Genomic DNA, 59761 nt, shown 5'->3' with positions numbered 1-59761 from the left:
CTGCTGAGTTTAACCCTCCCCCCAGAGCCTGCCCCATGGACGCCCCGGCCTACAAGACGGTGCTGGCCCTGGGCCGGTTCAAGGTGCGAAAGCTGCAGCCGGGCCCTGCCCCCCCGGAGAAAGGCAAGGGGGAGGCCAGCCCCCCGCCGCCCTGCCCTCCCGCCCCCCTCCCCGCCGAGGGCTGCGGCCAGGCGGAGGAGGGGGGCTCCCTCTCGGCCCCCCCGGACTACGCCACCACCATGGACGCCGGCCCCCGCTACGAGTTCTACGCCCGCTCGGCCCCCCCCGGGCGGGCCCGCAAGAGTCGCCCCTCGCTGGAGGTGCTGCGCAGCATGGTGAGTGCGGGGGGGGGGTGGGGGGGCTGGGTCCAGGGAGCAGGGGGGCTGGGGGCGGGTGGCTGCAGGGAGTGGGGGCTGGGGGGGTGGCTGAAGGGGGGTCAGTGGGGGCGCTCTAACCCTGGTGCCCCCCCCGTGCAGGAGGACGGGCTGGATTTCCCCGGTGAGCCGGTGGCGAAGGACGGGGACGAGGGGGAAACTGAGGCAGGAGGCTCTGAGGTGGAGCCGGTTCGGTTCGGCTGGGTGACCGGCGTGATGGTAAACTGAGGCCTTGCGGGAGGGGAGGGGAGGGGAGTGCGGGCCAGGGGTTAGAGCCCGGACGCCTGGGTTCTCTCCCTGGCCGTGGCAGGGCAGTGAGGGGTAGTGGGTAGAGCAGGGGGGCTGGAGCCCGGACGCCTGGGTTCCCTGGTCTCACCCGGCTCTGGGAGGGCAGTGGGTAGAGCAGGGGGCTGGCGCCCGGACGCCTGGGTTCCCTGGTCTCACCGGCTCCCGTCCCCCCAGATCCGGTGCATGCTGAACATCTGGGGCGTGATCCTCTACCTGCGGCTGCCCTGGATCACGGCGCAGGCCGGGATAGGTAAGGGGGGGCCGTGGCGGGGCTGCTGGGGGGCAGGCGGGAGCCCAGCGCTGGGGGGGGGGGGGGGGGGGCCCCAGGGGCCCAGCCCCCATTCTCCATCTGCCCCCAGGGCTGACCTGGCTGATCATCCTGATGTCGGCCGTGGTGACGACCATCACCGGCCTCTCCATCTCCGCCATCTCCACCAACGGCAAGGTCAAGGCAGGTCAGAGCCGGGCCCCGCGGGGGGGGCGAGAACCGGGTCTGTGGGGGGGCGAGAACCGGGACCGCGGGGGGCGGGGGGCGACCGGGACCGCGGGGGGGGGGCAAGAACCAGGGACAGTTGGGGGGAGAGAACCGGGACCGCGGGGGGGCGAGAACCGTGGACAGCAGGGGGGGCCCCTGGCCCATGGCTCGCACCCAGAGCCCAGGACACGGGGCCCCTCGGCAGCCGGAGAGACAGACACACACAACTGCGGTGCTACACAATGACACCCAGCAGCAGACACGCAGCGCGAGGGGGACTCGCAGGGCGTACCCGGCCCCACGCAGCACCCCCTGGCGCACACAGAACACACAACACACACAAAAATCACAGCTAGGCACCCGCAGACGCAGGATAAACCACACGCACAGCCAGCTACACACACAACACACAGACGCGCACACAGACACACCCACGCACAGCCAGCTACACACAGGCACACACACACACTCCCCCCCCCCCATGGCGCACACACACACACAACACACACAAAAATCACAGCTAGGCACCTGCAGATGCAGGATAAACCACACGCCCAGACACACGGCGCACACACAACACACACACACACCCCCGGCTGACCCGCCCGTCCGTCCCGGGGGCGCAGGGGGCACCTACTTCCTGATCTCCCGCAGCCTGGGCCCCGAGCTGGGCGGCTCCATCGGGCTCCTCTTCTCCTTCGCCAACGCCGTGGCCGTGGCCATGCACGTGGTGGGCTTCGCCGAGACCGTGCGCGACCTTCTGCTGGTAGGTGGGGCCGGGCCCCCCCCCCCACACCCCCTGCACCCCGCTCCGCCGCCCCGGCCCCCCGCCAACCCCTCTGCCCCTCCCTGCCCCCCAGGAGTTCGACGCCGTGATGACGGACCCGGTGAACGACATCCGGATCGTGGGCGTCATCACGGTCACGGTGCTGCTGGGCATCGCGCTGGCCGGCATGGAGTGGGAAGCCAAGGTACGGGGGGGAGGGGGCCTGGCCAGGACTCCTGGGTCCCATCCTCGGCTCTGGAGGGCAGTGGGGGCTAGTGGTTAGAGGTGGCATGTGGGGCTGGGGGCCAGGGCTCCTGGGTTCCACCCCCGGCTCTGGGGAGGACCTAGGGGGTCAGAGCAGGGCAGAGGCTGGCGGCCTGGACTCCTGGGTTCTCAGCCCTTCTCCCCGCCCCCCCGGCAGGCCCAGGTCGTCTTCTTCTTCGTGATCATGGTCTCCTTCATCAACTACTTCGTGGGCACCCTCATCCCGGCCACGGAGGAGAAGATGTCCAAGGGCTACTTCAGCTACCGAGGTAGGGCCGGCGGAACTCCCCGCCACTGGGGGCCGCCCGGGGCCGCGCAGCCCCCGCTGAGCCTGCCCTCTCCCTCCCTGCAGGGGACATCTTCCTGGAGAACGTGGGGCCGGCGTGGCGGGGCGAGGCGGGCTCTTTCTTCGGCATGTTCTCCATCTTCTTCCCCTCGGCCACCGGCATCCTGGCTGGCGCCAACATCTCCGGAGACCTCAAGGTGGGGCTCCCGGCCCCCCATTCCCGCCAGGGCCGGCCAGCCCGGGCCCCCTGGGACTTATGGGCCCCACTAACCGACCCCCACTGCCCTCCTCTGCAGGACCCGGCGGTGGCTATCCCCAAGGGCACCCTGCTGGCCATCTTCTGGACCACGCTCTCCTACCTGGCCATCTCGGCCACCATAGGTAAGGGGGCGGGGCAGGGGGGCAGGCTCCTGTGGGGGACAGCGGGGGGAGGGCCGGATCTCCAGGGGCATGGCCGGGAGGGGTGCGCTGGGTCCCCGGGGATGGTCACGCCTTTGCCCCCTGCCCCCAGGGTCGTGCGTGGTGCGGGACGCCTCCGGGAGCCTGAACGACACGCTGGGCGCCCCCAACGCCACGGAGGCCTGCCTGGGCCTGGCCTGCAGCCAGGGCTGGAACTTCACCGAGTGCGCCCAGGCCGGCACCTGCGAGTACGGGCTGGCCAACAACTACCAGGTGCGGGGCGGGGCCAGCACCCAGGGGGCGGGGCCAGCAGCGGATGGGCGGGGCCAGCAGTGGGACGAGCCAGCACAGCGGGGGCTGGGATGGGGGCGGAGCCAGCAGTGAAGGGGGAGGAGCCATCAGTGGGTGGGCGGGGCCAGAAGTGGGTGGGTGGGGCCAGCAGTGAAGGGGGAGGAGCCATCAGTGGGTGGGCGGGAGCTGTGGTAGGTGGGCGGGGCTAGCAGTGTGTGGGGGCGGGCTCACGGAGGCTCCCTCTCCCCGCAGACCATGAGCATGGTGTCCGGCTTCAGCCCGCTCATCACGGCCGGGATCTTCGCCGCCACCCTCTCGTCCGCCCTGGCCTGCCTGGTCTCGGCCCCCAAAGTCTTCCAGGTGCGTCGGGGAGAGATTGGGGGGGGTCGGGGGGGCCCAGCCTCCCAGCTACGGCCCCCGTGACCACAGCCCCCCAGTGCCAGCCCAACACAGCCCTTCCGTCTGCGACCCCCAGATCCCAGCCCAGCTGGTGCACCCCACACCCTGAGCATGGCCCCCACCCGCCAGCCCCCCACGCTGAGCACGGCCCCCCCCTGCCGGCCCCCGCTCACCCCGCTCTGCCCCGCAGTGCCTGTGCCAGGACAAGCTGTACCCTGTCATCGGCTTCTTCGCCAAGGGCTACGGCCGGAACAACGAGCCGCTGCGGGGCTACATGCTGACCTTCGTCCTGGCCATCGCCTTCATCCTCATCGGTGAGTGGGGCTGCGCCGCCCCCCCCGGGGGATGGGCTGGGCCGGGCTGGGCCAGGGCCCCCCTGTGCTCACCCCTCTCCCCTTGCACCCGCAGCCGAACTCAACACCATCGCCCCCATCATCTCCAACTTCTTCCTCTGCTCCTACGCCCTCATCAACTTCAGCTGCTTCCACGCCACCATCACCAACTCGCCAGGTGTGGCGGGGCGCGGGGCTGGGCCGTGGGTCGAAAGGGCCGCGCCTGCCGGCCTGGGGCAGGGCCGTGGGGAGCTTGGTGTGGCAAGGGTTGTTTGGGGGTGGTGGAGCCGGTCCGGGCAGGGTTGGATGTGCTGAGCCGGGGGCACGGGGCCAGGCCGAGGTCCAGGTGCCGGGTGGGATGAGGCGGTCGGGCCGGGCCGGGTGCTCAGGGCCAGCGCGGCCGTGGGGGGACCCTGGCTCCCGTGGGGGGACCCTGGCTCCGGCGGGGGGCCCGACCGTCCCTGTCTCCCCCCCAGGCTGGCGCCCCTCCTTCCGCTACTTCAGCAAGTGGAGCGCCCTCTTCGGGGCCGTGGTCTCCGTGGTCATCATGTTCCTGCTCACCTGGTGGGCCGCCCTCATCGTGGTGGGCATCATCCTGCTCAGCCTGGCCTACGTCAGCTACAAGAAGCCGGGTACGGGGGCCGCCGGGCGGGGGGCACCCGGGTGGGGGAGGGGGGGGGCGCCCTGCACCGGGGGCCGACCCGGCCTTCCTCGGCGCCCCTGCATCCTCTTCCTCCTCCTCCCCACAGACGTCAACTGGGGCTCGTCCGTGCAGGCCGGGACCTACAGCCTGGCGCTGTCCTACTCCGTCAGCCTGGCCCACGTGGAGGAGCACGTCAAGAACTTCCGGTGGGGCCGGGGGCCCGGACGCCTGGGTTCTGCACCGGCTGGGGGGGGGAGGGCAGTAGGGGCTAGTGGGTAGAGCAGGGGGGCCGGGAGCCAGGACTCCTGGGTTTTCTCCCCAGCTCTGGGAGGGGAGGGGAGTGGGGGCTAGTGGTTAGAGGTGGCGGGAGGGGCTGGCCAGGACGCCTGGGTTCCATCCCCAGCTCTGGGGGGGGCAGTGGGGTCTAGTGGTTAGGGCTGGTGGGGCTGGGAGCCAGGACTCCTGGGTTCTGGACCGGCTTTGGGAGGGGAGCGCAGTGGGGCTGGGCTCTATCCCCGTTCTGAGGACAATGCGTGGGGCTGGGGGGAGCAGAGTCTCTGTGGGGAGCCCCCCCCCCCGGGCCCGTCCCCAAACCTGCTTGTCTCCAGCCCCCAGTGCCTGGTGCTGACGGGGCCCCCCAGCTTCCGGCCGGCCCTGGTGGATTTCGTCAGCGCCGTCACCAAGGGAGTGAGCCTCATGATCTGCGGGAACGTGGCCGGGGTGAGTATGGGGGAGCTGGGCGGGGAGGGGCCGCGAGGGGGGGAGCCGGGGGGGCCCCTCTAACCCCTCCCTTGGCCCCTCCCCGCAGCCGCAGGACACCCCGGGGCCCAGCGACGTGGAGGAGCACGTGCAGTGGTTGAAGGGGCGCAAGGTGCGGGCCTTCTACACCCTCATCACGGCCCCGGAGCTGCGCAGCGGGGCCCGCGGCCTCATGCAGGTGGGTGTGCATGTGGGTGCGTCTCTGCCGCCCCCTGCTGGAGCAGCCCAGCGCTGCGCTGTGTGTCCTGCCCCCCGTACTGCCCCGGCCTGACGGGCGATTCTCCCCAGGTGTCCGGGCTGGGACGTCTCAAACCCAACACGCTGGTGCTGGGCTACAAGCAGAACTGGCAGACGGACTCGCCCCGCAACCTGGAGAGCTACGTGGCCATCATCCAGTAAGGGGGCAGCAGTGGGGCGCACGCTGCCGGGCGAGGGGGACTCTCGGGAGGCAGGGGGCGGCGAGGGGGGGCTCTTGGGAGGCCGGGGACCCCCTGACCTGCCCTGTGCCCCCAGCGACGCGTTCGACGGCCGGGCCGGGGTGTGCGTGCTGCGGATGAAGGACGGGCTGGATGTCTCGCGGACGGTGCGGGCCCACGGTGAGTGCTGGGGGGCTGGGGGCACGGACCCTGACCCACAGACGTCCCTGGAGAGGGCCGGCTGGCGCCCCCCTCGGGGCGCCCTGCCTGCCCCATTCCACTGAGGGTCGGGGTGGGGGGGGGGTCTGCTCTGCCCAACTGTCTGACCCCCTTCTCCCTAGTGAACCCTGCCTTCGAGGACCCCGAGGCGGCGCTGCAGGGCAAGCTGGGCCGGGAGGCGGGCCCCACAGGTGAGGGGGCAGGGAGGGGGGCAGGGGAGGGGGCAGGACAGGGCTGAGGGGGGCAGGGAAGGGGTGAGGGAATGGGGCAGGGAGAGGACAGCCAGGGGCTGGGCAGGGGGGCGGGGGGCTGTGGGGGGGGGCAGGGTCACCGCCCCACCCCACCTGCCCCATGTGCCCGCAGGTGTGGGGCTGAAGGTGCTGGGGGCGGACGAGCAAACGGAGACCCACTTCCAGGCCCAGCAGAAGAGGCGCTGCGTGGACGTCTACTGGCTCTTCGATGACGGGGGTGCGTCCCCCCCACTCCGCCGGGCCCCCTCTCTTCCCCCCACCAGCCCCCCAGCTCCCCTCCCTTCCCCCCGCCGGCCCCCCAACCCCAGAACCTCCTCCCCTCGCTGACGCTGTCCGTCTGCCCCCCAGGGCTCACCCTGCTGCTCCCCTACCTGCTGAGGCGCCGCAAGCGCTGGAGCCGGTGCCGGGTGCGGGTCTTCGTCAGCGGTGAGCCGGGCAGCGCCGAGCACCAGCGCCAGGAGTAAGTGGGGGACCGGGGGGCGCGAGGGGCAGCTCCCCCCGCGTGTCCCTCCCCGGGGCCCTCCCTCCCCGAGCTGCCTGGGGGCCCCCCCCAGCGCCCACCCCCACGGCTCCCTCTCCCCGCAGGATCCAGCTGCTGCTCCGCAAGTTCCGCCTGGGCTTCAGCGAGGTTCTGGTTCTGGACCCGGACCCGGCCCGCGGCGCCTGGCGGCCGGAGGAGAGCGGGTGAGTGTGGGAGTGGGGGGTCCCAGCCCCCCCGCCGGAGCCGGGGAGAGAACCCAGGAGTCCTGCCCCCCCCCGCCAGAGCCGGGGAGAGAACCCAGGAGTCCTGGCTCTCCACCCCCCCATCCATGCTCCCAAACTGGGGAGAGAACCCCGGAGTCCTGCCCCCCCTGCCCCGCCAGAAAACCCCAGAGTCCTGTCCCCCCATCCTTACTCCGAGCTGGGGACAGGGCGCAGGGGTCCCGCCCCCCCAGCTGCGGAGGGAACCCAGCCCCTGCCTTGCCCCCCAGGATGAAGGCCTTCGAGGACCTGGTGGCCCCGTTCCGGCTCAACGAGGGGCAGCGCGACCCCGAAGCCACAGCAGCTCTGCGCAGCGCGGCCCCCTGGAAGGTGTCGGACGAGGACCTGCGGGTCTACCGCAGAAAGGTGAGCCCCCCCCCGGACGCCTGTGTTCTGGGGCGGGGCGGGGGGGCTGGGAGCCCGGACGCCTGGGTTCTGGGGCGGGGGTGTGCTGGGAGCCCGGCCGCCTGGGTTCTGGGGCGGGGGGTGGGGGGGCTGAGACGCCTGGGTTCTGGGGCCTGGGGGGGGGCTGGGGCGGGGGGTTCTGGGGCGGGGGGGGGGAGGGGGGCTGGGAGCCCGGACGCCTGGGTTCTGGGGCGGGTGGGCACCAGGGGGAGGGGTGCGGCGGGCACACCCCACCCCTCTCGCTCTCCCGCAGTCGGAGCAGCAGGTCCGGCTCCACGAAATCCTGCAGGAGAATTCCCGCAACGCCGCCCTCATCGTCATGTGAGTGCAGCCCCCCAGCACCCCTCCCTGGGGGCCCCCGCCTGCCCCCCCGGGGCACCACGCCCGGCTGGGGGGACAGACCTGGCCAGGCATGGGGGGAGGAGGAGCAGAGGGGACCCCCGGGGCGTGCCCCCGTCCTGCGCTGGGGGGGAGGAGAATCCCGGGGTGCCCCCCACTGATCTGCCCTCCCCCCCCCGCCAGGAGCCTGCCCGTGGTGCGCAAGGGGGCCTGCCCCAGTGCCCTCTACATGGCCTGGCTGGAGACGCTGTCCCGGGACCTGCGCCCGCCCGTCGTCTTCGTCCGCGGCAACCAGCAGGACGCCCTGACCCTCTACTGCCAGTAGGGGGCGCCGCCCGGACGCCTGGGTCCCCGCTGCGCCGCCTGCCTGCTCCGCCCTCCCCGCCAGCACCACGGGGACTCGGACGCCTGGGTCCTGGGCACAGCCTGGGGCGGGCACTGGCGCGCTCCGCCCCCCCCTCGGCGTACAGCCCCTGGCGCGCTGTAAATATTAAATAGTGTTATTTACACTGTGCCTGCCGCCCCCTGAATCGCCCCTCACCTGCCCCCCCAGAACGCCCCCCTGCCCGGTCGCCCCAGAAGGAATCCCAGCTACAAAAGCAAAGGTCTTTATTGAGTGTTTCAGGGCCCCCCCGGCGGGCCGGGCCCCCCCTTCGCATGGTCAGTCGCGCCAGGTCACCTCCACTTCGTCCGTTCGGTACCTGGGGGAGAAGACGGCGTCAGGGGGCTGGGGGGCTGCCCCACGGCGCAGGCCCCCCCCCATATCTCCCCCACTACCTCTGCGTGACCCACGAATCCTCCAGCTGCGTCACCTGGCCCGCGCGGAACATCTCCCAGCCGGCCTGCGCGATCATGGCCCCGTTGTCGATGCAGAACCTGGGGGGGCAGAGAGGAGACCCCCGCGGGTAGCGGGGCCTAGTGCTCGGAGCCAGGACGCCTGGGTTCTTCCCCAGCGCCGGGACAGGGGGGTCGGTGCTCCAAGGCACCCAGCGAGCTCCGGGGGGGGGTGTGAAAGGTCAGCAGGTCGCTGGGGGCGTAGCTGGGCTCCCCCCCCCGGGTCTCTGGCACCCCAGGCGGGGCCTGGCCCTACCTCTCGTCTGTAGTGAACAGCTGGGCTCCCCTCTCGGCGCACATCACCCCCAGCATCTCCTGCAGCCGCAGGTTACCTGGGGGCGGGGGGCAGCGTGAGAACTGGCGGGGGGGGGTGTGTGACATGGGGGGCAGGGTGAGAGCTGGCGGGGGTGGGGGGGGGACGACACAGGAGGGGCAAAGGAAAGGGCTCAAGCCGACACCCCGGTCTCAGGACACAAGTGACACGAGCTGTCGTGGCCTCAGCTGAGCCCGGGCAGCATCCCAGCAAGATGGGGGGGGGGAGGCAGGAGGGATCCTGGAAATCCCTGGCCCTAGGGCAGCAATCCGGGGGGGGGAGGGCGCAGGTGGGGGGCTCAGTCTGGGGGCAGGCAGGGTCCCCGGCCCGGATACGTACAGCCGACGCCGCCCACGACCAGGGCCTCCCGCGAGCCGCAGTGCGCCATGGCCCGCTCTGTGATCTCCACCAGCATTGCGAAGAGCGTCTCCTGGGGGGGCGCAGCTGGGTCAGCACCGCTCGGTCCTGATCCCCCCCCAGCACCCCTCGCTTCTGACCTGTGGCCCCCCTGCCCCTCCTCGGTCCCACCCCACAGCTGCCTTCCCCTCTGCCCCCCAGCTGCCCCCCGACCCGCAGCCCCCCCTGCGGCTGACCTGCAGGGAGAAGCAGAGATCCTCCGGGGTGCAGTCTCCTGACGCCAGCATCCTGTGCGCCACCTCCTGTGGGGCAGACAGGGGTCAGGCCCGGGCTCCCGCTGACAGAGTGGGGCTGGGGAGCCAGGACTCCTGGGTTCCTCACCTCGATGTGGGACAGGATCCCTGAGAAGGACACGTCCATCCCCTTCACCGTGTAGGGCAGCTCCACCAGCCGCCGGCCCCTGGGGGACGGAGGAGACTTTGTGAGACCCCTGCCGGAGCCGGGACAGAACCCAGGAGTCCGGGCTGCCAGCCCCACCCCCATTTGACCCCCCCGGACCCCACTCCCCTGCTGGAGCTGGGACAGAACCCAGGAGTCCGGGCTGCCAGCCCCACCCCCGTTCGACCCCCCCCCGGACCCCACTCCCCTGCCGGAGCCGGGACCACTCACTTCTTGGCCATTTGTTCGATGTTATAGCCGGGGCTGGGGTCATTGGAGATCTGGGAGGAAGGGACATAAAGGGGGGTGAGGTTGGATGTCGGGGTCCCAGAGGGCCCCATCCCACCCTCCCACGGCGATGACGGCCCCCCCCCGCTGGGTGCTGGGACAAGTCTCTCTGCTTCGTTCTGGGGGGGCGACCAGCTCCTTTCATACCCAAGCCCCCCTGCAGCGAGCTCCCGGCCGGGATTCAGGGGGAACGGGTCCCGCCGTCTCTGAGCTCCGGGGGGGGGGACACGGAGCGTTGATTTGCCACCACGTTTCACCGGCGCCTGCCTCCAGCCCCGCCGAATCCGGCCCAAAACGCCGCGGGGGAAATTTCAACCCTCAGCACGGTTTTGGGCCCGGAAGTTCACGGCTTTTAGACGGTGGGGACGTTATTTTGTTTTAAAAGCTGAAAAACGAGCACTGAAAATCCTCGATGAACGTTCGAATTCCTGCGAGGGCTCCCGCTGAAGTGAGCACGAAGGGATTTGATTCGCTTTCTGCTCCCCTTCGCCGGAGATGTCGGACTGGAAAGGGATCGTCACGCTCAGACTTCGGTATTGCATTGCCCCACTTCTGCCCGGGAGGTGGATTTAGTAAAGGCAAGAAAAATCAGTGCCCAAAATCTTCCCCTTCAGCTGCTCTGGCCACAGAGGAAATCAAAGCATTGGACAAGAAATCCCGGGAGAGGATTTGGAAACGGAGACGGCACGTTTGGGAGAGGGCTGGATTTCAAGTCGTATTTGCCAAGAGAGAAAGCAAGTTTTGTGCTAAAAAGGTTCAGATTTCGTCCAGTAAAAGCGTATCAACCAGAGCTGGTTTGGCGGCTTTTTAAAGAAAAAAAATTCTGTTGAAAAAAGCAAGGAAATTCCACTCCAAAAACTTAGGTTGGGTTTTGAACAGGACAGGGTCTTTTTCGACGTGCGTGTGTGTAAAACCAGCCCCGATCTGGAGTTCCTGCCGCTCTGGAGCAGAATAACAGCTTCACGCTGAAAGACGCCAGAACCGGGGAGTCGTTTGAGGGGTCACGGCTGGAGGCGGCAGCGCGGAGGGAGCGGAGGGACGGGGACGCTTTCTCTTAGGGCCGCCGCCTTGGTTTTTTAGAAAGGCGGGAAATGAAATCCCAAAAACTCAGGTTAACACTGAACGGCCACGATCGAACCGCAGAGAAACTCGGGGTGACTCGCTCAAGGGGAGCAGGCCTCTCCCGCTCTAACCACTAGCCTGCGCTGCCCTCCTGCAGCCAGGGCTAGGCTCCGGGCCCCGCTCACCTTCAGCACCCGGGCAAAGCGGTCCAGGCAGTTGCCCACGGCGATGTCGATGGTCTCCCCGAAGATGCGGTAGCGGCGCTGGGAGTAGGCGATGACCTGCGGGAGGAGCGGGGTTCAGGGATTAGCGGCGAGGCCCCGGGGGACCCGGGGGGGGTGGGCGCCGGGTGTCGGCCCTACCTGGGTGTTGCCCCCGCTGACGTACAGCACGGTGGGGTTCTGGGCGCCCGTGACCAGCCGGCCCATCTCGATGTGGCCCACGCAGTGATTGACGCCCAGCAGGGGCTTGTTCCACAGCTGGGCCAGCGTCCGGGCCACCACGGCCACCGTCACCAGCGGGGCGCCCATGCCGGGCCCTGCGGGGAGAGCGCGGGGTGAGCGCGGGGTCCCGGGGCCCCCCACGTCCACCCCCACCCCTCCCCGGTGTAAGCCATGCCCCCAGCCCCTGCAGGGACAGGCCCCGCCCCCGGTCCCCCACTCACCCTGGGGGCAGGCCCCGGCCGTCACTGGTAGAGGCCCCGCCCCCGGCTCCACCCCCACCTGTACAGGCCACGCCCCCTTGGTGTAAGCCACGCCCCCACTCACCCAGCTTGCAGGTCCCACCCCCGCCCACCCTTGGTGTAGCCCACACCCCCACTCACCCGGCGTGCAAGCCCCGCCCCCTTGGTGCAAGCCCCGCCCCTGGCCCCGCTCACCCTTGGTGTAGGCCACGCAGTCCACCTGGCCCGGCTCCAGCCCCGCCTCGCGCAGCGCCTGGCGCACCAGCCCCAGCAGGCAGCCCCGGTGGTGCCGCGCCGTCTGGCCGGGCAGGAAGCCTGCGGGGGGGAGGGGGCGTCGGGGGGTGTCACAGCGCCGGGCCGGGCCCCGAGGGGGGAAAGTCCGGGGGGGCCAGGACCGCGGCAGGGGGGCCTCAGGGCAGGAGCGACCCAGCTGTGGGGTCCCGGGTCGGGGGGGTCAGATGGGGGGTCTCGGGTCAGGGGAGGTCGGGGGGGGTCGGGGGGGGGTCCCGGGTCGGGGGGGTCGGGGGAGGTCAGAGGGAGGGTCAGAGGGGGGGGGGGTCCCGCACTCACCCTGGCCCGGCGGCGGCACGAAGGTGCGGCGGGGGTTGCTCAGCACCCGCCCGTCCCGCACCAGCCCCGCCCCCACCTTGTTGGCGCTGCCCTCCAGCCCCAGCACCGCCACCGGCCCCGCCGCCATGGCCCCGCTCCCTGCTCCGGCCCGGCGCGCCGCGGGCACCTCGGGGGGCGGGGCCGGGGCCGGCAGGGTCCTTCCGCGCCGCCGCGCACGGGACTGACGCAGTGCCCCGCCCACGTGACAGCGGCCGGGGCTAGCCCCGCCCCTCGCCCTCCCCCGCCACGTGACCCTGGATCCCGCCCGCACGTGGCCGCCCCGCCTGCCCTAGAGCCACCGCTGCCGCTGCTGCTGCGCTTTGTTCCGGTCCCGGGGGGCAGCGGGGCGCGGATTGGCCGCCGAGCGGGTGTTTATCGTGCCGGGAGGTCAGGGTAGGCCCGGGAGCGGGTGTTTATTGAGCTGGAGGAGGGCTGTGATTGGCCAGGGAGCGGGTGTTTATTGCACAGGTCGGTGGGTGTTTATTGAGCTGGAGGAGGGCTGTGATTGGCCGGGCAGCGGGTGTTTATTGCACAGGTCGGTGGGTGTTTATTGAGCTGGAGGAGGGCTGTGATTGGCCGGGGAGCGGCAAGGCGGGTGATTGGCTGGAGATTAGGACTGTCTCCCCGGCCCCTGATTCCCTGCGCCCCCCTGCTCCCCCCACAGGCTGCCCCAGGATCCTGCGGCTCGCGGCTCGGCGGCTCCTGGGTGCGGGGCCCGGCTGGAGACGGGAGATGCCCAAGCGGGGGAAGAAGGTGGCGGATGGGGCCAGCGGCGACGAGCCCGAGCCCGAGGCCGCAGGTAAGTGGGGCGCAACCCCCCCCGGCCCTGCCCCCGGCCCTCCCCCCATGCTCAGCCCCACGTCCCGGCTCCCTTCTCTCTCCCCTCCGCAGAGCCCCAGGCAAAGAAGAGCAAGAAGGGGGCGGCCAAGGAGAAGGCGGCGGAGGGGCCCATCCTGTACCAGGACCCCCCTGACCGGCTCACCTCCCCCAGCGGGCAGAAGGCCACCCTGAAGATCACCTCGTGGAACGTGGACGGGCTCCGGGCCTGGGTCAAGAAGAAGGGGCTGGAGGTAGGTGCCGGGCCAGGCAGCTCCGGCCCCGTTCGTGCCCTGGTCTAGAGCGCCAGGTGCTGTACAACCTGCTCAGGCCATGCCGTCCGTCGCAGAGCCTGCCGTGCGGCCTAGCGGCTACAGCGCGTAGCGCACGCAGGGAGGGGGGCTGGGAGCCCGGACGCCTGGGTTCTCTATCCCCGGCTCCGGGAGGAGAGCGGGCTCTAGTGGGTTACAGAAGCTAGGACGCCTGGGTTCTTTCCCCGGGCTCTGCCGACGGCCTGCTGGATGACCTTGGGCAAGCCTGTTCCCCTGCCCGTGCCTCAGTTTCCCCGCCGGTGCAATGGGGCTAACGCTCCTAACCCCCTTTGGAAAGGGCTCCCTCGCAGGTCAGGACTGTGATTTTTTTTCCCTCCCCCCTGCACGAAACGTCCCCCAGGCTGGTGCCCGGGGGGGTGGGGGGGGCCGTCCCTGGCAGGGGGGCACTTGGACTCCTGGGTTCAGAGCCCCGTTCTGGGAGGGAACAAGGCTTCGCTTCCTCATTCTCAGAGGATCCCAGGGATGGGGGGCTCCTGGGACGAGTGGGGAGCCGTGGGGCAGCGGGGAGGGAACCCAGGCATCCGGGCTGACAGCCCCGCTCTCCCCCCCCCCCCTGCAGTGGGTGCGCGAGGAGGACCCGGACGTGCTGTGCCTGCAGGAGACCAAGTGTGCGGAGAAGCTGCTGCCCCCCGAGGCGCGGGAGATGCCCGAGTACCCGCACAAGTTCTGGGCCTGCGCCGGCGCCAAGGAGGGCTACAGCGGGGTGGCTCTGCTCTGCAAGACGGAGCCGCTCAGCGTCGCCTACGGCATCGGTAGGGACCCCCCCATCCCCCCCCGATCTCTGCCCCCCAGCCGTTCCCGTGCCCCTCTGACCGGCCCCCGTCTCCCCCGGCAGGCGAGGAGGAGCACGACCAGGAGGGCCGGGTGATCACGGCCGAGTTCCCCTCGCACTACCTGGTGACGGCCTACGTGCCCAACGCGGGCCGGGGGCTGGTCCGGCTGGGCTACCGCCAGCGCTGGGACGCCGCCTTCCGCGCCTACCTGCGGGGCCTGGACGCCCGCAAGCCGCTGGTGCTGTGCGGGGACCTCAACGTGGCCCACGCCGAGATCGACCTGAAGAACCCCAAGGGCAACAAGAAGTCGGCCGGCTTCACGCCCGAGGAGCGCCAGGGCTTCGGGGCCCTGCTGGCGGCCGGCTTCGCCGACACCTTCCGCCACCTGTACCCGGCCGTGCCCCACGCCTACACCTTCTGGACCTACATGATGAACGCCCGGGCCAAGAACGTGGGCTGGCGCCTCGACTACTTCCTGCTCTCCACCCGCCTGCTGGGGGCGCTGTGCGACAGCAAGATCCGCTCCGGGGCCATGGGCAGCGACCACTGCCCTGTCACCCTCTACCTGGCCCTGTGAGCGGGGCCGGGCCCCCACGCCTCCGTAGGGCCCCCTAAGAGGAGATGGGCCATACGGCCCGATATGGCCCTACACCTCAGCCCCCACACCTCTGTACGGCCCCGTGAGTGGGGATGGGGCCTACAGCCCCCATATGGCCACCACACCTCTCTATAGCTCCGAGTGGGTATGGGCCATACAGCCCCCATATGGCCCCCACCTGTCTGTATGGCCCTGTAAGAGGGGATGGGCCATATGGCCCGATATGGCCCCCACACCTCTGTAAGGCCACGAGTGGAGATGGGGCCTGTAGGGCCCCATGAGCGGGGATGGGCCATACGACCTGATATGGCCCACACACCCCCCATATGGCCCTCACACCTCTGTTGGGCCCCATGAGCAGGGATGGGCCCTACAGCCCCCATATGGCCCTCACCCCTCTCTATGGCCCTGAGTGAGGTGGGCCCTACAGCCTGATATAGTTCCCACACCTCTGTATGGCCCCGTGAGCGGGGATGGGTCATACGGCCTGATATGGCCCTGACCCCCCTGTGAGCGGGTTGGGGGATGGGCCCTATAGCCTACTAGGGCCCCCACACCTTTGTATGGCCCTCTGAGGAGGGTGGGGAGATGGGCCCTCCTGCCCCCATACCTCTGTATGGTCCCCCCGAGTGGGTATGGGCCCTACCGCTCCCATATGGCCCCCACGCCTCTGCATGGCCCCGTACTGTAAGAGGGGATGGGCCCTACAGTCCCTGTTTGGCACCCATACCTTTGTAGGGCCCCATGAGAAGGGATGGGCCATATGGCTTGATGTTCCCATACAACTGTATGGCCCCGTGAGCAGGGTGGGCCCTACAGCCCCCATATGGCCCTCACCTCTGTATGGCCCCGTGAGCGGGGATGGGCCATATGGCCTGATATGGCCCCAACCCCACTGTGAGTGGGTTGGGGGATGGGCCCTACAGCCCAATATGGCCCCATTCCCCTCTACAGGCCCTGTGAGGTGGATGGTGGTCCCATACACACCTCTATGGCCCTGGGAGGGTGGGGGGAGTGGCGGGAAAGGGGCCCCCTCACACCCTGATCAGCGATGACACCCCCAAAGTGAGACCTGATTCAGCCCCCAACTGGTGGGGCCAGGTGAGCGAATCCCAAAATATCAGCAGGTCCCTCCTGCACTTCCCCATCCCAGAAACCCTGAGCTCCCCAGATTCAGCCCTGAACCCCCAAACTCACCCAGCAGCCCCCTGGCTTCCCCCCCTCCCAGCTACGAGCCAGGCCTGCCGGCAAATTCCACCCCTGTACACCCCAGGATTATTTTTTCCTGTAGAATGAAGCTGCTGCCCCTCCCCCCGGGAAACCAGCCCCCCCGATTTGGGGGGACCCCCCTTTGTGCGTGAGGGGCATTGATTAAACGCTTGGAAAGCTGACGCTGTGTCTCATTGTGTCTGGGGGCAGGAGGGGATGTCCACCCCCCAGCTGCTCCTGGGCCTTCCTGGTGAGGGGGCCTGGCTGGCAAAGGGGGGTTCTGTGGGGCAGAGCTGGGCCAAGGGCCGCCAATGCTACCTGCGCCCATGTGTCTCGGGGGGAGGAGGGGTGACAGCCCAGCCCCACTGCTCTGGGGGGCAGCAAAAGGCCTGAGCCTAGCCCCCCATTCCTGGGGAGCTGTGCAGGGCCAGGGGCCTGTCCCCACAGAGTCCGGTCCGGCCCCACATCAGCAAAGGAGTGGGGGTCCCCCATCTGCAGTGGAGGGGTAGGCGCAGCCCCCCCCCCCCACCGGGGGGCGGGGGGGACACACCAGCCCATCTACAAGGAGGCTAGGCCCCAAGACTCGCTAGACACTCCCTGCCTGCGCTGGGATAGAACCCAGGCGTCCGGGCTGCCCTCCCAGCAATCCCCATCCCCCCCAGGGGGCCCCAGGTCCCCTCCAGCCCCACCGCAGGAGCCTGCTGGCTGGGGGATGGGCTGCCCCTCAGGTGCAATGAGCTGGTGGGTTCTCAGCCCGGCAGGGGAGCAGGGGCTGAGCGACCCCCCCGCCCTGGGGGTCGCCGTGGGGCCAAGCGAGGGAGCCAGGCGAGTGGGTGCCGTACATCATCTCTTTATTTACAGTCCAGGCATCCCTCCCCGGGCCCGGGTTCAAGTAGCGCTCCATGGGGGGGGGGGAGGGGAATGTCAGTATGTACAAGCCAGAGCAGCGGGGACCCCAGGAAAGGGGGTGAACCCCACATATCCCCTCCCCCCAGCTGGGATCCCTGAGGAACCGAGGCCAGAAACTTTCCATCCCCCCCAGCAGGGAGGGTGAGAGTGCGGCCCCCCAGCTCACCAGCCCCCCGAGTGCCCACGCCTGCCCCCCTCCATCACGCCTGCCCCAGACGTCCAGCCCAGGGAGACGGGTGGGGCACGGCCCCATGGGGCAGGAGAGGAGTCGGGGGTGGCATTGCAGTGATCAGCCCAAGGGGAGCCGGAGCCCGTGGGAAGTGGGGGGGCCCCACAGCATGCTGGGTGGGACTCCCGCCCAGAGCAGGAATGTGCAAAGAACCGGAGCAGCTTCCCCGTGGGCAGCAGAGCCGGCCCCCCGCTGCCCCCCACGAAAGGTTTGCTTTGGTCCCTCAACAAGGCAGGGGGCGCCGGCTCTGCCCCAGCCCCACGGCAGGGGACAGGCTGGCTCAGCAGAGATCAGGGCGGGCCGGAGACCACACAGCACCAGGGGGCTGGGTCCCTCCCAGCATCAGCCCCCCCACCCCAGTGCATCCCAGCCCCCCGGTATGTACTCAGCCCCCCCCACTTCACCTGCAGACCGTGTCAGCAAGGCAGACAAAGGGGGCACCCGCCACCCCCATGAGAGACAAGGAACCACCGAGGGGGAGTGGGGGGCTCCCTTCTTCCCCCCCGGTCTGACCCTGGCCACCACAGTTCAGTGCATCCTGTGTGCTGGGTCCCAGCTCCAGTGCCCCACATCCCTCGGGGTCCCAGTCTCCTGGGTCCCGCCTCTGGCGTCCCTCGGGGTCCCGGTCTCCTGGGTCCCGCCTCCGGCGTTCCTGGGGTGGGGGGGCCCCTCTTCTCAGCAGCATGGCAGCTGCCTCCACAGGTCACGTCCTGCTGTGGGGGGCTCCCGTCACCCCCCGGCTCCGGCTGTGGTGGGCGGGGCGGGCGCGGGCCGGAGGCGAGGGGCGCGGGAGCAGAGCAGGGGGCCGGCGTGGGGCGGGCCGGGGGGGCTCAGGAGAAGTTCTGGACGGGGTGGCTGACCCGCATGCAGGCCCAGTACATGGCCCGGCCCAGGCAGAGCACGGCCAGGAGGATGAGCAGCGCCCAGGAGGCGTAGATCCCGCCGTAGCGCCGGGCGTGCTTCCAGGTGCCGAACTGCGGAGAGACAGCGGGGCGGGTCAGCGCTGGCCGGGGCTGCCCCCGGGCCCCCCAGAGACCCCCCGCCCCTCCCCGCCCCACCCACTCACCGCCAGGCCCGTGGCAGCCGCGGCCGCCAGCACGCCCAGGAGGAGGCAGCAGATGCATCTCTTCCGGGGGTACCTGCGCCCGATGGACGAGCTGGAGGAGACAGGCACAGTCAGACCCCCCCTGCACCCCACTCCCCTCCCAGAGCCGGGGACAGAACCCAGGAGTCCTGGCCCCCCACGCTACCCCACTACCCTCCCAGAGCCGGGGAGAGAACCCAGGAATCCCGGCTCAACCACTCCCTGGCCCTTTGGACACCTAGCTTTCACAGCCCCGCCCTCTCCACTCCTCAACCAGCCCCGCCCCCAGGCCAGGTCTCTCGGAGCCCCGGGGCAGTGGGTCCCGCCGTGGGGCGAGGCTGGCAACTTACACTTTGCGGCAGTGCGGGCAGCGGGCCAAGGTGCGGTCTGTGAACTCCGTCCACTGGCGGGGCGAGAACCGGGGAGAGAAAGTCACGTGGGGCGGCCGGCCTCCCTGCTCCACCCACTAGACCGCGCTCCCCTGCCACAGCCAGAACCCAGGAGTCCTGGCTCCCCTGCCACAGCCAGAGCCAGAACCCAGGAGTCCTGGCTCCCCCGCCTCCCTGCTCCACCCACTAGACCGCGCTCCCCTCCCCGAGCCAGGGAGAGAACCCAGGCGTCCTGGCGGCCCCCGCTTACCAGGAAGGTGTTCTTGCAGTGCCCGCAGATGACCCGCACTCCCACGGGCTGGGGCTCCGGGCTCAGGGGCCCCGGGTGAACCGGGCCCAGGTTAATGACTCGTTTGCTGCCGCCGGGGGAGGGGAGAGAGAGGGACACGCATGAGACCGGAGCCCTGCCCCTGCCGGGTCCCGAGCCGGGCTGCGTGCCGGGGCCCCGGCTGGCGGGGGGGGATCCCCGGGGCCCGAGAGCCGCGCAGGGTCCCGGCGAGGGCAGGGCATTGCGTCTACACGGGAAGCGACACGCCCGGAGCGAAGGTGGCGACACGCCTTGCACGCGTTCCCGTCAGGCTGGCAACTCTCCCCCGCTCTGGCGCCCCAGGCTGCACGAGACTGAGACGGAAAGGAGGGGACCCCGAGCTTCTGCTCCCCCCCGCCCCCCTCCGGGAAGCCCCCCCGTGTCTCACCAGTAGGGCCGGGGGCAGGCGATGCGCTGGGAGGTCACCTTGCAGATCAGCAGGCAGTTGCAGGGACATCGCACGTACTTCTTCCCCGGGGGGGCGTTCTTGATCGGCTGCGGTGGAGACAGAGAGGGGCCTGAGGCTGGGGGGGTGCGGGTGGCCAGGACGCCTGGGTTCCTCCCTGCTCCTCCCCCCCCGCAGCTCTGGAGGGGAGCCCAGCCCTCTCAGGCCTCAAACTCCCTTGGGGTCTCCCAGCTCCAACCAGACTGCTCCAGTCCTGGGGGCTGGCAGACAGACGTACGGCCGGAGGGGGGGCCCTGGGAGGGAATTGGGGGGTCCAGCCCCCCCACCCGCAGCGAGGGCTCACCGTGGCCTCGTTGCAGACGCTGCACTTCACCACGTGCTGGTGCATCTTGCCCTCCACGTTGATGAGGCTCTGGCAGACGCGGCAGGTGATCATGGGGGCGCTGGCGCTGTCGGGGCTGGCCAGGGGCGAGTAGGGCGGGGGGTCCTCGCCGGGCAGCACGGCCGGGCGCCCGTCCGCAAAGGGCGGGAAGCCTGGGCGAGGGAACCACACGCTGCAGACGCCCCTGGCCCGGGCCCCCGCCCGAGCTCCTCCCCCAGACCCCGGCTCCAACCCGCCAGCCTCATGGCTCCGCCCAGTCCCCTTAGCTCTGCCCACCACCCTAGTCCCTCCCCGGCACCTGCGGCCCCCTCACTCCGATTTAGCCCCTCCCACCAACACCAAGCCCCGCCCATTCCAGCATAGACCCCCCCCCAGCAAAACCGAGCCCCGCCCACCCCGCCTTAACCCCTCCCACCCACTCCACCGTAGACCCCCCCACCAACACCAAGCCCCGCCCACCCCGCCTCAGCCCCTCCCACCAAGACCCCAGCCCCCACCCACTCCACCATGCACCCCTCCCACCAACACCAAGCCCCTCCCACCAAGACCCCAGCCCCGCCCACTCGGCCTTAGCCCCGCCCACTCCTCCGCAGCTCCCGGCAGGGCTCCGGGGCGGCGCCGCTCACCATGGGGCGGGGCCGGCTTCCCCGCCGCGGGGCCCCCGTAGGGCGGCAGCGGCGCCGAGGGCACGAGGCCGCCCGCCCCGGGGGTGCCAGGCTCGCCCAGCTCGGCCGGCAGCAGCGGGGAGCGTTCGCCGTCCGCCGACATCGCCGCTTCCCGTCCCGGCCGCCGTAGCGTCCGTGCCAGGGCCCCGGCAGCAGCGACGCCGCGGGTCACGTGAGAAGCGGTCGGCGGCCGCCCATTGGCCAGGAGGCGGCTGGGCTGCCGGCACGTGAGTCCGAGCCCTCCTCTCATTGGCTGGCTGCGGGCACTTCCCCCCACCTGAAAACAGCGCTCCCTGCCCATTGGTTGGGTCCGTTCAGCGGACTCCTCCCCACAGGCGCCCTCCCCATGTGACCTGAACTCGGCTTCCTCATTGGCTCAGCCACTGGCGCCCTCCCCACGTGACCCGCAGGGCTCGTCTTCCTGGCTCCTCCCCATAATCAGCCTCACGTGAGGAGGGAGGAGGCGTCTGATTGGCCAATCGTTCAGCCCGTCGGCTCCTCAGCGCCTTCACGGCTCCTGATTGGCTGGGCGCAGGGACGGCTCCTCGCGCGGCCCCGCTGGCTCCCGCCCATTGGCCGGCCTCGCACTCGCCCTCCCCCGAGTGCCCGCCCCCAACGGCTGCTCCGCTCCCGCCCGCCAGGCGCAGCGCAGCTCGTGGGCTGCGTCCCACGGCCTCCGGCCCCGCCCCTCGGCACGGGCCACGCCCACTTCTCAGCCGCGCCTTTCTTGGAACCCCGCCTAGGAGGAGGGGCCTGAGAAAGCCACCGCCCCTTTTCCCTGCCGGGAGGGGGTGATACTCTGGCCCCGCCCCCAGCTCCTCCCCCCGGAGTCTGAGGACAGGAGAGCCCCCCCCCCGAAAATCCCGCCTGCCCCCCACCCCCAGGAGCCGGGCCGGGGCCCTGCCGGGGGCCGGGGCTAGGCCGGGGCGGGGCTAGGCGGGGGGCGGGGCACTCCCGGGGGCGGGGCTAGGCGGGGGGGGCGGGGCACTCCGGGGGCGGGGCCAGGCGGGGGGAGCCCGGGTTCGAGCCGAGCCCAGCGCAGCATCGCGCGGACCCGCCATGGAGCCGGCAGCAGCCGAGGGCGGCAGGTGGGGCCGGGCCGGGCCGGGCCGGGCCGGGGGGGAGAGACCCGCGGGGAAGGGCTGGGCTGGGCTGGAGGGGCCAGTTCGGGGCCGAGCTCTGACCCCCCCCCCGCGACCCCCCCCGCACCCCCTGCCCAGCCCGCGGCTAGTTCGGGGTGAACGGGCCAGGGGCACTCCCCGGCCCAGCCCGCAGCGGGTTGGGGGGCACTGGAGGAGCTGGGGGGCAGGGCCGGGCTGGCGGGGGGCCGCGGGTCGGGGGGGGGGGGGGGCAGGGCCGGGGCTGGGCTGGCGGGGGGGGCAGGGCCGGCTGGCAGGGTGTGGGTCGGGGGGGGCTGCGGGTCGGGGGGGGCAGGGCCGGGCTGGCAGGGGGCTGTGGGTCGGGGGGGGGGGGGGCCGGGCTGGCAGGGGGCCGCGGGTCGGGGGCCCTTCTCATGGGGGTGACGAGGAGGGTCACGAAGGGCAGGCTCAGCTCCCCCTTCCCCGGCCTCACCCCCCCTTGCTGTGCAATTCCCTCCTGCCCCCCGCGGCCTCTGCTCCCCGCCCGGCTCCAGCCCGGTAGCCCCGCAGCTCCTGCCCCCCACTTGCCAGCCCGAGGTGGCTGCCAGGGCCCAGGAGCCGCTTGGCGCCTGCCCCGCTGCCTGGCGCTGATAGGAGCCGCCCCGCCTCACCCCAACCGCCGGGCTGCCGAGTGGCATCTTGCCAAGGGGGGGCTGGGAGCCCGGACTCCTGGGTTCTCTCCCCAGTGGGGCCATTGTGGCCTTCCACTTGCCCCCCAACTGTAGTCTCCTGTGTCCTGGCTTGGCGCCTGGCTGGGGGGTGGGTGGGGGGCGTCTCACTTCCCCGGGCGGCTGTCCGTCTGTCCCGCACCGTGCAGATCCCCGGGGAGGGGAGGCAGCGGGCCGGCGGGGAGGGCACCCAGCAGGGTGGAGCCCACGCTCCCGACTCCCCTGAACGTGCCGTGTCGTGTCCCCCCCCCCCCCGCAGGTACACCTACGAGCAGTACAAGCAGACGGCCGACTGGCTGCTGGCCCGCACCGAGCACCGGCCCAGCCTGGCCATCATCTGCGGCTCGGGGCTCGGGGGCCTGGCCGACCTGGTGAAGGATCCGGTGACCTTTAACTACACGGAGATCCCCAACTTCCCCCAGAGCACCGGTACCGGCGGGGGGGTTATGGGGGGAGTGAGTGCCGGGGGGGGGCTCCGGGACGGTTTAACCCTTGCCCGTTCCCCCCCCAGTTGTGGGCCATGCCGGGAAGCTGGTGTTCGGGACGCTGGCCGCGGTGCCGTGCGTGGTGATGAAGGGCCGGTTCCACATGTATGAGGGGTACCCGCTGTGGAAGGTGAGTGGGGGGGGGGATGTTGGGGGGCTGCGGGGCTGGTGTAAGGGCGGTGGCAGCCCCCCCTCCCGCCTGCCCTGCCTGCCCCCCCAGGTGACCTTCCCGGTGCGCGTCTTCCACCTGCTGGGCGCCAAGACGCTGATCGTCACCAACGCGGCCGGCGGGCTCAACCCGGACTACGAGGTGGGCGACGTGATGCTGATCCGGGACCACATCAACATGCCCGGCCTGGCCGGCATCAACCCGCTGATGGGCCCCAACGACGAGCGGTAGGAGCCGCCCCCCGACCCTCCCTTCCCCGGCCCAGCGCGGGGGCCTGGAGGCAGACCCACGACCTCTCCCCTCCCGCCCCAGGTTCGGCCCTCGCTTCCCCGCCATATCGGACGCCTACGACGAGCAGCTGCGGGCGCTGGCGCTGGCCGTGGGCCGGGAGCTGGGCTACGGGGACACCTTGCACGAGGGCGTCTACTGCACCTTGGGCGGCCCCAACTACGAGAGCATCGCCGAGTGCCGCTTCCTGCAGCGGCTGGGCGTCGACGCCGTGGGTGAGCCGGGGCGCGGGGTGGGGCCGGGGGGGGGGGGGGGGGGGGGGGGGCCTGGCCGGGCCAGCACCCTCCCCGCAGGCTGACGCGGCGTCTCCGCAGGGATGAGCACCGTGCCGGAGGTGATCGTGGCCCGGCACTGCGGCCTGCGCGTCTTCGGCTTCTCGCTGGTCACCAACAAGGCGGTGCTGGAGTACGGCGGGCGGGAGAAGGCCAACCACGCCGAGGTGCTGGAGGCCAGCCAGCAGGCCGCCCGCAAGCTGGAGCACCTGGTCTCCGTGCTGGTGGAGCACATGAAGGCCGCTGGTCTGGCCTAGCCCCGCGGCTCGGCCAGCTATCCGGCCAGCCGGCCCCTGCCCGGGTCTGCGCTTCATCAGCCCTGCCCTCTGTCCGGCCAGCCCCGGGAACCGTCCCCTTCTCCGTCTGCCTGTCCGCTCTGCAGGTTCCCCTGTGCGCAGATCTCCTTCCCACAGCCCCCGGGACGCCTGCCCCCGAGCCCCAGCCTCCCTCACCGGAGCGAACGCCGCTCCTAAATCCCACGGGCAAATCCCACTTCCTCACAGCTGGTGCCCCGCTGGGGAAGGGACCAACCCTCGGCTCGGCGTCGGCTGGGCCTCGCCACATTCCCCCCGCTGGACCAGCCCGGCTCTTCCGCAGGGGTGCGGCTGCTGCTTAGTTTTTGTTTTAACCGCCGCTCTGTTTGCCGCCGGGATTCTTCGGAGCCCGCACAGGAAGGGGGGCCCCGACGAAGCGGGGGTCGGCCCCCCGCCCTCGCACTTTATCATAGGACCACGCCGTGGCTGGCGCTTCCGCCTCGTGTACACGGCTTGCCCTGGCTCACAATACAGCAACGGCAGAACGAGCGGCCTCGCCTGAGTTTGTTGGGCGCCCTGTGGGGAGGTTGGCTTGCAAGGGCGGGGCTTGGATGGGTAGAGGCGGGGTCTATGGTCTGCAGGGGCGGGGCTTGGATGGGTAGGGGCGGGGTCTACGTCTGCATTCCCCTGCCCCCCCCCCCACCCCTAGGGAGCCCCCCACTTCTGTAGGGTGGAGAGATGGGTTGAGTCCTTGGCCACTGCCGGGCGAGGCCCCCTGGGTGGGGTCTGAGCTGGGCCAGGTGCCCCAGAATCCGGGGGAACGGCCCCATAGATACGTGTCTGTCCGGCCCTCCGTGAGCCATTCCTTCGGCGCGCTTCTGAACCCCTTGGGCCGCTCCTCCCTTTCCCCATCCCAGCCAGGACGGGGCCCAGCTGTGGGAACGGCGGGTGCAGGGGGGGAGGTGAGCCCCGCCCCGCTCAGTGCTGACCCGGCTGGGGGCGGGGGCCGGGGCCGGTTCCGGGAGGGCAAACAGGAGAGTCCCAGGCTGGGAGAGCTGAAAGATACCTCGCCACGTCCCTTCCGGCCCCACATGTCTGGCTCCAACCAGCCCCCCCGACGTCCCCGTGTCTCCTCTGAACCCAGCCACCCCCTCTCGCGGAGTAGGAACCCCAGCTCCGGGTCCACCCCCCCCCCCCCCCCGTGTACGCCGGACCCAAAACCCGGCTCATGCGGGGGCCCTTCGCCCAGAGGCGCCAGCGCGGTGCTCCCAGGGGGCGAGTTCCCGGAGGTTTCATCCCCTTACACGCTTTGTAACGACTGATTCCTCGGCGCCGGCTCAGCCCTGTGGGGCAGGGAGATGAGGAGAGATGCTCCCTTGTAGCCCAGTGGCCCGAGCATGCCCAGTAGGTGGCAAGCCGGGGCAATTCAGGGTGGGGGGCAAATGCACCGGAGCCAAAGCCAGGGAGCTGGCAGGTGGGAGGAAGTTGGGGGTCACCCTCAGCGGGGGGTGCAGGGCGAGCTGCAAACTGGCCTTTCCTGGCACCGAGGGACGCAGGAGGAGTTGGCAGATAAATCGCCCGGGGCAGCAGACGGCCGGACCCTGCAGGTTCCCAGGCCCCAGGGGAGGTTTGGAAGGAAGGAGCTGAATCTGGGATGAACGTTTGACCTCAAGGGAAACCCCTGGCGTGGGGCGAGCAGAGGTTGCATGGAAACCAGACCCGCTGGCGGAGCCTCTGGGGTTAGTCTCCAAGGAGAAGGCAAGAGAACCGGGCAGGCAGGGAGCTGAGAGACCCCCGGGCTGCAGGGCTCTGGGGAAGAGGGTGCGGCTGGGGGACCGGAGGCCCTGCCATGCCGTGGGGGGTGGGGAAGACGGGTGCAGTTCCTCTGATCTGTGACGGGTCTGAGGCCCTTTCACCCCTGAGGATCATCCAGTGGCAGGTAGTTCCGGGGGCCAGTGCCAGAGACGGCCCCACCAGGCGCAGCTTGTGGGGCAGAGCGAGCCGGCCTGTGGGGCTGGGGGCATGAGTCTCACTTTGGGGGCTAGAGGCCCTGGGTTCTACACGGAGTGCCTAACTCCCTTAGGCTGTTCTGCAAACAGCTCCCACTGCCTACATCCAGCCCCCGGGGCAAATGGTTGTGAAACCCCTCTGAGAACGGGCCCGGGGGCTTCCAACCCAGGTCTCCAAAGACACTGGACCCCAGCACGTCCCCGCTTGTTTATTCCCATGGTCTGGCCTTCTCCACCCCGGGTACAACGCTCACAGCTCCTCGCCCTCCTCGCCTGCAGTCAGAGATTGCTCCCTGGTGAAAAATGACACCGTTGAGTCATTAATTAACATCTGGCGCTAGGCCAAAGCTGAGCACGGGCCAGGGGCGGGAGGACGTGGAAGACGAGGAGCAAAGAGCTGGGTTAGGGAGTGTGGCCGGGAACCGACGGAGAGATGCAATCTGTCGATAACGCAGTAGGAGCCGTGCGGACGGCGAGGGTCAGTTCTAGCCCAGCATCACGTACGACGAGCTGGCTAATGAAGGCTGAAGGGACGGCGTCCCCGAGTCCGCCTTGGTTCACCCGTCACCCCAGCGACAGGAGAACGTGGCTCAAGTCAGCGCTTCTGAGACAATCTCACTTGGGCAAATGATGGACAAGGAACCGGCCCTGGACGGAGGCGGGGAAACTCCTCCACGGCCTTAGCACAGATGAAGCCCCGGCCTGGACGAGCCGAGCAGGATGCCGTGGGTCCCTCGAGACAGGGAGGAGCCCTCTGCTGAGCCGTCGGCTGGAGGAACATCCAGTGGCAGGGAGTTCCAGAGGCCAGCGACGCCCATCAGAGGCGGAGCCTGCAGGGCAGCAGCAGCTATTGGGACAGAGTGACACAGCTTGGCTCACAGAGGGCACCACGCCTGTTTTTAACAGCTGGCTCGTTGGTCTAGTGGTATGATTCTCGCTTTGGGTGCGAGAGGTCCCGGGTTCAAATCCCGGACGAGCCCTGTTTTTGGAGATAGCCTTTACAAAGCAGCCAGAGCCGGGAATTGGAGCCAACGGCTGCAGGGGGCTGCAGAGAAAGCTCTGGCGGGGGCACAGAGCGGCTGTGGGTGGCTTAGAAACGGCGGCTGTGTGGGCGACTCTAACAGGTGCCTAACACCCTGGGGCTCTTTTGAAAGCAGCTGTGAGCGTCTCGATGCCTGCATCACCCCCTTGCTAGGACTGTCTGCGAAGCGGCTGTACATGGTAGGATGGACGCCCAGCTCCAAAGAGACGAGCTGGGTGGGGCCTCCCCCATCCCCAGAGTCCCCGAGAAACAAGCCCTGAAGCAGGAAGGGGGTTTTACTCCATGGGGCGAGGTTTCGCCAGGCTGGCCACTCGGCGGCCGCTTGCCCACTGGGGCGTTTCCAGCAGTGGCTCCTGCACCACGGCCGAGATCAGCCCAGATTTCGGAGGCCGGCAGAGCTGCGGGCCCCGGGCTTCAGAGCCGGGTTCTTCGCAGCCGGGGGGGTTGTTTTCCCACCGAGACGTTCGAGCGGCTCCCTTTCCTTTCCAAGCGCAGCGCTGCACCGGGCTGCCAAGCGGGGGCCGGGGGCCAGCAAGAAATGGCATCCGAGCACTAAGACACGGCGCAGTCCCGGCAGGCCGTCACCCTGCCAGGCGTCGGTGTGTGGAAGGAGTCAGAGAACGGCTTTGTAAGGCCTGAACGTGTTCTCGGCTGACGAGTTGTGGGTCGAAACTCGTGCAGATGGCTAAGGATTTATCCGACTTCCCAGTGCCGGGAATAAACCTCGTCAGCATTGTCTGTGCTGCCTGATTCTTGCAGAAAGACTCCTTCCTGCTTTCCCGTTTCAAGGCTGGCCCGTTGGGCGATGGCGGGGGTGCGTCCGATGCACCCAGCCCAGAAAGACGGGCACCCTGGAGGTAGCAGTGACGGTTGGTCTGTCCGGATGGACCCAGCAGAGAGGGGCTGACGGTGATTGGAGGAGAAGGGAGGTGTGGCAAGGCGCTGGGCCTTCCTCGGAGCCTGGGTCGCGGGCTGCAGGAGGATTGAAGACTAGATCAGTCAGACCAGGACAAAAACTGTGTCTAAGACAGAGAGCCGGGCGGCCGGGAGGGGTCCGTCAGGTCCGGAGCAGCATTCACACACACACACTCACAAAGTGCTGCCGGCCGGTGTGATATAATGACCAGTCCTTTCATGCGTTGCTGTAGCCAGCCCAGTGGTGGGCATGAGGAGGGAGCCGGGGCTCTGTCAGTCGTGGATCCGATGCCCCAAGATGACAATTGCAGAACGAGACCGAACGTTTCCGTGTTTTTACCCCGTCTTTGATACTTGCTGCCTCTGCTGTAAGTCTCTGGGCCCGGCTGTGCCGTGCTGCTCCGGGTTCAGTACAGGTGTTCATCACCAGCTCATTGCAAGCAGGACCGGTCTCTTCTTACCGTGCTTTGGCTGTTCCCAGGGTGGAGCCTTCTGTGCTTTAGGGGCGTTTATTTGCAGGTTAGGTTCCTTGCTAGGTTTTCTTCGGCCTTCGGGCTCAGGATGGGGCAGTCGGGGTCTGCACTCCCCGTTCTGCTGTCAGAGCAGGCTAGGCTGGCGTCTTTTCATGCCCTGCACACACAGAGGGAATTTATCAAGCTATTTGTAGGCTCAGTAGTACCAGTGTCAGGACAGAGCTCACTGCAGAAACGGACACGGTGCAGTCCACGTCTGCCCCACTGGACAGCGCCGCGCCGTTATCAGAACAGCAAAGGGAAACTCTCTCTCTCTGTCTCACTTGTACAATAAACCGAGGCGTCTGCATCGGATTTGTTTGCACAGCTCCTGGGAAGGGCTCACGCCCGCAACTGTGCGTCCGTCAGTCCCTCCATCCTGCACTTCCCCCCGTACCAGTGGGACTGTCTGCATCGTCCGTCTCTTTTCCCCACATACCTCCCGTGGTCTGGGCTCTGGCTACCCCCCCCATACCCCATACCAGCCCCTCCTGTCTCCCTTCACATGCCAGGGGCTCTCTGCACCCCCTCCTCCCCCCGTTATTTTCTGGCTGGCTGGAGATCAGGCCCAGCCAGTCCGACTCTCATGGGCGCTGGCCAGAGATGGGTAGGGAAGCTGCATTGCCGGCGCCACGGGCCCTTTCTCGGCTCTGCGGCTGATTGCACTGGTGGTTGTGCTGGCTCTCTCAGGGACGCTGTGTGTCCGCCTATCCCTCCCTTGGCCTTCAGCCTGCCCCAAGAGACGGCAGGCTCCGGCCGTCCTGCCCGGCACGTTCCCCAACGTTTGGGACTCAGTCGGCAGCCCTGTTCCCGGCTCCTCGTGTTCCCAGGCAGACAGCCGGGCCAGCAGACGAGCGGGGCGGGCTCAGCCAAAAATTGCTTCCCCGGGAGGAACCGCAGTCAACGGCGTGGAGGGACGGACGCCTCGGTTCTCCTGGGGCGAGGAAATCCAAACCTGGCGCATGGGCATTCGGGGTGCGAGCGGCTGCCTCAAGGGGGGCTCCTCCTTTCTAGTCCCGCAGCCCGTCAGCATTGTTCCGGGTCGTTTCCACACAGATCGACAAGAGGGGTCTGCCCCGAGGAGCTTACAATCAAAGCGTCAGACAGGAGCTGGCAGATGGAGCCCGGCAAACAGGCGGGGGAGGCCAAGGAGACGCTGACACGACGTCGGTGCCCGGGACGGGCGCTGGCCCCCAGCCGCTGGGGTGATTTTTGTGGGCCCCGCGGCAAAGGAGAGCTGGGAGAAGGTCTCTGAAGAGGTGGTTTTGCTGGGAGCGCGTCCTGGACGGGAGAGGAAAGGGGGGAAGAAAGCAGGGAGGGGCCCGGCCAGGGGAAGGAGGCTGGCAGCACGGATGCGGTGAGTGAGGGGAGATGGGTCGGGCGTCTCCGCCCCCCTCCTGCCGCGCCCCCCGGCCAACTGCAGGGATTGAACTTGGGCGGAAAGGAAAAGCCTTGAATGATGCCATCTGCGGGTTGCCGCACTAGCACGGGAGTCGCTTCCCGCCCGGCACCACAGGCGAACGGGGGAGAAAATGATTCAGCGGGGCTAAAGGTACGAATCAGGCAGCCAGCGTGAGTCCCCGGGTCAGCCCAGCGACGGGAGAAGGTGGCACCATTGGCCGCGCGTGAGACAATCAGGCTTGGGCAAGAAGCCAGCCCTGGATGGAAGCCGGGAAACCTTTCGTAGTGCAGCTAAAGTGCCGGCCTGAGGCAGCCCAGCAGGACCTTGCGGGTAGCCAGGGATGGGCAGGAGGCCCTGGCTGAGCCGTCAGCCTGCGTGAGACGCAGCGGCAGGGAGTTCCACCGTTCTCCAGGGACTCCGGTGTGCAGCAGATCTGGCAGGGCGAGGCAGGTCTTAAACACACACAGGTGCCCGAGGGCAGAGAGAGGCATCATGAGACCGTGCCATGGGCGTGTTCTTGTCTGGCTCGTTGGTCTAGGGGTATGATTCTCGCTTCGGGTGCGAGAGGTCCCGGGTTCAAATCCCGGACGAGCCCAGGGCTGGTGATTTTGCAAATTGCCCTTAGGAAGCACCTTGAGGTGGGGCGTGAAGCGGAGAGGGGTGGGTGGGCACAGCTGTGAAGAAGGGGTGGGTTTGAAATTGGTGCTCTCCTGGGTGCCTAACTCCCTTGGGCTCCTTTGAAAAGCCGCTGAATGTCTGAATCCACCCCTCAGTCCGGGCACAAAGTTGCCTGTGAAATCCGTCTGGGCGGGATCTGGGCCCAGCGGTTCCCTGCCGAGGGCTGGTCTGCACCAGAAAACCACAGTCTGTCGGCCGGCCTTGTTAACTGTGTCTCAGCCGAACGCAGCAGGCAAACCAGCCCCAAGGTGAATTTCTGGGCCTGTTTCGTTCTTTTCCCCCGGCGGTGTGGGTCCAGCACGCAGCTCTTTCAAGCGGAGGAACTGCCCGCCGAATCAGAGGCGAACTGTTTCATTCCCCTGCTGCTGGAAGAAGATGGCAGAAAGGCCGGTGTGAGGCTGTAAAGTGATTCCCTGGTGTCATTTAAAGCAACTCCGGCGTTGCAGAACGCCCGGCGAGAAGCCAGTTCTGATCCGAGGCAGGGAAACCCGCCACGGCCTCGGTGGAACGGACGCACCCACCTGAGAGAGCCTGAGGAACATCCAGTGGTGGGGAGTTCCGGGGGTCGACGCCAAGGCTGGCGACGCCCATGAGAGGCGGAGCCAGCACTGAGTGCAGAGTGAGTCAGCATGGCACATGCCTTTCCTTGTTGGTGTAGGGGCATGTGTCTTGCTGTGGGGTTGTACGATCCCGGGTTCAAATCCTGGCTGTGTGCCCAGGTCTCATTTCTGCACATTGCATTCAGAAAGCAGCTAGAGGAGCAGACAGGCTTGGGAGGTGACCCGGGCCCCAGAGGGGGGTAGAAAGCATGGCTCATTGGGTGCCTAACTCCCTGAGGCTGTTCCACAGGCACCTCTGAATGTTGAAATGCATCCCTTGTCCCGTGCACACAATTGGCTGGGAAATGCCGCTCGAGAGGAAAACCTGGATTCAAAGCCCCCTCCATGCAGCTGCAGCGTTCCCCAGCGAGACCTTTCTCATCCAGCCCCTGCCTTTTCACTCCGAGGCCGTCTCTCCAACCCTGCGGGCCCTCGCTGAGCCCTCTCTGTCTAGTCAGAGCTTATTCCTGCGTGAAAATCACCCTCCTAATTCATTAAGCAAAACCTTGGATTAGTCTCCAGCGGCTGGATTTGGGGTTCCCCCCCCCCGAATTGCTGCGTCACAAACCCTTACACGGGACGGATGCTTTTATTCCCCGATTTTACATGGCGCTTTGAGCAGCATAGCCAGAGCTAGTTGCGTGGTTGGTTGATTTAAAGGCGTGTCTCTTGCTTTAGGTCCAAGCAGCCTTGGCTTCAACCACCTGATAACTCTGGGCGTCTTTCCTCTCTCGCGTGTCAGGAATTTTGATAGGGCAAAAGCTGTTCTCGTAAAAGGATTTAAAACAAAAAAAACTTCATCTTGTTCCCAAACGGGCTGAGGTTTGGCTGCAACATCTCTTGAAACTCGGCAGCAACGGATCATTCGTCCTGTGAAAAAACAGCCGAGAAACATTTTTCCTTCAGTGCAAAATCAACTTTGCGTGAGTTTTGCAGGGTGTTGTCGAAAGAAGGAGCCGCCCCGCCCACCCCCCCGAGCCAGGGCTGTCCCTGTGGGGGCGGGAGGCGAAAACTAAACTTGGTCAGGAAAACGTTTCATTTTTTTGGAACAACGGATTTTTTTGGGGTGGGGACAAAAATGGATTCTTCTCCGGTTGCAAATTTCAGGGTAATGGGATCTCTCCCCGCACCCGCCCAGGCAGCTCAGCCTGGGCCTGGTTTGCCAGCCCCAATCCTTTCCGGTCAGGCGTCACAGTGAGATTGTTTCAGACGTGGCTAATTAAACAGCCTCGTCCCGGGCTCCGGTTTGTCTGGGACAGCCCCAGCTCCCTCAAACCGGTGTGAGAGTTTTATTAAGTGGTGTTATTTGTCACCAACAGCAGAGCAAGCGGGCGTTGAATGATGGCGGCAAATTTAGGTCGCTGGGGCTTGGGATCTGTGCCCTCCTCTGGCGAAATCTGCACATCAGCGGCCAGGAGGCCGGGCGAGGGAGAGAGGACGGACTCCAGGGAGCTGTGGGGGCGAGTACCCAAAGCCAATAGGCTTCCGTACCAGCCCTTTGAGAGGTGTAGGTTTAAATCTCACTGCTCCCAAGTGCCCCCTTGCAGAGTGATTTCACAGACACTCCTGGAAAGGGGCTGAGGGAGGGGGCTAGATGGTTTGTGGTTTTCAAGCAGCCAAAGGGAGTTAGGCACCCAGTGCAATCACCAGTAGGACCAAACTTTCCCCCTTCCCCTCGGCGGCATCCCTCGTTTCTGGGCCCCTTTATCCCACCTTCGCTTCCCGCGGCTGTCTGCTCCTCTTCCCCACCCCAGCGGCTTTCTAAAGGCAATTTACAAGAAGAAAAAACTCTGGGCTCGTCCGGGATTTGAACCCGGGACCTCTCGCACCCAAAGCGAGAATCATACCCCTAGACCAACGAGCCAGCTGATTATGCCTGCTGTGGTGCTTGCTCTGAGCCAGGCTGTGTCACCAGCCCACAGGCATCTTTGGTTCTTTAATAGCTGACTTCGCCCTGCAGGCTCCACCTCTCCTGGGTGTCGCCGGTGTCTGCATTAACCCCCGGAACTCCTCGCCACTGGATGTTCCTCAGGCTCAGCCTCGGTCCCTCAGAGGGCTGGTTCCTGTCTTGAGGGACCCACGGAGTCCTGCTCGGCTCTTCCAGGCTGGCGCTTGAGCTGTGTTAAGGCCGGGGCGGGTTTCCCTGCCTCCTTCCAGGCTGGCTTCTTGCCGGGTCTCCTTCCAAGCGAGGTTGTCACAGACGGGGCAAATTGAGCCCCATTCTCCCGTCACTGGGGCGGCCTGGGAATTCAGACCGGCTGCGTGAGCTTGGTTCTTTAGACCTCGTTAATCATTTTCTCACACGTTAACCTTTGCTACGGGGCTCGAGTCGATACTCGGCGGTAATCTGGTTACTTTCTGCGTAATCCACAGGCTGCATCGCTCCTCGGGTTACCTGGAATTGCACCGTGCAATCCACGTCTTCCCTCGGTAGCGTTCACACCGTCGCCTTTTCTTTCCTTCCTTTTCGGCTTCTTCCAGTCTCACTGGAGTTAAACATCTGCATTGATCTGACAGCTCAGTCCCTTTGGTTGGAATCCCCTCGTGCGGGGACTGGGACCCCCGGGGGCAGCCCAAAAATTAACCAAGGCCAGGCTTCACGCTTGCTTCCTCTGAACCAGTCAGCGGAGAAACACTGAGTGAATCAATCCCTCCGGCAGGCCGGGGTTCCCCCCTGTGAGCAGTTTGGAAAAACTGGGGCTGGTTTTCCTTTTGGGAAGTTTATTTTTAATGGGAAAATAAGCCCGGACTCACCCGTTCGACCAATGTCGGCCCACCCCCGGCGAGAGAGGTAACCCTCTCTGACCGTGTCCCGGCCAGACCGCACGGGGCTAAGAGAACCGGTCTTGAATTAAGTTGAATCCCTCTCAGGTCCGTGGGGTTGCAAATGAAATTGTGTGTGGTGTGATTGTGGAATTGTTTGTAACTCCTCCGGGGGACAGGCTCGTGCAATGTGTGGGTAGCACTTGGGGGCTGAAAGGGCCTTCAGGGAAGGGGCTTTCCTAGACAGCGTTTGGGCGAAGGGAAAGGCACATTCTCCCCAGCCTTTTGAAGCGGCGCCGTGTGGAGAGAGACCCACTGACAACCTGCTCCGGGAAACAAAGATCCCGAAACGGTGCAAAGGAAGGACTGAGCTTTCCAGGAGCGGCTGCAACGGCCTGAATTTCTCACTGCAAACGACCATGTGGGACCGGTTGAAATTCACCAGAACAAAAGCCGGAGACGCTTTTTTGCTCTCCGGGGAGCTTATCGGCACGCGTGTCCAGGCGGGTGTGTTTTCTCCAAGGTGCTTTTCCCTCCGGGGTGAAATAGGCCTGCCCGGGCGGTGCGGCGTGTCATGGCCTAAGTTGGCGGGGACAGAAGAGGAAGCAGGCAGGGCTGTCGAGGCAGTTAATGCAGCGAAGGCAGAGAACTAGGCAGCCTGGAAACGCCCTGCGCCGTGCTCCGGGGACCCTGCAGGTGGGAACGCCCCGGTCCTGCGCCCACTGGATAGAGCCGGATTTTTATGAAGGAAGGAAGAGGGTTATTTCTCACCGAGGAGCGATCTCTGACTACGAACAGACGGGGCCGAGAGAGACGGCTGCAGGGCTGGTGAGGCGGCTCTGAATAGGACTGAAAAAGCTGGGACGTGGCGGCGGCTCGTAGAGAATGAGAACCCACAGATCACAGTCCTGCCTTCAAAACACCAGCACAAGACGAGATGAAGTCAGAGCATCAAATCTGCACCTGGCAGGGTTCAAACCTGTGACATTTTACAGCTAACGCGCCATGCAACCTGCCAGGCTGTGCACTAGATACCTGGGAGTGGCCGTAAACAAAGTATGCCGCTTGGCAGGGAAAACTTTCCCCCCAGCTGTACGAGGATAACTTCTTGTTCCCCCTCGCCGTTATCTGCATGCGTATGCAACCAGGCATGTCTCGTTGTGCGCCGTGGGTGGTGGAAACTGAGCCAGCTGCAAGGTTTCTCGGCGTCCCTCTTCATCGCCGCCAAGCAGAAGATGTCCAGACTGGTCAAGCAAGCAACCGAAGCAGCTTGAGGCCCCAGAACAGCGGTCAAGCCACTCAGATTGCCCTAGACCGCCAAGACAGGCCACCAGCCAGGGAGCAGCTGGGCTCCACGCTTGGCTGTGGGCCGCCCGGTGTCCTTCTTTCGGGGGATCTCACCAGGGCTGAATTTGTAATGAAAGCAGGGCCCACCTGGCGCAAAGAGAAGCCTTGGATCTCCCAGACAATTGTGGGGCCGATTCAGGCGTTCAGAGGCTCTTTCAAAACGGAGCCAGATGCCCGAGAACGTGCCCGGTCCAGCAGGACTTTCTAACCCACCCTCGGCTTCCAGGCCCCCTCGAGGCCAAGAAGCCAGCCCCCAACAGCTGGCAGGGAGCTGTCTCCAGGCAGGGCTTTCTTGCTCTGCACGCCGGCGACTTTGGCTCTTTAACAGCTGCTCCACCCCGCAGGCTCCGCCTCTCCGGTGCTGGCGTTGACCCCCGGAACTCCCTGCCACTGGATGTTCCTCAGGCTGTCAGAGGGCCCGTTCCCGGCTCTGGCTCCCCACGGCAGCATCCCGGGGGTAACTAAAGCGTGGCAGGTTTCCCTGCCTCCGTGCAGGGCTGGCCTCTTTGCCGGGATCTGAGTGTCTCACACGAGGTGATTTGAACCACATTCTCCCAGCATCGGGGCGACCGGTGGACTTGGACCAACTTTGTGATCCTGTTTCCTCCGCCTCAGTTAATCATTTCATCGGACTTTGACCTTTGGTGCTGGGCTAAAATCGACCTTCGGTGTTCGTTCGGTTACGTCTGTGTCATCACCAGATTGTATCGCTCCTTGAGCGCCCGGCTTCGCGGTTTCTTTGCTCCTTATCACTGACGTCGTCCCACTGGCCGCCTGGGCTCAGGTTTGCTGCCCAGGGGATGGGAAAGGCTGCGTCCAGCTCCCTTGGGCTCCTGCCCGGTTTTTATTCAAGAACAAATCGTGTTGTTTTTCAATCTCTTGCTCCACACAGACAGGGCTCAGGGAGCAGGCAACGGGACGGGAGAGATGGAAAAGGCCGGGGCGGGAAAAGGAGACGGCCGGGAGGGGATCGTGCTAGAGGCTAGAAAGGCAGAACAGGACCTTCCCTTTGTCCCGCCAGCGCACGGGGCATCCCATTCGAGTCACTCGGGGCTTGGACCTGTGACTTTTATGACCAAAAATCTTTTCCGTCTCATGAGAGCATTATTATTTTCTCTGGATCCACTTTGCGGCTGCGTCTCTTTGGGCTCTGTCAAGACCACGGCCTGCCACCCGTTCCCCTGCTGGGAGCTGAGATGTAAAGAGCCTGGGAAAAAGCTCGTAAGACGTCACCGCCGCCGTGAGAAGCCGGCCGAGGTGTTAGCGGGGCTGGACGTTGCAAGAAGTGTGAGAGGACCGGAGGAAGAAGCCGGCTTCGTCCAAGCGAAGCGGCGCGGCTGAGACGCTTTGAGGGTTGCTGAGATCACGCGTGGTGGAAGGTGGAAGCCATGGAGCCAGAAACGAAGAGACCAAAATCGCCGTGACGGCCTAACCCGGGGACAAACTAACGTGGGGGATGGAGTTTGCTGCCCCCTTTCCTCCTCTTTGGGAGCCTTAAAAAGAAGTGTTGAAAAAAGACACCATCGGTTCAGCCCACCCGCCCTGTCCCCCGTCCCGGTGTGTCTCCGCTCAGCGTCCCCTGGCCTGCCAGCGCTGCGGCTCAGCTCTCTGCCGGCGAGGGGGAACGGCCAGCCTGGCCTGGTTTTTTCACCCGTGTCGCGTTATCACACCAGCCAGGCCGCAGTCCGCCGGGGCGGATGTTGGATTAGTAGCAGGGCCCCCGTGTTGTGTTCCCTTTTCCTGCTGGGTGATTTTCTGTCCCCACTGGGTCTTTCCTCTCGTCCTGTCTCCCCCGCTTGGCTTTCCTTTGAATCCTGAATTCACCTTGGTCCCCCAAACCTGCCTCGCTGAAAGAACAAGGATCCAACCAGATTGTAACTAACCAGGTCAACTCGCCAGCCCAGGCATCCCTGCCCCGTAACTAACCAGAGATCCACCCCCAAGAGCTTTGGGTCGCCCGTCTTCTGTCCCGTCGCTGCTCCGCCTAGCTTCTGGCTGTCCGTTCGGAACAGGGGCCGGAAACGCCTGGGAGGAAACCGGACCTTGCTCTTTTCATCAGACAGCGGCTGCTCTGTGGAGCGGAGATGCTGAGATTTTGACTTCCCGGCAGGTCCGACTAAATCTGTGACGTGTAATCCCTCAACCCCAGCTTCCGTGCAAATGCGTCTTTCGCTTGCTCGCCCTGCCTTGGGTTTAACCAACGCACGCTGGTTGACCGGAAGCTTTTGGGGCTTTGCAAAATCACCGAGCGAAACCAAGGCTCTGCTAAAAATAATCCCAGACCCCATAACTCACTAATGCCCCCCCGCCAGCCTTTGCACCTTTCACCACCTCTAGCCGCTTGCTCAATCCCGTTTGCACAATTTGACCGCTTTGCAAATGTAACTGACTGAAACTGAGCGGGTCTTTTTGACTGGCATCTCTGGAGGAAGCAGGACCCTGGGACAGACACAGCCCCCAGGGCCAGTGGAGAGAGGCCAGCTCAGGTCAGCCTGATTAACAGGGTGGGCAGGCTAACGGGCGAGCCAGGAGGGTGGGGGGAGCCCAGCCCTCCCTGTGAGCTGGGGCTGCCTGCCTGGGCAGAAAGCGGGGCCCAGCCAAGGACAAAGCAGCCGGCAGCTGGAAGAGGAGCACATGAAGCTGGGCTGAGCTGACCCGACCCGCGGCAGCAGAAGCAGAGCGGCATCCCAGGGAGCCGAGCCGAGCACAGCTGCACGGAGCGCAGTGAGCAGGAGCTGGGGCTGGAGCCGGGTGTGGTGAGCAGTTGGGGAGAACCAGGGGGACCCTGGGAGTGTGCGGCCACTGCCAGAGAACGTGTCTGACTCTCTGCATCCCTGCAGCACAGCCAGGGCCTGGACAGGGGCCTGCGACGTGTGACACGGACTGTGAACCTCCCTGACACCCCAGAGACGCTGTGTGTGCTGCCCCGGGCCAGGGGGCCGTGCTGGGTGTTTGCCTTTCACCTGTCTCCGCTTGTCTCATATTTTTATTTGATGTGTGGTTGCTGTTTGTGTAACACATTGTGTTGTGTTGTGTTGTGTAACACATTGTGTTGTGTTGTGTTGTGTAATACATTGTGTGGCTTTGCACTGTGTGCAGTGATCAGTGGTCAGGGCAGTGCCCAGTGCAGAGTTAGCACCCTGCAGTGGGGACACCGTAGCCCCTGCCCTAAGGGATCATGGCAAGATTGGGGGGTTGAGCCCCAGGAATCCTGGGCCCAGCCTTGTCGGGGTTACAGGCACCCCACCACACAGGAGATGGGAGGGGAGCCCTCGAGGTCAGCTGGGCCTCTGGGTAAAGGGAGTGGGAGCAGGGACTCAGATCCTTTTGCTAGCCAACTCCACCACGAGCAAGGAAAGTTCCCCACAGCAGCGGGCCCATTCCCCCACTTACACAAACCCTCCGGGCGCGTCCAGCGTCTGCCACCGACCTCTGCAAATCTCCTTTGCTATTGTCATTCGCCTGCGTCATCTTTAGCTTCTTGGGAGAGCCATAAAAACCAGACAGAAACTTGGGGCTCACCTGGGATGTGACCCTGTGCCCCTTTCACCCCCTGGGGCAGAATCAGACCCCAGAGAGCAGAGGTCGGGCTCTGCCCTGCCCTGCAGGATCCTAGGACTGAGGTCGTGTGTGGACAGAAGGGGGCGTGGCTCCAACCCGCGTGGGAGCCTGGGCTGGGCGTAGAGGTGCCCACGGACCGTCCGCTGGCCGCGGCCCTGCAGACCTGAGCGGCTGAGCGCTTGCTGTGCTCGAAGCCGGGGCGCCAGGACATCGATTTAAACTCTGCGCATTGATGTGTCACCTCCAAGAGTCGGGATTCAGCCCCAGGCCCTGAAACGGGGGCGGGCGGGTTCGAATGTACAGCAGGGCTTGGAAAACTGCCACACTGGCCCCAGGGACCCCCCCGGGGGCTCTGCCGTCTAACCCCACGGCAGAGAACTGGCCTCCCGGCAGATCAAACCCCTCGGACTGATTTCCCGTCAGGTCCTGGGCTGAATAATGACTTTATTCAAACAAGCGGCCCCGTTGGGCAGCTGGAGCTGGGGCGGGTGGGACAGAGAGTCCAGGGCTACCGAGGGTGGCCAGTCTTGCCGGCTGACTGGCATACTGGGTTTACGCCCCGGAGGACGCCTGGTTAGAAATCTTCCTGGGCCTCCTTTTGCAGAGCCCCTGGCCTCCATCCGGAGCTGCCGGTTCACTAGCTGCTCGGGGCGTCCGCTCGGCCCCATTCCCCGTGCCTGAGCGTGGCTGGAGCATTTCCCAGGTCCGCTTCCCGTGCAGAGCAGGGACGGGGAAGGGGCAGGTCGTCTGGGAAGGTCATAGGAGCTGGGCCTTCAAATGCCCTTTGGAAACGCCGCCCTGCCCCGCGCCGTCGCCCGGTGGTGATGGCAGACCCCGAGTCAGACGCAGACAGGGCCTGAAATCTCCTGGTCGCAGTTTATTAGTGATAGCGCAGCAAGATCCCCGCCCCAGTGCCAGGCGCTGCACAGATACAGCACGGGGAGACCGGCCCGGCCCAGAGCTGGCAAGCCAAGGAAGGGCTGAGGGTCAGGTTGAGGGACGCTTTAGGTCTGATCTAAGGAGGATTTGATCCGGGGAGGGTCTGGGCTGGATCTAGGCAGGATTCGGGGGTTGATCTGAGGCTGGATCTAAGGGGGATTCGGGGGTTGATCCAGGGAGGGTCTGGGCTGGATTTCGGGGGTTGATCCGGGGAGGGTCTGGGCTGGATTCGGGGGTTGATCCGAGGAGGGTCGGAGGCCGGACGCAGGGCTTGGTGAAAGGACTCCATACCCCACAGCCGGGGCCCGATTCGCTGCCCCTGCCTTGCCCGGCTCTAGACCTGCGTCTCGAAATGGACGGGTTCCCCATCCACGCAGGCGATGATGATCCTCTGGGTGCTGTCGGAGCCGCCGTAGTCGCAGTTGGGGGGCTCGGCGCCGCCCTGGAGCCGGCAGAGGGTGAGGGGGAAGGCGTCTTCGCTGAGGCGCAGGTCCCCGCCGGCCGGCTCCCCGCCGGCCCCGCAGACGGTGGCGATCTGCTCGGCGCTGCTGTGGATGAAGGTGTTGAGGTGCTTGCAGCTGCGGTCGGTGGCCATGTCCCGGCGCCGCATCAGGTCGTTGCAGTAGCGCCGGGGGTCGGCGGGGCTGGGATCCGAGGGGTCCACGTGCTGCCGCAGGAACTTCTCATAGCGGGACTCCCCCCGGGCCAGGGCCAGGCCGGCGGCCAGCAGGGCCAGGGGCAGCAAGAGGGCGAGGCGGGCCATGGCTGTGTCTCGCGCTGGATCGACCTGCGGCGGGGACAGGAGGGAGATGAACGGAGACGGCGCGGGCTGGGGAATCTGCCTCCTCCGTGGGACCTGCCAGGCGCTGCCCAGACCCCGACCGGATCAGGGCCCCCGTTGTGCCAGGCGCTGCCCAGAGCCCGACCGGATCAGGGCCCCCGTTGTGCCAGGCGCTGCAGTGATTCGCCCTGTCACCCGCCCTCCCACAGCGCGCCGGAGGCTCTCTGCCTCTCCCATCATCCCGACCAGCTCCTCAGCCCTACCCTCGCCTTTCAGGCTCCTCTGGGTGCGCTCCAGCTCCCAGCCCCTCCAGCGGCGTCTCCCTGCGGTGCCCAGAAATCACCCAGACCAGCCTCTCTGCCGGTGTCCCACGCCCGGCAGCTGGGTATCCCCCCCTCCGCTTCTCTATTCCGGCGCCCGGCTGAGTTGATAACCACAGCCGGCTCCGTTCAGGACTGAAGACGGGAGCTTTAAGTGCACGGAGCGGGACCGAACGTGTCCCAAACGAAGGCCGAGGATAATGACAGAGCCTGAAAGTCACCCCAGCGGGCGACGGTCCGTGGCGAAGCTCCGTGTCTTACCTAAATGCACTTCTTCCGGGAGAGCTGGCCGCTTTGTTCCCGCCACGTCGTGCACAGAGGGGATCTAACCCTGGCTCCTTATAGCCCGGCCGACCGGACGTCCAGGCCTCTGCCCCGCTGACTGGTCCCCAATTAGCTGATGCCATCCCGGCTTCCTCCCCCCTGCTCTCAGTTGGCTTTTTCCTGTTGACTCAGAGGCCAGCGGCACCAGGCAGACAGGCAGAGCCGCATTCCTGTGTCGAGGGCAAACTGGGGGATCAAGTTTATCCCGCGAGCAGGCGCCTGGGCCGTCTGTGCAGCCCACGGGATGCACCCTCCGTGCCTACGCCATGAGGTTACTGGCCAGTGCGTCACCAGCTTCCTTTTCTTCCTCCGTACGCAGCAATGCTACGCAGCTGAGCCAGCAGGCGACAAACCGCGGCCGAGGTCAGCGTCCTCGCGGGACCCTGAGCCGCCCGCACGTGGCGGTACAAAGCGCTGTGCAAAACACGCCTCGGGGGGTGTCATTTAAAGAGTTACCCCGCCCCGCTCGTCAGCGCCCCTAGGCAACGCACGTGGGAAAGGCGTACGCAGCGTGACGGGCGGGAGCTGAACTGCTGACAGGCCAGGCGAGTCCGGGGCGGTTTCGGAGGCCGAGCCAAGGTCTCGTGTCAGCAAAGCGGCCGGGCTGTCGCCTGTCAAGGGGTCGTTCGCTGGCAAGGAAGCGGGGCAGGATTTTTAGCTAACTGCAGCCTGGAATTTCTTCCAGCACGGGACCCACGAGAATGGACTTTCTCTAGGGGTCGCCCTCATTTCTAAGGGTGACCGGACTATTAAAGTGAGGGGCCCAGCCTCTCAAAGCAGCTCCCCGTCACCGCCGAAGGCAAAGGAACCAGCCCCTGACGCCAGGCGGCGACCCTGGCCTGAGAACTTGGCCGGCCGCCTTGCTGGCGACGTGGAAGGATTTTCCCTGGAACCCAGCTTAGCTTGCGAAGTGGCAGCGTTTTCTCTTTATTTCTCAGCCCCATTTCTGGCCCGATCCTGGCACCCACGCAACCCTCGCTCTGCGTCGCTCAGTCAGCTGGTTCCAGCTTTAAGCTCAGGCCAGCCAGGGCCGGGTTTAAAGGGAACCGTTCGGTAACTCAGTGAAAGGAGCAGACGGGGGGAGGTTAATTGACCCTTCGCAGTGCAATGGACTTTTAACATCTGGCGAGGGCTGGACGGTGCAGAACACCCTGTTTCGGGGGAAATCTGGGGCAGGCTGAGAGTTAACCAAGGCGGGGGGACCAGTGGACATCTGGGGCCGTCCCAGGCGACACGGGGAAAAGGTGACACAATTCTTCCCCCCACCAGCACGTCACATTTCCCCGCAGGTACTTTTCAGCATCTCCCTCCCACGTGGCGGGGGATCCAGTGTCCAGACAGAGCCGGGTCCCGGGCCCAAAGGGGATCTCTCCCCCTCTTCGTCTAGCCTGGGAAACTGTAGGCATGCCGCCCCCGCTCTGCCCTGCTGGTTGTGATGCAATCCCGGCTGCCTCGCCTGCCTGAGGCGGACAGGTCGAACCACATTCCTGTGTCTTGCGGATCCAGGCTGTTCCCGGGACACGTGCGAAGGCCATTTGTGCGGCGCGCACACACATACACACACACACACACACACACCTTTGATGCACTGTCCGTGCCTGTGTTGCGGGTGCGTCACACCCCAGAGATGTGCCTGCAAGAACAGAACCCAGCGCCCCGGAGTCCCAGCCCGGTGCCTGGGCTGCTAACAGAAGCCGCCGGTTCCCTGGAGGTTGGGCGGCTCCAAAGACAGGCTGGTCCCCAGGGAGCTGGGCAGGAGACACACCCGCAGCCCGGCAGGAAAAGGTGCTGCCTGGCCAGCCGGAATCCCCAGCGGACGGTCACAGAGCCCCATGGCCCAGTATTGACATGTCCAGTGTGTTGAGAGGGAAACTGAGGCAGGGAGCAGGCCCGTGACGCGCTGCAAGCAACAGTGGATTTAACGCAGAGCCACGGATAGAAGCCAGGATGCCTGACTCTGCGCCCTTCCCCGCACCAGACGCAGCTCCCCTCCCAGAGCTGGGATAGAACCCAGGAGTCCAGGCTCCCAGATCTAACCATTAGACCCCATTCCCCTCCAAAGCTGGGATAAAACCCAGGAGTCCTAAGGGGCACCCCTGCTCTAACCACGAGGCACCACTGCCCTCCCAGAGCTAGGATAGAACCCAGGAGTCCTGAGGGGCCCCCCCTCCCTGTCACTCCGCCGCTGAGCATAGAGCAGCCTTCACCTTACCCAGCTCCTGGTGCGGGTGCCCAGAGCGACGGATCCCGCGTCCCTGCCTCTCCGGCTGCGCTGGCCCTGCTATATACAGCCCGGCCGGGCGGCGTGGGAAGGTGACCAGGAGACACTCAGCAAACACAGCTGGGCGGGAGCCCTGGCACCGCCAGGCAGCGCCGCACGAGGTGTGTCGGGAAAGGTTGTCCGATAACACAGCCTGGGGCCCCGGCGTCCCCTGATAGCCCGGCCCTGGGCGCCCCCCTCCCCAGTCCTACTCTATCCCCCCCGTGCCGGGGGTTGGGGCGGGACGCTGTGTGCCAGGCGCCGTTTGGAGATGCAGGGGATGGCGTCCGGTTCCGCCTCTGAGCCGGGCCCCAGACAAGGACATTTCTCCCCCCGCCTCCCCGCCCAGGAACGGATCTCTGCCCTTGGGGGTCTTCGAATCTCAGCTATTGAACGTGGGCGTTGGGGGCCAGGCGAACCCCGTAACATGCCCCCACCTGGGATCGCGTTTGCAGGACCAGGGGGGTGGAGGAAAAGGAAAGTCACGGCCATGGGGCGCTCGGGGATGGCTCAATCAGCCCAGCCCCAGCAAACAAGGCTTGTTTGAAGACGGCGAAATGCAAAGCCTGGCATCACGTGGCCAGGCCGGCAGCGACAGGCGCTGGGTCTGCAGAGCCCCTCGACCTGGCACTGGCAGGGCCCAAGCATCATGTTTCCGGGCCCGGTATGAACTTGTAACACGGGCCCCTTCCCACCATCCATATGTACCAGCTCATGACCTGGGGCTGGCCCCACAGGGCCTCTGGACTCTGGTAAAGTGCACCCTTTTCCCGCCGGGCGCTCTGCCATGGCTGTGAGCGTTATTTGCTTCGTGCGTGGTCGCGTGTTCAAATCCCGGCTGAGCCGGGTTTGGAAGAAGCTGGCAGATCTGATTTTCTCCCCCTAAGACCAGGATGTTGGGAGCTGAGATCCATGGGGGGAGGAAATGAACCCACCGCCTACAGAGGGAAAAGGGGCCTTCCCTCGCACCGGCCGGGACCTCGAGATTGCTGGGTGCCAGGACGCACACTCCCCTCGGAGAGGAGGACAAGACACGCCTCATTTGGCTCAGGGGGGGCCTCGCTACCACCTTCCAGGGTCTGATAAGGCTACCGGAGACCTTCACTGTTGGGTGTTCGAATCCTGGCAGGAGCCCCCCACTTTGGGGTCACAGGCCCTGAATTCCTCAGCTTCTCCTCCCCAAACCCTTCTGTGAAGTGACACATCTGGGGGGGCTGCAGGATGCTATTTTAGGGGACCTCCAGCTGGACACGTGCCCTAGACCCCGTGGAATGAAAAGGGGGTTCAATCGGGGAAAGCGAGGCGCTCGCCCTGCCGGCTCTATAGCCCGGGGGTCCATGCCCTGGGCTCGTTGGGGAGGGGGGGTCAGGCAGTCACATCTTTCCGGGCGTTGCCGTCCCTCGCCCACGGCTGAGGGAGTCTGGGGCACCCCCTGCACTGCGTGTATTTGATATTAAACCCCAAACCCAAGGGCAGTCGCACGGGGTCGGGGGGGCACCCCCAGCTTTTCCCCACTGCAGTCTCCTACCCGGTGTCGCAGGGCCTGGCGCCCCCCAGAAGGGAAAGGCCCCGTGCCCCATACCTCGCCCCCCTGAGCCCTCCAGCCATGGGATCGGATGGGAGCCGGTGCCCCCACGAGGGGAAAGGCCCTGTGCCCCATTCCCCACGCCCCCCCAGGTGCTGGCAACCCCCCAGAGGGGAACGGGCCCCAGTCCCTGTCCCCCGTCTCAAGCCCTGGAGGGGTGAGGCCCCATACGCCGTGTCCCAGCCCTTTGCAGCAGGGCAGGGGGGTTTGTTGGCGCTCGCGAGTGTGGCTCAAGCGACACCCCCCCCCCACACACACAAACGCCGCGCAGCCGCTCCGCACGAGCAAGAACTGTTTTATTGCAGGAAGAAGCAAGAGACAATAGGGTCCAGGGCTGAGCCTGGGGACATCCCCTGCCCCACAGTGACCCCTGCCCAAGCCCTCCATGGACACAGGATGGGAAAAGGGGCCCAGAGTGTATAATGGCCCTGGGGGCAGGGAGGGGGCGGCTATGCTGTATAATGGCCCTAGGGGCGGGGAGGGGGCGGCTATGCTGTATAATGGCCCTAGGGGCGGGGAGGGGGCGGCTTTGCTGTATAATGGCCCGGGGGCGGGGAGGGGCCGGGCCGAGGGGAAGGCCGTTCCATTTCGCAATCGTTAAGCAATGAAGCTGTTGCTTGCCGAGGGTTTCAGGGGGTGTGACCCCCCCCCCGCCCCCGGGGAGGTTCCCGGATTCTCTAGCAGGGCAGTGGAGTGAGGCCGGCGTCCGGGACCCCGGGGGCAGGGGAGCAGGCAGCATGGCCAGAGCACGGGGCAGTGGCAGGGCTCAGTTCCCCCCCCAGCCGGCTTTCTTGCCGCACTCCGCCGGCCTGCCATAGTGCACGGGCTCCCCGTTGTCGCAGGCCAGGCAGATCTGCTTCTGGTCCTGGGACCCCCGGTAATTGCAGTTGGGCCAGGCCCCCATCGCCCGGCAGTCCGTCACAGTGAAATTCGAGTTGCTGTAGTGGTAATTCCCGGGGCACGGGGTCCCCGCAGCACCGCAGACAGCGGTTATCACTTCCAGCTCCTTGTGGATGAAGCTGTTCACCGGTTTGCAGAAATCCACCGACACGTTCCTCCGCTGAATCATGAGTTTGCAGTAGAGGTCGAGGTCCTGTTCCCAGCCGGGCGCGGTGTCCACGTGCTGCCGCTGGAACTTCTCGTACGGCGACTCTTCCTGGGCCGCGGCCGGCCAGAGGACGAGCAGCAGCAGGAGCGCCGGACCCACTGTCATCTTCCTCGCGGGCTGGAGGGGGGAAAGGGGGACGGCGGGCGTGAGGCGGGGACGCTGACACGGATGCACCTTGAAGATTTGCCCACTGCGGGGGTTTCACAACCAAACAGCCCCCCTGCGCCCCATGGGTTCATCTGCACGGCCGTGCACTCCCGGGTGTCATGGGGCTCCCGTCGGCCGAGCGTCTATGTTGCATTTTAACCTCAGCTTCGGGCTTTTCTTTCCTAACCCGGGCTTGGATCTGGGGATCGGGCGTCCACCCGGCAGCGCGCGGCCCCGCGACAAAGTAACCCTATCCCGGAGCCCCTAGCCTGCCCCCCCAGTGCAGCCTCTCTAACCCTAGGACCGTGGGAAACCTTCTCGGCCCGGTCCTGGGAAGCTGGCTGACCTGAGTTGAAAGGGGGCCCCCGTTTTCAACAGAGAGGGTTGCAGATGGTTGGGACACAGAGGACTAAGGAGAGATGCCCCATGGAATTGTGGGATACTCCCGGACGGCTCCCTGGACCAGAGTCACTACGGCTCGGACCCTGGAGCCCGGCTCCGCTGGAACTCAGCCCCTCCAGGGTCCTGGCTCCGGGTTAGCCCAGCGGCAGTGCGGACACAGTGTAGACACACCCTGAGACACTTCCCGTGGGCGTGCCAGCGTCCATGGCTGGCTGGGGCGTGCGCGTGCGACGTCACGGAGCCGCAGCACAGCTGGGACGCTGGAGCTGGGGTCCTGGCACGACCCGAGCCCCACGGTCTCAGCTGGAGGCTGATCTTGCCCCCAGATTTTTCTCTAGCAGCGAGGGGGGGAAACCCAGCGTCAATCTTTGTAAAAATGCGGTCACTTTTGGGCGGGGCGGGATTGGCCACACAGCCCCTGATTTGTACCGCTCGCTGCAGCAGGAGCCTTCACCCCCCCTCCCCGCGTCTTTGCGGCTGGCGCGCCCTCTGTGCTCCGCCGAGACGGAGGGTTCATGGTTTGAGATCTCGGCGTCGAGGAGGAGGCGGGCGGACAAGCCAGTGTCTGCCAAAGCTGTGTGATCAAGCTGCAAGCAATAACATTCAGGCGCTTACCACGATCAGAGAGGGGGAGCCCATTTCTACCGGTAACTGGAAGTGGGCTGCACCAGGAACGAACTTGCGTGGAGCACCTGCTGGATCCTTCACAGGTCTATGGAGACCTCCAAGGTCCGTATGTTACTCCTGTGATTATATAGCCCGCTCCACTGTCCTGACTGGTCCTCTCTTGATCCGCTAAAGGATTGGCTATGGACTCTTGTTTTCCCTTGTACTATTGGTGCACTTTTGGCACCCAATCAGCGATCACTTTCCTCTCCCACTGTCACGCACTATTTCTAGTCCATTTATGGTATATGCGTGCTTTCTTACCATGGATAGAGGGTGTTTACTACTTTGACTGCTGTCAAGATGCTTTAAGCCAGTTTTGCGGTTAGCTTGCTTCTGGTTTTATCTTGGCGTCACAGCTCGCCCACTTTGGGCCTCGCTGCTGTTACTTATCCGGCCCTCGCGTCACAATGGTCTTCCAGGCCCTCCGCTCTGGTTCGAGGTGCTCGGAGGGCAGTCGTCAGAGAATCGTCACGCTCCCGTGGAGTCCCGGGACACAGCCCTGAACCCCACAACTCCTCAGTTCATTTGGGGGCCCATCGTTCCTGGATGACTCCCTGGTCTGTGCGGCTAGTAGCCCCCTGGCTGGGCATCATCTAAGCAGCCTTTAACAAGGGATGGGGCTGACGTCCTGGATATACTGCTGTTTTCTTGGGGAGGGGGAGCTGCAGTTTTGTTTGCCTCAGTTTCCCCATCTGCAAAGCGCCACCCGCCTTCTTCGCGCAGTGCCTTGGCGTGGAGGGGAGAGACGCGCCTTGGCAGAACGTAGCCACGTTCCCCACCCTTCCTCAACGCCGCTAAGCCGCTGAGCGATCCGCCCTGGGTTCTCCATGTCCCCTTCTGCCATGCGCCCCAGCTTGATAGAGAGATGTTGTAAGATGTTTTCTGTCCCCTCCCTGGAAGTGTAACTAGTTGTCAGCCAGGCCAGACTCCATTTTGAATTTGGAATCCATCTGGAATCTGAGCCTGGCAAGCTCCATAACGACTCTTGGCAGGATGCCCAGGCCTGAAATCTTCCCGGCGATGGGTAAAAAGGCGGGAAAACCCCAGCGGTAGTGCGGAGTGCAAAGGTGCATTGGTGCCGTGTGCACAACGGGAGAGCTGTGTGCAAAGGCCAGAAGGCGGGAAAAACCCTAACAGCCGATTGGCCAAGCTCAGCCCCAGCAGAAGTCACTTAAGGCGGTGAGGGGGGCAGAGTGAGGGGCTGCCCGTCTGAGAGGACGCGTGGCGGGTGTCATTGTCTTTGCTCGGCTTCGGGACGGGAAGAGAAGCAGACGCACTCCCCAGAGGCAGAGAAGAAATGCCATAAATACGATCACGGACTATGGGAACCCGGGTTGTGTTTGCGGTATTGGGCCGGGGGTTTAGTGCCCCCATTGTGTACTCAACACCAGTGTTGTGTGGTTATTGTGGGACTTTAACTGGCTTGTGCTTGTGACACACCCTTAATAAATAGTTATTTCTTTGCAGGTTCCTGGCCAGTGTGATCTCCGTCAGTTCACGGTGAGAGATCCGGCAATCAGGTAAAAGGAGAAGGGGAAAAGGAAATTGATTTCTAGCAAACTCACCCTACTCCTTGCGCCTCTGGCTGCAGCAGGGAAACTGCATGTGTCTCTTAGCCCCGTGCGCTCCATGTGGGTCCCTAGGCAGTGGCACTTGTTACCTGGAAGCTCTGTGTTCTTGGCGAACCAGGGCGCAAAACCCTGACTCTCTGGCTCACATGAATCCCCTGCTTGAACCAGAAACCAAAGGCATCTCAATAGGAAAAGGCAGTGGACACACCTAAAACCCTCCCGTCAAGGGTGATACAACTCCCCATGCCTCTTCTGCATCGAAGATGTAAAAAGGAGCATCTCGATCAGCACATCACATGGAGAACAGAAGCCCCATCTACATGGACAATGGAAGAAGAATTAGCTTAGAGAATGGAGAAACATCCACCAAAGCAGGGACCGCACTGAACTCTGGGATTGGCAAAGCAGGGACACACTGCATGATGGGAGATGGGAGATGTAAATGAACCCAGCCCTGCACACACCCAGCTCCGCAGTTATCATCAGACCAGTCTCGTTATTGATCTGCAGAACACTGACTCTGCCCGGCTGCGTTGTGAGCTCCCCCAAGGAACACGGCCCAGAGCCAGGGCTGAGCAGCTCCTATTGTCCAGCACACAGAAAACCCCTCTGGGATACTGCCTTGAGTCATGGTTTACCCATAAACAAACCTGGTGTCTACAAAACCCCCCACCCAAGTTCAAACCCCTGGTCTGATGCTTGGATCCAAATGCAGCATCAGCTCCACTGGGACTTCCCCTCTCCCTGACTGATGGTGTCGGGGGCTCTGCCTGTCCCAAGCGCTCCGGACCCTAAGCTGAGCAGCCTGAATGCTGGGAACCTCTGAGCCACACGGAGTGGGGAGACCCCCCACTCACCCCCAGCACACACTCTCTCTCTCTGGTTAAACCTACTTCTTCCCCTTAGTCCTAATTTAATCTCTCTCTCTCTTTTAGTCAAGGCATAACTTTCTACTTTTCTAATCAAACCTGAGCCAGCTTCTCCAATACCCCAACTGTAATTGTGTAGTATTGTGTATTATCGTCAGCGTGTGATTGTTTCTCTCTCCTTGTATGGGATTACACAGGTTTTGTACACCTGGCAATAAACGAACTGTTATAATCACGCTGGGTGCCAGTCTCTCTCTCGCTCTCTCTCTCTCCCTCCAAACTGCATTTACTCCTTTGTGTTCTTCTTGCTCTGCAGCAACGCTTCTTTTACCTAAGCCAAAGATCCCTGGAGTGCCCAGAAATCCTGTGGGGTTTGTTCATCAAAGGCGGTTCCTGCTAGTACAATTGCAGAGTGACAGGGGAGGCAGCTGAGAAGTGCTGCTCTGCCTAGCCTACGGAGTGCAGGGCCATATAAGGGTAGCAGCTGACAGTGCTGTTTGACCCAGCCTGATTGAGTCCATGGACAAATAAGGGGGGCAGCTGAAAAGTGCTGTTTGGACCCGGCCTGCTCAGAAGTGCGCTCTGTTCTGGTGTGGTGCCAAGGGGCAGTGGTTTGAAAGACAGAGATCCCTCAGGCAGCCGTGCCATGGGAAGAACCTGTAACAAGCTGGGGGGGAATCGGTGCTGGGAATATGTACGGGGGCAATCGGCACGTGTTGAACACCACGACGGCCTCGGAGCTGTGGGGCCAGCCGGGCGGAGCAGACTTTCTCGCCCACCTAGGGGCCTGGGCACATTTGGTGCGTGGAAACTTGCGGGCAGGACAAGCGCAGATGAATCATAGAAAATGAGGGTTGGAGGGACCTCAGGAGGTATCTAGTCCAACCCCTGCTCAAAGCAGGACTAACCTCAGCTAAATAATCCCAGCCAGGGCTTTGTGAAGCCACAGCTTAAAAACCTCTTAAGGATGGAGATTCCCCCACCTCCCTAGGTAATCCATTCCAGTGCTTCACCACCCTCCTAGTGAAAAACTTTTTCCTAATGTCCAACCTAGATCTCCCCCCCTGCAACTTGAGACCATTGCTCCTTGTTCTGTCATCTGCCACCACCGAGAACAGCCTAGCCCCATCCTCCCTGGAACCCCTTTTCAGGTAGTTTTAAAGGCCGCTATCAAATCCCCCTCACTCTTCTCTTCTGCAGACTAAACAAGCCTAGTTCCCTCAGCCTCTCCTCATAAGTCTTGTGCTCCAGCCCCCTTATCATTTTTGTTGCCCTCTGCTGGACTTTCTCCAACTTGTGCATGTCCTTCCTGTAGTGGGGAGCCCAAAACTGGACACAATACTCCAAATGCGGCCTCATCAGTGTCGAATAGAGGGGAATAATCACTTCCCTCCATCTGGCAATGCTCCTACTAATGCAGCCCAATATGCTATTAGCCTTCTTGACATCCAGGGCACACTGCTGACTCATATCCAGCTTCTTACCCACTGTAACCCCCACGTCCTTTTCTGCAGAACTGCTGCCTAGCTCGTCGGTCCCCAGTCTGTAGCTGTGCATGGGATTCTTCCATCCTAAGTGGAGGACTCTGCACTTGTCCTTCTTGAACCTCATCAGATTTCTTTTGGCCCAATCCTCCAGTTTGTTTCGGTCACTCTGTATCCTATCCCCACCTTCCAGGGTATCTACCACTCCCCCCAGCTTAGTGTCATCTGCAAACTTGCTGTGGGTTCAATCTACCCCATCCTGCAGATCATTAATGAAGATGTTGAACAAAACCGGCCCCAGCACCGACCCCTGGGGCACTCCGCTTGTGACCGGCTGCCAGCTAGACACGGAGCCATTGATCACTACTCGTTGAGCCCTATGCTCTAGCCAGTTCTCTATCCATTTTATAGTCCATTCATCCAACCCATACTTCTTTAACTTGCTGATAAGAATACTGTGAGAGACCGTATCAAAAGCTTTGCTAAAGTCGGGGCACATCACGTCCACCGCCTTCCCTACGTCCACAGAGCCAGTCACCTCTTCATAAAAAGCAATCAGGTTGGTCAGGCATGACTTTCCCTTGGTGAATCCGTGTTGACTGTTCCTGATCACCTTCCTCTCTTCCACGTGCCTTAAAATGGATTCCTTGAGGACCTGCTCCATGATTTTTCCAGGGATTGAGGTGAAGCTGACCGGTCTGTAGTTCCCTGGATCCTCTTTCCTCCCTTTTTTGAAGATGGGCACTAGATTTGCCTTTTTCCAGTCCTCAGGGATCTCCCCCTGTTCCCACGAGCTTTCAAAGGTAATAGCCAATGGCTCTGAAATCACCTCAGCCAACTCCCTCAGCACCCTCGGGTGCATTGCATCCGGCCCCATGGACTTGTGTATGTCCAATCCTTCTAAATAGTCTTGGACCTGTTCCTTCAGCACTGTGGGATGTTTGCCTCCTTCCCTTTCTGTGCCACCCAGTACAGCAGTCTGGGAGCTGATCTTGTCTGTGAAGACAGAGGCAAAAAAGGCATTGTGTACCTCAGCTTTCTCCACATCCTCTGTCACTAGGTTGCCTCCCGCATTGTGTAAGGGGTACACACTTTCCCAAATCTTCCTCTTGTTGGTAACATATCTGTAGAAATCCTTCTTGTTCACCTTCACGTCCCTTGCCAGCTGCAACTCCAATTGCGCTTTGGCCTTCCTGATTTCATTCCTGCATGTTCGAGCAGTATTTTATTTTTATAATCCTCTCTAGTCATCTGACCAAGCTTCCACTTCTTGTAAGCTGCTTTTTTGTGATTAAGCTCCCCAAAGACTTCTTTGTTAAGCCAAGCTGGACGCCTGCCATATTTGCTATTCTTTCTGCACATCGGGATAGTTTGTTCCTGTGCCCTCAATGAGGTTTCTTTAAAATGCAGCCAGCTTTCTTGGGTTCCTTTCCCCTTCATATTAGCCGCCCTCCGCCCACCAAGATATCATCCACGGGGATCCTAAGGGACCACAGCTGTCGAGCGGCCTAATGGGAAAACCCAGGCAGCGAGGGACGTCCGTCCCGCTAGGCGCGGAGCCGGCACCACTATGCCCATGGGTGCAGACACATCTGCCTCATCCGGGCCTTGTCGATGCTGGTCCCACCTGCAAAGCTCTACACACCAAATGTGCCAGGCCCCTAGGTGGATGAGAAGGTCTGCTCCGCCCAGCTGGCCCCACAGCTACAAGGCCGTGGTGGTGTTGAACACGTGCCAATTCCCCCCTGACTTTTTATAGGTTCTTCCCATGGCGCGGCTACCTGAGGGATCTCTGTCTTTCAAACCACTGCCGCCTGGGACTGGATTATGCTGCTTAATTAAAATGGCACCAACCCAGGTCGTTAAATTCACCTTCAGCCACTATGATGACTTCTGCTTTTCTGCTGTGCAATGTTCTCTCTTCCCCTCCCCGGCTCCGGGCACACACACACAATCTCAGTTGGGGAGCTGTGTCACAATCGATAACCGCACGGTCACCTGACTGTGCAACATTTCCTGCTTTCTTTCAACAGTCTCCGCATTGGCGTCTCTGCCCAGGTTCTGCCCCACTGGCAGCTCCCCTGCTCCTTGTGTGAACCTGCACTTCAACCTGCACAAACTTGGGAAATCCCTTTAAAGCAGGGAACCCCGAATTTTCCCATCGGGTTGGTTTCCAAGCAGTGGCACGGACGGCATTTGGCTTTCGCAGGAAGCTTTGAGGATAAAGCCGTTTAGAGCCGCTCTGAATCTCCTTCGTTAGCAGCACAAACAGGCTGGAGAAAAACATCTCCCCTTTTGCCTTCTTGATGTTTTGCAGGAGCTCAGCCCGTCAGTTAGGTGGAGCGACACCGGCCTCCCCCGGTCAGCGCCTGGATCTGGGGTGGGGCGTCTGGACACCCGCTATGGGGCAGCCGCGTGCAGGCCCCTGGTGAATTTCACAGCAAACACTTGGGCACAGAGCAAGTGCAGGCGCCCAGGGGGCTCGGCGGCAGCTGTGCGGGGTCTTTCCGAGCCCCGCTCTGGGATTTAGGCCCCCTAATTGCCACTGATGGACCTACGTCCCTTTGTGACTTTGGCCCCAGGAGACCAGCCGCGCTGGCGGCTCTGTTGTGGTGCTGTCCCGTTTCGGACCCGAGCCGAGGTGAGGCCCATGTGGCTCATTTATCCCCATTCCACTCCTGACTCGGGGTGACAAGGGGACACGGTCGTTTGTTGGCACCTGCTGGTCTCTGCCTGCCCCCGGCTGTGAAAATGGACCTGTCGCTGCCCCAAAGGGGATATTGACGTGGCTCACACCTGGCATGGCACAGCTGGCCGCAGGGGGGCACACGGGGACGCCCCACACTTTGTCAGCGCCCCGCTGATTCTCCTGCCCTGAGCATCCCCTTTATGCAGCTCCAGCCCGGGCGCCTTAGGAACATCTTTCGAGCTCTCACTGGGGACATCTGCAATCCCTTTCCACGTCCCCGTCGCCTGCCATCGCACAGAGCCTGGGCTGCGCTTTGGGGTGAAAAGAGCCGGAGAAACGGGAGGAAACTGAATGAAAAGAAAACCATTTCCAGCCCCGCTACGGTTTCTGCCTGTCCTTACCTCGGTTTCTAAGTGTCTTTCTTCCTCGCTTGCCATGGTCAATCCTGCCACTGCCCAGCTGCTGCAGGGGTTGAAATGGCCCAGGGGAAGTGAGGGTTCAAAGCCCTTTGAAAATCGCAGCCTGTAAATGGAAGGGAGAAGAGACGTGCCGGTGAGCCGGCTTCTCGGGACCGGGGGGAAGCTGGAGGCGTTAGGCAGCCGGGCCCAGGAGCAGGGCTGCTGGCCATGCCGTGGAAAGTTGGGATGGTGGGGAGTGAAGGGGGGAGAAGAGCTGTGAGATAGTTGGTGTCGTGTGTTACCAGATTTGCCCGTCACCTCGGGGTACGTTCATTTATTAGGGTTACCTTCCTGGAATGGGGGATGTGATTCTAGGGGTGTGATTCTATTCATGTACTGCTTGTGTTACTTGTGTGTTCATATGGCTACATGTCCCCTCCCAATGGAGCTATCCTGCAGGACCTAAGGTTTCCAGGGTTGGGTTCCTCCAGCCCCAGATTCAGATAAACCCGCACAGATACACACACACATTCCAGGTTAACCGAGTGCATCTGAGCGGACCGGGCTATCAGCGCTCCCAGCTGACCCGTTACATGTCCCTGCACTCAGCAGGCTGGTCACACAGCACTTTCAGTGCCCACCCTTATCTGGCCCTTTGCACCGCACCAGAATAGAGCGCATGTCTGAGCAGGCCGGGTCCGAACAGCACTTTTCAGCTGCCCCCCTTATATGCCCCTGGACCCCATAGGCTAGGCAGAGCAGCACTTTCTGGCTGTCCCCTTCATATGGCCCTTTACACCACAATTGTTCTAGCAGTCACCCCCTTGAGGAGCAAACCCCACAGGGTTTCTGGGCACTCCAGGGATCTTTGGCTCAGGTAGAAGAAGCGTTGCTGCAGAGCAAGATAGGGACCGAGAACACAAAGGAGTAAATGCAGTTTGGAGAGAGAGAGAGAGAGAGACGGGCACCCAGCTTGATTATAACAGTTTGTTTATAGCCAGGTGTATAAAACTTGTGATACCAACAGTGATACCATGTGAGGAGAGAGAAACAATCACATGCTTACAACACTACACAATACTACACAACACTACACAGTTACAGTTGGGATATTGGAGAAGCGAGCCCAGGGTTGATTACAAAAGTAGAAAGTTATCCCTGGGCTGAGAGGGAGAGAGATTAAATTAGGTCTAAGGGGAAGAAGTAGGTTTAACCAGAGAGAGAGAGAGAGCGTGTGTTTTGGGGGAAGATGCGGGGGGTCTCACCACTCCGTGTGGCTCAGAGGTTCCCAGCATTCAGGCTGCTCATCTTAGGGTCCGGAGCCCTCGGGACAGGCAGAGCCCCCGACACGACCAGTCAGAAAGCGGGGAAGTCCCAGTGGATCTGATGCAGCATTTTGGATCCAGGCATGAGACCAGGGGTTTGAACTTGGGTGTGGGTTTTTGTAGACACCAGGTTTGTTTATGGGTAAACCATGACTCAAGGCAGTATCCCAGAGGGGTTTTCTGTGTGCTGGACAATAGGAGCTGCTCAGCCCTGGCTCTGGGCCGTGTTCCTGGGGGGAGCTCACAACGCAGCCGGGCAGAGTCAGTGAGTGTGAAAACGAGCACAGGGGCATCAACGTGTTTCCGTTCAACACGTGGTGATTTGCAGTCCTTGGTGGTGTGCACGTCCGTACGTTCCCTATGAGTTGATGGACTGGGGGCCTTTCTGGGTTGTAAAAAGGACATTTGTGGCCCTCGAGCCAAAACAGTTGGGAGCCCCTGGACTAGATGATCTCCCTGGTCCCGTCTGGCCCTGGAACCTGCGCATTGAAGTGTAGCTCGGGTTTCTAAAGCCAACTCTTTCCTGCGCTGGACGTCCGGCCCGGATTGCCCCGCCGGCCCCAGGTGATCCGTATCGATCATTCCATCACCGCTGAGGCCCCGGGAGGAGACGCTCCTTTGGGCATGCTGCCGCCCCTGCAGATCTCTGCGTCAGGTGATGGCGCTGCCCGGGAAGCTGGTGAAGACTCACCGATAATAAAGCGTCACGGATGCAGCGTTGCGGTCGCCCGGGCATTGGCGCCTTTCCACAACGCTGGTCGCAGCGAAACCCGCACCTGGTGAGTCACAGAACCTGCCGCCGTGGAGAACCAAACTCTCCCGCTGGCTAGGTTCCCATTTCTGCTCCCCAAAGAGCTGGAGGGGGGCCATGCCCTCGCTGGGGGTGCCAGGATCGTATCAGCCTCGGGGCCAGGCAAAAAAAGAAAACGGTGCAAAACTACGTCAACTCTGAGAAGAGCCGGCCTTATTTCCTAGGGGTCCCCTGGTCAAATAACCCCAAGTTTGGGTCAGTAACCCCAGGGGGTGCGGTTTGGCATAGGGGTGTTCCCCCCTTGGAATGAGTCCAGACCCCATTGCCCCCATGACACTAGAGGGGCCAGTGCTTGGGGAATTGCACGGGGAAATCCGCCTACCATGGTGCCGTGCGGCTCCGTCCAGTGCTAGCCACCGGCCGCCCCAGAGGTGGCCAGGACAGGGACCCCCCCACACAGCGAGGGGCAGAGGGGCGTGATAAGTACGAGGAAAGCGTGTCCTGGCCCTCCTACAGCTTCCCCTTTCGATGGGCGGGCCAGGATTGCAAAATCCTTCTTGTTGGGTGTTTCTCTGCCGCTGGCTCCCCGTCCCACCGACTCACGGACAGCCAGCGGGGAAGGAGAGCTGGTTCTGCCGACAGCTGGAGCCATTCTGCCAGGGAAACAGAGGCGCAAGGACTAGGGTGAGTTGGGGCGCGTGGCAGAAGGGGACACAGAGAACCCAGGCAGGATCGCTCAGCGGCTTAGCGGGTATTGAGGAAGGGTGGGAACGTGGCTACGTTCTACCAAGGCGCTTCTCTCCCCTACGTGCCAAGTCACTGCGTGAAGAAGGCGGGTGTTGCTTTGCAGATGGGGAAACTGAGGCAAACAAAACTGCAGCCCCCCCGCCACAAGAAAACAGCGGTAGATCCAGGACGTCAGCCCCATCCCTTGTTAAAGGCTCCTTGGCTCGTCTTAGACGATGCCCAGCCAGGGGGCTACTAGCCGCACAGACCAGGGAGTCAGCGAGGAACGATGGGCCCCCAAATGAACTGAGGAGTTGGGGGGTTCGGGGCTGTGTCCCGGGACTCCACAGGAGCGTGACGATTCTCTGACGCGAGCAGTTCCAACCAGGGCACGCCTCGGGAAGTGTCTCAGGGTGTGTCTACACTGCGTCCACACTGTCGCTGGGCTAACCCGGAGCCAGGACCCCGGAGGGGCTGAGTTCCAGCGGAGCCGGGCTCCAGGGTCCGAGTCGTAATGACTCCGGTCCCAGGAGCCGGTCAGGAGTATCCCACAATTCCATGGGGCATCTCTCCTTAGTCCTCTGTGTCCCAACCATCTGCAACCCTCTCTGTTGAAAACGGGGGCCCCCTTTCTACTCAGGTCAGCCAGCTTCCCGGGACCAGGCCGAGAAGGTTTCCCACGGTCCTAGGGTTAGAGAGGCTGCACTGGGGGGGCAGGCTAGGGGCTCTGGGGTAGGGTTACTTTGTCACGGGGCTGCGCACTGCCGGGTGGACGCCCGATCCCCAGATCCGAGCCCGGGTTAGGAAAGAAAAGCCCGAAGCTGAGGTTAAAATGCAACGTAGACGCTCGGCCGATGGGAGCCCCACGACGCCCAGGCGTGCACGGCCATACAGACAAACCTGTGGGGGGCTGGCAAGGCTTCTTGGTGCTTGAAACGCCCGGCGCATCCGTGTCAGCGTCCCCGCCTCACGCCCGCCATCCCCCTTTTGCCCCTCCAGCCCACGAGGAAGATGACGCTGGGGCCGGCGCTCCTGCTGCTGCTCGTCCTCTGGCCGGCCGCGGCACAGCGAGAGACGCCGTACGAGAAGTTCCAGCGGCAGCACGTGGACACCGCGCCCGGCTGGGAGCCCGACCCCAGCCGCTACTGCAACCTCATGATGCCGCGGAGGAACATGACGGTGGGATTCTGCAAACAGCTGAACAGCTTCGTCCACGGGGATCTGGGGCTGATAACCAATGTCTGCGGTGCCGGGGGGACCCCCCGCCACGGGGATTTCCACTACAGCAACTCGCCTTTCAATGTGACGGACTGCCGGGCGCGGGGGGCCTGGCCCAACTGCAATTACCGGGGGTCCCAGGACCAGAAGAGGATCTGCCTGGCCTGCACCAATGGGGTGCCCGTGCACTACGCCAAGCCGGCGGTGTGCAGCAAGAAAGCCTTCTGGGGGGGGGATTGAGCCCTGCCGCTGCTCCCTGCTCTGGCCATGCTGCCTGCCCCCTCTGTCCCCTGAGGTCTTGGACGTGGGCCCCACCCCGCTGCCCTGCTAGAGAATCTGGGAACCTCCCTGGGGGGGTCACACCTCCTGAAACCGTCGGCCAACAACAGCCTCATTGCTCAACGATTGCGAAATGGAACGGCCTTCCCCTTGGCCTGCCCCCTCCCTGCCCCCACAGAACCCATTATACAGCATAGCCGCCCCCTCCCCAGCCCCAGAACCCATTATACAGCATAGCCGCCCCCTCCCCAGCCCCAGGGCCATTATACAGGATAGCCGCCCCCTTCCCACTCCCAGGGCCATTATACACTCTGGCCCCTTTTCCCATCCTGTGTCCATGGAGGGCTGGGGCAGGGGGTCACTGTGGGGTAGGGGATTTCCCCAGGCTCAGCCCTGGACCCTGTTGTCTCTTGCTTCTTCCTGAAATAAAACGGCCCTTGCCCGTGCGGAGCGGCTGCGCGGCATTTGTGAGGGCGGAGGGGGGCTGTTGCAAGCACTGACAAACCCCCCCGCCTTGCTGCAAAGGGCTGGGACACGGTGTATGGGGCCTCGCCCCTCCAGGGCTCGAGACGGGGGCGTCAGGGGCGTGGGGAATGGGGCACGGGGCCTTTCCCCTCTTGGGGGCACTGGCTCCCATCCTACCCCATGGCTGGAGGGCTCAGGGGGTGAGGTATGGGGCCCGGGGCCTTTCCCATTTGGGGGGCACCAGACCCTGCGACACTGGGTGGGAGACTGCAGTGGGGAAAAGCTGGGGGTGCCCCCCCCCCGACACCATGCAACTGCCCTTGGGTTTGGGGTTTAATAACAAATACGCCCAGTGCAGGGGGACGCCCCAGACGCCCTCAGCCATGGGCGAGGGACGGCAACGCTCGGAAAGATGTGACTGCCTGACCCCCCCTCCCCAACGAGCCCAGGGCATGGACCCCTGGGCTATAGAGCCGGCAGGGCAAGCGCCTCGCTTTCCCTGATTAAACCCCCTTTTCATTCCATCTCTTGCACCATGGGGGTCTAGGGCATGTTCCCAGCTGGAGGTCCCCTAAAATAGCATCCTGCAGCCCCCCCAGATGTGTCACTTCACAGAAGGGCTTGGGGAGGAGGAGCCGAGGAATTTAGGGCCTGTGACTCCAAAGCGGGGGGCCCCTGCCAGGATTCGAACACCCAACCACGGTGAAGGTCTCCGGTAGCCTTGTCAGACCCTGGAAGGTGGTAACGAGGCCGCCCCTGAGCCGAATGAGGCGTGTCTCGTCCTCCTCTCCTAGGGGAGCGTGCGTCCTGGCACCCAGCAATCTCGAGGTCCCGGCCGGTGCGAGGGAAGGCCCCTTTTTCCTCTGTAGGCGGTGGGTTCATTTCCTCCCCCCATGGATCTCAGCTCCCAACATCCTGGTCTTAGGGGGGAAAGAATCAGATCTCCCAGCGTCCTCCAAACCCGGCTCAGCCGGGATTTGAACTCACGACCACGCACACAGCAAATAAGGCTCATAGCC

The 59761-nt window shown here is 64.4% G+C and overlaps 8 protein-coding genes and 3 non-coding genes across 12 annotated transcripts; 6 read left to right on the top strand and 5 right to left on the bottom strand.

The window, feature by feature from the left end:
* Positions 1-224: 224 nt before the first annotated feature.
* Positions 225-7972, top strand: LOC137149166 (solute carrier family 12 member 3-like). Its single transcript, XM_067542530.1, has 26 exons — positions 225-335; positions 477-593; positions 837-912; positions 1022-1117; positions 1764-1903; positions 1998-2108; positions 2325-2436; positions 2520-2650; positions 2750-2834; positions 2965-3125; positions 3396-3503; positions 3733-3856; positions 3951-4052; positions 4351-4506; positions 4624-4723; positions 5126-5237; positions 5326-5454; positions 5565-5671; positions 5790-5872; positions 6034-6102; positions 6275-6379; positions 6511-6622; positions 6748-6846; positions 7134-7269; positions 7562-7629; positions 7831-7972. Exons 1-26 carry the CDS (start codon positions 240-242, stop codon positions 7970-7972), a joined length of 2877 nt encoding a protein of 958 aa, XP_067398631.1. The 5' UTR covers positions 225-239.
* Positions 7973-8239: 267 nt separating this feature from the next.
* OSGEP (O-sialoglycoprotein endopeptidase) lies at positions 8240-12348 on the bottom strand. Its single transcript, XM_067542531.1, has 11 exons — positions 12192-12348; positions 11817-11936; positions 11302-11477; positions 11125-11220; positions 9821-9870; positions 9533-9611; positions 9388-9453; positions 9134-9224; positions 8738-8813; positions 8425-8523; positions 8240-8348 (listed from the first exon to the last, which is right to left on the bottom strand). The coding sequence occupies exons 1-11, from the start codon at positions 12316-12318 to the stop codon at positions 8309-8311; spliced, it is 1020 nt and encodes a 339-aa protein (XP_067398632.1). The 5' UTR covers positions 12319-12348; the 3' UTR covers positions 8240-8308.
* Positions 12349-12483: 135 nt separating this feature from the next.
* APEX1 (apurinic/apyrimidinic endodeoxyribonuclease 1) lies at positions 12484-15327 on the top strand. 2 transcript variants are annotated; one of them, XM_067542532.1, is made up of 5 exons: positions 12484-12617; positions 12895-13029; positions 13122-13300; positions 13938-14130; positions 14214-15327. In XM_067542532.1, exons 2-5 carry the CDS (start codon positions 12963-12965, stop codon positions 14726-14728), a joined length of 954 nt encoding a protein of 317 aa, XP_067398633.1. In that variant the 5' UTR covers positions 12484-12617; positions 12895-12962; the 3' UTR covers positions 14729-15327. The 2 variants fall into 2 exon arrangements, with proteins under 2 accessions (XP_067398633.1, XP_067398634.1); XM_067542533.1 differs by having other exon boundaries at positions 12549-12623.
* Positions 15328-16229: 902 nt separating this feature from the next.
* On the bottom strand, positions 16230-20552 carry PIP4P1 (phosphatidylinositol-4,5-bisphosphate 4-phosphatase 1). The gene is made up of 7 exons (XM_067542534.1): positions 20291-20552; positions 19626-19816; positions 19265-19371; positions 18820-18925; positions 18531-18583; positions 18163-18253; positions 16230-18070 (listed from the first exon to the last, which is right to left on the bottom strand). The coding sequence occupies exons 1-7, from the start codon at positions 20430-20432 to the stop codon at positions 17927-17929; spliced, it is 834 nt and encodes a 277-aa protein (XP_067398635.1). The 5' UTR covers positions 20433-20552; the 3' UTR covers positions 16230-17926.
* Positions 20553-21310: 758 nt separating this feature from the next.
* On the top strand, positions 21311-24508 carry PNP (purine nucleoside phosphorylase). Its single transcript, XM_067542529.1, has 6 exons — positions 21311-21417; positions 22396-22565; positions 22648-22751; positions 22842-23017; positions 23103-23293; positions 23393-24508. Exons 1-6 carry the CDS (start codon positions 21389-21391, stop codon positions 23605-23607), a joined length of 885 nt encoding a protein of 294 aa, XP_067398630.1. The 5' UTR covers positions 21311-21388; the 3' UTR covers positions 23608-24508.
* Positions 24509-26521: 2013 nt separating this feature from the next.
* On the top strand, positions 26522-26593 carry TRNAP-UGG (transfer RNA proline (anticodon UGG)). The gene has a single exon. It is a non-coding gene; the product is annotated as a tRNA-Pro (tRNA).
* Positions 26594-30007: 3414 nt separating this feature from the next.
* TRNAP-CGG (transfer RNA proline (anticodon CGG)) lies at positions 30008-30079 on the top strand. The gene has a single exon. It is a non-coding gene; the product is annotated as a tRNA-Pro (tRNA).
* Positions 30080-32553: 2474 nt separating this feature from the next.
* TRNAP-UGG (transfer RNA proline (anticodon UGG)) lies at positions 32554-32625 on the bottom strand. The gene has a single exon. It is a non-coding gene; the product is annotated as a tRNA-Pro (tRNA).
* Positions 32626-38921: 6296 nt separating this feature from the next.
* Positions 38922-41089, bottom strand: LOC137149180 (ribonuclease-like). The gene is made up of 2 exons (XM_067542544.1): positions 40734-41089; positions 38922-40158 (listed from the first exon to the last, which is right to left on the bottom strand). Exon 2 carries the CDS (start codon positions 40132-40134, stop codon positions 39706-39708), a length of 429 nt encoding a protein of 142 aa, XP_067398645.1. The 5' UTR covers positions 40135-40158; positions 40734-41089; the 3' UTR covers positions 38922-39705.
* Positions 41090-45203: 4114 nt separating this feature from the next.
* Positions 45204-47049, bottom strand: LOC137149179 (ribonuclease-like). The gene is made up of 2 exons (XM_067542543.1): positions 46914-47049; positions 45204-45866 (listed from the first exon to the last, which is right to left on the bottom strand). Exons 1-2 carry the CDS (start codon positions 46935-46937, stop codon positions 45408-45410), a joined length of 483 nt encoding a protein of 160 aa, XP_067398644.1. The 5' UTR covers positions 46938-47049; the 3' UTR covers positions 45204-45407.
* Positions 47050-56658: 9609 nt separating this feature from the next.
* On the top strand, positions 56659-58710 carry LOC137149178 (ribonuclease-like). The gene is made up of 2 exons (XM_067542542.1): positions 56659-56738; positions 57780-58710. Exon 2 carries the CDS (start codon positions 57792-57794, stop codon positions 58236-58238), a length of 447 nt encoding a protein of 148 aa, XP_067398643.1. The 5' UTR covers positions 56659-56738; positions 57780-57791; the 3' UTR covers positions 58239-58710.
* Positions 58711-59761: the final 1051 nt, after the last annotated feature.

The sequence above is a fragment of the Emydura macquarii genome, unplaced genomic scaffold (genome assembly GCF_026122565.2).
Source record: "Emydura macquarii macquarii isolate MOO-44397 ecotype Brisbane River unplaced genomic scaffold, CSIRO-AGI_Emac_v2 contig_713, whole genome shotgun sequence".
In the NCBI taxonomy this organism is placed as follows: domain Eukaryota; kingdom Metazoa; phylum Chordata; order Testudines; family Chelidae; genus Emydura; species Emydura macquarii.
This window is presented reverse-complemented; position numbering and strand designations above follow the sequence as displayed.

Coding starts and splice junctions, on each gene's coding strand:
- LOC137149179 (XM_067542543.1), bottom strand. CDS start 46,937: ATGGGCTCCCCCTCTCTGATCGTG. Junction 45,867..46,913: donor GCTCCCCCTCTCTGATCGTG/GTAAGCGCCTGA, acceptor TCCCCCCTCCAG/CCCGCGAGGAAGATGACAGT.
- PNP (XM_067542529.1), top strand. CDS start 21,389: ATGGAGCCGGCAGCAGCCGAGGGCGGCAG. Junction 21,418..22,395: donor GCAGCAGCCGAGGGCGGCAG/GTGGGGCCGGGC, acceptor CCCCCCCCGCAG/GTACACCTACGAGCAGTACA. Junction 22,566..22,647: donor CAACTTCCCCCAGAGCACCG/GTACCGGCGGGG, acceptor TTCCCCCCCCAG/TTGTGGGCCATGCCGGGAAG.
- LOC137149180 (XM_067542544.1), bottom strand. CDS start 40,134: ATGGCCCGCCTCGCCCTCTTGCTGCCCCTGGCCCTGCTGGCCGCCGGC.
- LOC137149178 (XM_067542542.1), top strand. CDS start 57,792: ATGACGCTGGGGCCGGCGCTCCTGCTGCTGCTCGTCCTCTGGCCGGCC.
- PIP4P1 (XM_067542534.1), bottom strand. CDS start 20,432: ATGTCGGCGGACGGCGAACGCTCCCCGCTGCTGCCGGCCGAGCTGGGC. Junction 19,372..19,625: donor GCGTCTGCAACGAGGCCACG/GTGAGCCCTCGC, acceptor TCTCCACCGCAG/CCGATCAAGAACGCCCCCCC. Junction 18,071..18,162: donor CGGCTGCCACGGGCCTGGCG/GTGAGTGGGTGG, acceptor GTCTCTCCGCAG/TTCGGCACCTGGAAGCACGC.
- APEX1 (XM_067542532.1), top strand. CDS start 12,963: ATGCCCAAGCGGGGGAAGAAGGTGGCGGATGGGGCCAGCGGCGACGAG. Junction 13,030..13,121: donor GCCCGAGCCCGAGGCCGCAG/GTAAGTGGGGCG, acceptor TCCCCTCCGCAG/AGCCCCAGGCAAAGAAGAGC. Junction 14,131..14,213: donor CAGCGTCGCCTACGGCATCG/GTAGGGACCCCC, acceptor CTCCCCCGGCAG/GCGAGGAGGAGCACGACCAG.
- LOC137149166 (XM_067542530.1), top strand. CDS start 240: ATGGACGCCGGCCCCCGCTACGAGTTCTACGCCCGCTCGGCCCCCCCC. Junction 4,724..5,125: donor GAGCACGTCAAGAACTTCCG/GTGGGGCCGGGG, acceptor GCTTGTCTCCAG/CCCCCAGTGCCTGGTGCTGA. Junction 5,455..5,564: donor GGGCCCGCGGCCTCATGCAG/GTGGGTGTGCAT, acceptor GATTCTCCCCAG/GTGTCCGGGCTGGGACGTCT.
- OSGEP (XM_067542531.1), bottom strand. CDS start 12,318: ATGGCGGCGGGGCCGGTGGCGGTGCTGGGGCTGGAGGGCAGCGCCAAC. Junction 11,221..11,301: donor TCAGCGGGGGCAACACCCAG/GTAGGGCCGACA, acceptor CTCCTCCCGCAG/GTCATCGCCTACTCCCAGCG. Junction 8,814..9,133: donor GGTCGTGGGCGGCGTCGGCT/GTACGTATCCGG, acceptor CCCCGCCCCCAG/GTAACCTGCGGCTGCAGGAG.